At 37.6% G+C, this 72089-nt stretch overlaps 2 protein-coding genes across 6 annotated transcripts; one reads left to right on the top strand and one right to left on the bottom strand.

Annotated features, from left to right (window-relative positions):
- Positions 1-27806: 27806 nt before the first annotated feature.
- Positions 27807-54867, bottom strand: AASDHPPT (aminoadipate-semialdehyde dehydrogenase-phosphopantetheinyl transferase). Its single transcript, XM_079315010.1, has 6 exons — positions 54687-54867; positions 53765-53990; positions 40778-40899; positions 39911-40072; positions 33232-33309; positions 27807-28444 (listed from the first exon to the last, which is right to left on the bottom strand). Exons 1-6 carry the CDS (start codon positions 54828-54830, stop codon positions 28286-28288), a joined length of 891 nt encoding a protein of 296 aa, XP_079171136.1. The 5' UTR covers positions 54831-54867; the 3' UTR covers positions 27807-28285.
- Positions 54868-55012: 145 nt separating this feature from the next.
- Positions 55013-71848, top strand: KBTBD3 (kelch repeat and BTB domain containing 3). Of its 5 annotated transcripts, none has more exons than XM_079300035.1 (5): positions 55526-56014; positions 60187-60371; positions 61879-62011; positions 63286-63527; positions 66278-71848. In XM_079300035.1, exons 4-5 carry the CDS (start codon positions 63304-63306, stop codon positions 67896-67898), a joined length of 1845 nt encoding a protein of 614 aa, XP_079156161.1. In that variant the 5' UTR covers positions 55526-56014; positions 60187-60371; positions 61879-62011; positions 63286-63303; the 3' UTR covers positions 67899-71848. The 5 variants fall into 5 exon arrangements, with proteins under 5 accessions (XP_079156160.1, XP_079156162.1, XP_079156161.1 ...); XM_079300033.1 differs by having other exon boundaries at positions 61879-62219; XM_079300034.1 differs by lacking the exons at positions 55526-56014; positions 60187-60371 and adding an exon at positions 55013-55237 and having other exon boundaries at positions 61879-63022.
- The last annotated feature ends 241 nt before the right edge of the window (positions 71849-72089 follow it).

Here is a 72089-nt window from a genome sequence, read left to right as displayed (position 1 = left end):
GCAGCTGTATCTGTCTAATCTTCTTTGATCTTCAAATTGGTTCCCTAGCTCCTTTTCTAGTACAATACACAAATACATTATAGGACTCTAATCTGGCAGTTAGGAGCATAACAATGTAAAATGGCTTGAATTTGAAGTAAATCAAATTCAGACTGGAATACAGTGAACAGTTTTAATAGTGAATGTTGTACCTTTTGATCAGATTATTATTTGTAAACTACATAAAATTATTAAATTATAGAGACAAAATGATTCAATTTAATTTTAAAATGTAAATTCCCTGACAGCCTTTCACATCCAGAACATACCAAATTACTAAAAAATATTTTGAACGTGGTAACTCAGTGGCCACCTGAGAAAATAGTAGATCCATCACTGCTATGCAGCAATGAACTTATTGCTTATGCACTACACAATACATCTGTGCAAACAGATGCAAACATCTGTTACTGAGTTTCCCCTAAAATGAAGTTGCCATCTCCAGGAGTCCAACTGCATTAAGGGCATTGTCCAAATGCCTCTTAAACACCAACAGGCTTGGGACACTGACCACCTTTCCAGGAAGCCTGCTTCATGTTTGACCACTGGTAGAGAAATATTCCATCTAGGTTAAGAAATATTTCTTAATGTCCTGTCTGAACCTCCCCTGCTGCAGTGCTGGACCATTCCCACTCACCCTGCCACTGGATACCAGGGAGAAGAGCTCAGCACTTCCCTCTCTACTTGCCCTCCTCAGGAAGCTGTGGAGAGAGATGAGGTTTCCACTCAGCCTTCCTTTCTCCAAACTAAAAAGTTCCCACCAGCTCAGGTGTATTAACTTCAAAAAATACTCAGGCTTCTGAAGTTTGGAACTTTATAAACTAGAAGTGTTTACCAACAGGAAGTCCTTGGGGCTTGACATCTGATTAAGTCTTGATCTCATTAGGATCCATCCAAGGCAGAAGGCATGTTAGTAACCCTCATGTTGTGGTCACTCAGGTAGAATTGTCCATCATGATGGCAACTTCAAAAGTTTTGCTAGAATGAACAGTTACACACAAAGAATTGCAAAACTCTGTCTTCTAAGGAGTCTGGCCATTGAATAAACACATTCCTCTTGTCAAGTCTATCATCAACCCCCTGTATCCTTAGTCATGCCAAGGAATGCCACCACTCCTAAGAGTAGTTTGTTTTCTGTCTTCTTTATTCACAGCTCTTTATTTATTTCTGCAAGACACAGTGGCCTCCCCTGTGAATACTGGTGGTAAGCTGATTGCAAACTGGCCAGTCTGTAGCCTGTTCAGCTGGAGCCACTGAAGAGTCTTCATTCCGAATTGTAGGACTGCTGAGTCTTTCTCTTGTTCCTGATAAGGAACATGTTACTCACCAAACTGATTTCAAGTTATCTGTGTTCAGTCTTGCACCACAGGGATTATTTCAAAGACTACAAATGGAGGACAAATAATAGCCTGGAACTTCTTCAGTAGTTAATGAGCTGCATCTCTGTGATGAACACATGTGCTTAACACCAGTGACTGTTAAGACAGAAACATTTTCTGTGTGTTAAACAGAATGAAACAGAAATACATGCCAATCAGTTCTCTGTGACAACTAACATGAGATGAACAGAATTCTGAAGCTGACTTGCAGATTGGGGAAGTATATGAGCATGTGGGACCAGGCTGAGCCAGCTAGTTAATACAAAAAAGCCTTACAAGGGTTATTTTTGACATTCCTAAAAGTCTAACACTTGAGCTAGCTGCACACCAAAGAAGACCAAAGATGCAATTCACACTTTGCAATGGTATTTAAATGTTCGCACTCACCACAAGTAAAAAATTATTGACAGTCATTTTGTTGGACTCATCAGAACAAAACCTATTTTCTGCAATATTCAACCATCCTTTTCCTGTCAGAATTGAAAGTAGACCATGTTGGCAGACTAAGGCATCTGTTCACTGTTTTAGTGAAGTAAAAAGGCAGTAAAATGTAATAGTAAAAATCTGTGAGTAAAAAGGCAGTGGCTAATCAAAGTGCAGAAGGTTAATGTGAAAGGACAGAGTGCCCTAAAATGTAGTTGTCTTTCCATCTTTTGCAGCTATTGTTTGGCTTTGAGCCAAAACTGCTGGTTTTGAATAAACTGCTCTGCAGTACTTTTTTGTTTTTATAAAATGCTACTTTTGTTTCTCCAAAATACCAGCAAGAAAAAACAGGTCTGTGGATTCTGTACAGCTCAGATAGTTTTTAGATTTGCTAAAAAGCACATTACAACTTGTTTATAGTTGTTTTTTCTTCACTATACCTAGATGGACTGGTTATCCAAACGTTTTCCACTCTGTCATATCTGCTGGGGGATGACTTGCTCCAGTAGAATGTTCCAATGTTCAAAACCTACCAACAGAGGGGTGCCAGAAAGTAATTTGACTCATAGCATTTTCTTGATAAGGCAGTGACCAGTCTGGCAAGGATCTTTGAGAGTTTCCAGGTCCCTGAAAGTTTGCAAGTGCTGTTAGCCCAGGTCTTCAACTGTGCTACCCAGAGTGAGCAGTGTCAGGGCTCTGGCTGCACTGAGGGGCTCTACAAGTCCTTTCCCTCTCCTGTGGGTTTGGCTGCCTGTATTCCAAGCCTGTCCTGACTCAGCCTGGCTGAGCAGCCCTGGCTCAGACATCAGCACAAGAGCTGGAAGACTTTGGGGCCTCACTCCTTCACTGGGGACCTGTGTTACTGAGCCCAGTCCTTGCCTGAGCTTTGCTGCAGGGTGCCTGCACCCAGCACTGTACCACACTGTCCCCACCCCGCCTGGTGACCTGAGTTCCTGCTTGGCCATGGTCCTGCCTAGCCACTGCAGAGCAGTCTGGCAATCACTGGGCTGTGGTTTGGACACAGCTCCTGCTCTGTCCCTGTGGTCTGAGTGCCATGGGGCACGGCACCTTGGTGGAATGGGGACAGCCATGCTGTCACCCTCGGCTCCCAAATCACTTTCTTCCACAAAGCAGCTGCTGCTCTCTGACAAGCAGATGGTCCAAATAATTTCAAAGTCTGTAGAGGATTTTTAATTTCAAGTACATAGGCATTCAGAAATTAGTATTTCTATTGTTCCTGCATTTTCTGCTCTAAAACTGAAAAATGAGCATTACTCCATGTGCTGCCAGTAGCATATTTGCCTTTCAAGACCGTTCTATCAGGTTGATGCAAAGATTTGCATTGAACCCATTTTTATCTGAATTAGGTCTAATAAGCAGACACACATTTTCTTCATGACTGTTCTATATGCCAAAACTGCTCAAGTTTAAAATCAGTACTGCATTATTGTTCACCTGTGACAATATGGCTAGTAGCTTGTTTCCCAGCTCTTTTACCCGTTGGCTGCACATGAAATTCTTTTCAGTCCAACACCTCTCCTGCTGGAATTGAAGTTGTTATTTTGGGATCTGCCAATTTATAACATGCCATATCACACTGTCCAAAGGTTGCTTGGCATCCAAATGACACCATGACACCCAAGGCTGCTTGTGTGTGGGAGTATGTTCCTCCAGAGGAATGGCAATTTTGAGCAGTTTTGACAAACCAGAACCAAGCATTAAAATGCAGGTGTTTAAGAGCAAAATTCAACATCAGGAGATCATATTTTTAGCATTTTCAAATCTTACTGTTACTTATGTTAGACATTTTGTGACACTCTTCTGAACAGGTGCTGGTATAAAGGTCTACTGACACTTTGTGGATGTGTTTAATCCATATTTGAGATGTCCTAGATAGAACAGGTTCATAGACCTGTTTTCAAAATTATGAACAAGTCCAGTCTTTTTTCTATTATTACTAGTTTTACATGCCTATAGTCAGAGGCTAACTCCAATTTACACATCAATTACATTTTTTTTTTAATCAGTGTTGGGGAATAGATATTTCCCCCAGGTGCAGTACTTCTGAGTGATGTGATTTCAGAACTTCAGAGTAAAATTGAATAATGAACATCTATGTAAACAGCCCGTCTTTATATAAATGTTGAAAAACACCTTGAACTGCTGGAGCAAAAAATAATGTACATTGCTTTTCCAAGACAGCATCACAACAAAATTTGACAACAGAAATAAATATTGTTCAAATGAAGGAATATAATGAGCAAGGTCACCTTGTGGTGACTTCAAGCCTAAACTGCTTGTGATGTATAAGCATGCCTGTTAGATGCTCACAGGAATCCAAACAAAGGCCATCAATTTTGAGTGTTTTTAATCCATAATCTCAAGGTAGGTATCAGATGCCCAGCAGGGAAAACATGCAGATGAGGAATGGTGAAGCCTGATGTGAGCAATAATGAAATCATACATGCCATGAAAAGATGAGATATGAACAATGACAGCAATTAAGAAGGCACCTGAGAAGATGGGGGGGTTTCCACCCTTTGGTGTCCTCACCTGAAGATTTCTATTACCTTCAGGTGAAAATATTGATGTCATTTGGGCGAATATGCTATAGCTAAACAAATAGCTAAACATAAATATACAGTTATATGATGAAAACAAGTACATTTATTTCTGCAATTTTGATATAAACTAGAGAAAATCAGACACTTGATTAGATTTTAATTGGAAAATGGATGGCTATCTGTCAAACTAACTCCTTTGAAAAAGCCCTTTCTAAATGTGTCTGACTGGTGTTGTCATACTCAACCTTTTCCTCTAAGGAAAACAGATTACTTGCTTCTTTATGGTAAATTACTGTATCCATGTGCTCATAACATCCCTTAATGGTGGTATAACCTAGTTAGATGCACAGTATTATCAAAATTTTCATTTCTGCATAAATTTATTGGGTGATTGTACTGTTGTAGTTTTAGAGTTTCTGCCCACCTTATGTCTACATACTACAGATGCTGCTCCTTTAATTTTCTTATGTGTTTCTCTGGAGTTCATAATGTTCTGTGAATTTGTGGTTAATATTCTAAGAGTGCAGTTTGTATTAGCTGAGCAGAATGGTCGTGCATCACTCCCATTTTTTTGATCTTTCAATGAAAAATGCACATCCAATCCCTGTTTCCCAGAGGACTCAGCAGTGACTGTACAGATGTGTGATGGTGTTGTACTAAGAGAAGATTTCTTTTCCAACCACTGGAGTTAAATCTGAAATGTACAGAAGAAATCTGAAGCATATCATGCTGGAATTGGACTCCAGATGATTACAATGGTTCCTCCTTAAAATTAAGGGAAAATTTGTGAAAATTTCTGTTAAAGATTATTTTTAAATGAACACTGTGTTTCATGTCTGATTTAGTTACACATACAACTCTGAGACAACAAATTGGAAGCCAGAAAACGCTATTAAAAATAAATTCAGAAGGGGTGAAGCAAAGCATCACTGAAGAAATGTTTTATTTTCCACCTTCAAAACCAACAGGTTTTTTTTCAAAGTAAAACCAAAGCTTGTTTCAAAGCCGAATTGTGTCACACATTTCAGTCTCTTCGAGGCAGCCCTTGCCAACAGGGAAGGGTTTAACCAGAAAATCCTTGAGGGTCTCTGGCCTGGGGAAAGTGGATCGACCTGCCTGGGCAGGACAACAGAATTTTTGGGTTGGGATATATCAGGACCCCCACACCTCACTGTGGCATGTTTGCAGAAGCTCTGCTCAGCTTTTCTGTCAGCTGTGCCTTTAATGCAATGCTGCCCTTTATTTTTGTGGTCTGCTTCTCCTAACTCGACGTTCCCACAGTCCCTTAATGCATAATTGTGCTCAGGGAACTGAGGCAACCTGCTCTTTCCAGGGCTATTTTCCACGATAAACAAAATAACAACATTAAAAGCTGCTAATAAATGGCACATCCCTCAGGAGGGGAGGCATTCCCCCTGCATTATCCCATGTTCTTCTCATTCAAAGGCTCTCAAGGTCGCAGGAACTTTGACTGTCAATATTGCTGGGCTGCTGCTCTTCCTCCCTGTTTGCCATCCCCTGCACTGCACCAACTCCGTGTCAGGCTTTTTAAAAGTCTTCTCCTATCACCTGAAGGTTTAGAAACACTAGCTGCTACTTGTAGATGAAGGGACAGGCTATATATAAATACTTACATACACTATGCACACAAAAATATAGGTTGAAGGAATGATCTCAGGAGGATAAAGCACTTGAATTCAAGAATTAAGAAGAGTAGGACTATCTTTGCAGTTTTAATTTATTCTCCTGCCCTCCTTATATAAAACTGAAGAGCTGAAGTGAGTTATTGTATCTCAAGAGACTTGTAATTTATTCTTTTTCTTTTTTAAGCTCTGTCTGAAACACATTTCTGATAACCTAATGCAAACAAATATTCTGTGCTGCAGTGTTCCTTCCAAGAATGAATGTGATAATACACTTCTTCAGAGACTGATAAGCAAGCAAAAACATCACAAAAAATCAAACCTGCATGCTTTATATACTGAACTGAAAAATAAATCTTCAATTAAAACATGGTCTTAAGAGAAACCTGTCATCCAGGCTTCTATGCAACACACTGACAACAGCAAATTCAGGTTGGCAGTTCCATTCCAAACTTCTTTTAAAATTTTTAATCTAATACATTTAAAAATACCTGTGAATGTATTTGCATTATGAAAGGCACATACAGAGGTTTAAAAGTCTGTGTTCATAAGGAGGGACAGAACACTTGGGACTGGGATTTCCTTTCTCATCTGTCCATCCTGCATGTAAGAACAGCATCAGGTTGCCAAGGGCAGAGAAAGGTGTGCTACATTCACCGGCTGCCTGCTGGGTCCTAAGACAAAGGGAACAGGGAGAGAAATGGAAGGAGAATTCCTGTGCCTCAGGACTGGCACATGAATCCTGCTGTTATTGAAATCAGAAAGTGCAACATTTTGTCACTGGGCTGCCCTATGGGCTGTGCCACAGCAGGTGGACCTGAGGGTGAGCACCTCTCCTAGGGTGGAATGAAGATTCAGACCAAACATGGGGTTTTACAACACCTACTGTAGACAGTAATGGTATGGTCTCCACCCCAGTTCAAAAGAAAAAAAAATTGAGTTACAGAGAAAATATTGGTGGGAGAAGGGACTGGATGATCGTTCTTCCTTTATGAGATAAAATAAAATGCTTTGCATGAGGCTGTGAAACTGAGACACCAAACCTGGAGAAGTTGTGCTCCTGAGGTTGGTACAGTTTGCATGGCTCTATATCCTAGATGGAACTGTAAGTTAGAAAACTAACCCAGCATCTTTAAATGCATCTTTGCAGAGTTCAACTCCATTGCAATAATATTTTTTATACTCCCTCCATTCAAACATTGCATGTTCTAGTCACAGGGTCAGATCACTTTACAAAGCACGATTTTCAGTCAGTGCCCAGTTCACTCAAATAATTTCAGATACAGAGTTTGAACAGGTGCCTCTGCTCTAATTCTCTGAGCAAATGCTGCAGGCTGCACATGTCTGTGCTTGTGTCAGAGATATTCACAACTCTGTCCATGGGGAGAACCTGTGCCAGCAGTGAAGTGATGACTGCTTTCAAGGCTAAGAAAGATCTATTTCCTGTCTTTCTTGAAAATCCACAGCAAAATCTGCCCAAGTTGTTCTGTTCTGAAAGCTGAAAAATAAGCTTTGTGGAAAAACTAAGCAAAATTTTAAGATATGCACAAAACATTAACTATAGCTCACTATGATTTCATAAAGTAAATTTTAAAATATTTAAACTAGATTGGCTAAAGTGGATTTCTTCAAATTCAGGGTTTTATCCATTCTGCTAATTTTGCATGAAAATAAGCTATTTCTGTAATTATATTTCGTAGTGACATTTCAAATGCTGTTTGATTAATGTTCACAGCATCCTGGAGGGTAAATGGAAGTTAGAATGAAACAATAGGTTTAAAAATCTTTAATATAAATAGTCACTATTTGTTCAGATTTTGACCTTCAGAAAACAGTAATTAAGGATGAGGTGATGAGACAACATCAAATCCAACAAAGTGGACTGAAAAGCCAATTCTGCAGATACAGATCTCCTCAGGACTCCAGCAGACAAATATTGCTTTTCCCAAAAGATACATGAGTGGAAGGTTGATCACACATCTGGATGACTGTCCCTAGTGTGACCTTAGTACAAATTAGAGAATTTCCAAAATGGGGGAAACTCCATGCATGGTCCCTACACCTGCAACTGCTTTTAAAACATTTACCTGCAAACTGTTGCTAAAGGGAATTGTTTGCTTGTATATGGTTTCTGAAAGGTTTAGTTTCTGCTTTAACCAAATGGATTTCCTTAGGAATGTTAATTGGGAGAAAAACACATAAGAGAATTTACAGACAGTTGAAGTAAAGGTAATTCACAAAATTTCTACAATAACAAGCAGGGGTCATGCCAGCTATGCTATTTTCTGTTATTTTAAGATATGCAATTATTTCCTCAGTGTCTTAAGAGAAAAAAAAGTTTAAATTTTTCCTAATGCCAATAATGCCAGTATACAAACTCTACCTGAACATCTTAGGCATAGTATATTTGATAAAGGGCCATACTTTTCAGTAGCATATAGGCAAAAAACAACAAATGCTAATCCTTCAGGCTTAAAGTCTTTGGCATTTGCTGCAGTTGCCACCAATTTGAGCTCACGCATTCTACTGTTAAAAAGGGGAATAAACATAAGGAGGATACAAAGGTTTTAGCTTACTCCCTGTGTGACTGCAACTCTCCCCACCTGAGTGGCAGGCAGGAGTAAACCTCTCCTGAAGTGCTGAGATTCCTCACACATGTCCCCTGTGGAGCTTGTTCCCTGGAATCCCACTGTTAGTGGAGACAAGTGGCACTTTGAGCCAGCAGTCCATCCCATTATGTCCAAACACCTTGATTAAGCTGGTTAGAGTTGTGCCCTAGAAGAGCCTGTGCTCCTGCAGATAGAGGAGATGCACAAAGCTCAGTCTGCTGCAGATACCAGTGCCTTTGGCACTTGTCCCTTCAGTCAAGAGTGTAAATCAGCCAAAAAAGAGGCAAAGCATGCACACCCCTCAAAAGAGGTCAAAAGAACAATGGGGAGATTTGCAGGTCACTCAGCCTCACTAGAAAACTTCCTCCCTGAGTGAGGTTTCTTATAGAGCATTTCTGAGGACAAGAAGCAGCTGGCTGGGAACAGTTGGTGCAGATTTGCTGAGGATAAACTCTGCCTGACCAGCTTGATGGCCTTTGGTTATAACATGATCAGATTTTTCAAGAGGAGAACAGGATAGAGTGGTTCAAGGTGAGCTCCACACGGGTCTCCACTGGGACCTGTCTGCCCAACAACTTTGTCAGAAGCTGGAGGAGATGACTGAGTGCACTTGGGTTGTGCTTGCACACACAAGCACAGATTTATCAAGGTGAAATCCTGCCTGACCAAGAGACAGGCTTGGGGGCTCTGGGAAGAGTGATGGAGTTCTTTTTCACACTCTGAAAATAAGAGTATTTAACTATTACATAATCCTATAGGTGATTACCCGATAGCAAATTAAAATTATATTGCACCTATTTCCCTCAGACAAATGTAAATTTCATTCTCACTACCAAATACTATCTTATTCTGTGCCATGGTGATACCTGGAATCAAATACTGTTAAGAGGATGATGTTGGCAAAGGAGCAGTCAAGAAAAATGAAGAGGAGAGATAAGTCACTCTCAAAACAGTGAAAGCTACAAAGAAACCCTGTCCCCATTCTCACCTGTCTGTAACTGCACTGGGGTACTCTGGAGAGGGGAAAAGGTGAAGTGAGATTTGTCACAAGTTTCATTGACAGTGAAAGTGAAAGGGAGCTTCATGAACTGAAAAAGAATTCATAGTCTGGGTCTCTGAGCATAGTGTTGCCATTAAAATAATCTGCTTGTGGTGCTCATTTAAACAAAGAGAAGCATGCCAGTGGCTGCAACACTATCCTGTTTAAGTAGGCAGCTCCATGGGGAAAATCACATATTCCTTTGTCCCTGCTTTCCCACCCAATGATCCACAACTTATTCAACCTCTTACACTTATTTCCCTTTGCAGCACTTTTCCCAGGCAGTGACTGGGGCCCCTCTCAGCAGCCAAGGGATGAGCTGGTCAGTACTGTGGAGCAGGAGCCTGCACACTAGTCCTGGGTGAAGAGCCATCAGGACACAAAGGGTTCATCTCTCTTTAGTTTTCCCCTTGGAAACTTCATGCATTTGCTCTGCTGATGTTCCTACCAGAACCTGATGAATGAACTAGAAAAAAAAAATCTTCATTTCCATCCCTTTGCCCTTTTCCACTTTGTGTTTGGCTCAATGCTTGGATCATGAGAATTTCTGCAGAGGTGGTCTTTTTCTTCTGTGTATGACATTTATTTTAATATTTATACCTATTAGTATAAACTTCCTTTTTCATGAAAAGTTGCACAAACTTTGTAATCTGGCTGCTTCCCTTGGGTCACTTGCTCACTTTCAGATGGCCCCTGAACTCAAAGCAGCAGACAGATTGCATCCTCTGGCTTGTCTTTTAGCATCATCTCACTGTTGACAGTCATTCTTCTCCAGATGGGAAAATTCACGTCCGAGTGCACAACTTTTTTATATTGGGGGATTAATTTTGGATAGGTAATTTCACTTCTGTTCCACAGTTTTGAAATGGTGCAGAGATAGCAAGCAGTCTGTCCCATTTCAGATCTGGCATGAAGTGCTGCAGAATTTCCATGCTGATTCAAGTGGCACAGCCATTCATTTGTCATACAGCCAGTTGGAAAAGTTGTTTATAATTCAGCAAATTCAGTTGGTTTCTATCTCATACTATTTTCTGAAAGATTTAACACCTGATTTTAATTTATTTTTATAATTCTCTCTTTGCAATATCTCATAACTTTTGAAGTGACCTTTGCAAAGAGGAGAGCAATTATTTCTGAGAAACATGTAAATCTCTGGACTGTCTTCATCCCTCTTTTTTGACTTCTATTGCTGCTGACACTCAAAATTTGTATTATTTTTTGGACCACTTCTTAGAAGTTGTCACTAATGTTCAAGAAATGGAAAACTCATGCTGCAAACAGTAACTGTTACATTTTTGATGGTTCAGGCTGTAGTTAATAGCTTCCAAATAACTATCAAGAAACAATTTTTTCTGAAGCTCTATCTTAACAGCACATATTAACTTCTGCAATTTCACCTAAAAATGCTGAATTGAAGTGGTTTTCTAAAAAATTCCTCCACTTCTTTCAGAAAGAAAAAAATCACCCCTTATCTACTTTGTACATTCTTAAATGGTTTTATTCTAACAGGTTTAGCTGTATAAGGTTTGAAATGCAATGAGTTTCAGAGCACTATCTGTATATTGCATCTTGAAAATTGAAGTAATCACAGATGATTGTTTAAACATGAATGGAAAACAGTTATGCAAGATTTTTAAGAAATGCTTTTTCCTCAGCAACACTTGGTCATGGAGCTTAATAGTGACTGACAATGGCTTTGGCTCTTTAGTCAAGCAGTTTTCCAGGAAAGGTTAGTAATTATTAGTCTCATACTTCTCTTCTGGATACTGTCAGTCTAAGACAAGTCAAGTTAATGTTCTGCTTTCGGCCATTTTTAAATAGATTTCTGAAATGCTCTTAGGTTACAAATAATAAAGTCAAAAAATACTATATATTCTCTGAGGAAGACTCTTCAGTTTCAGGCACCTCAGACTAGCAGTGCAGGAGGCATCCTTGCCTCCTGTGAGGTATCTGCACTGGGGACAGACTGGAAAATAAACACGGCTCCCCACACCAGCACTGGCACTGACTCCACATTAGGCTGGATTTAAGCTGCCATTCTCACTGAAGTCAGTACACACTCTCCAATGCAATTGTCATTGACACAAATGAAATTGCATTCTTGAAGTAATTCTCTGAGCTGTCACCAATGCAGTGTTGTGCAAAGCACAAAGCATAATAATGCTTCTTAAAATAACAATGATGATACAATAAGCTCACATCTGTTGCTGTTCCTTAAGGGGGTTTTTGGTCATGTATAATTTGACATAATAGATTTTAATGTGCTGCAAATCACTTAAATACTTATATTCAAAATTAATTTTGAAATTACTGTTTTCTCAGTTTGTTGTTGATGTTAAGGCTTTTACATGTTCCACATCTTGTGCAAGCTCTTAATCATTAATTGCTCAGAAGACACCACCTTGTTTAGGTAAGTCACTATTAAATTTTTTAACCGGGAGGGTGGATGAAGACTCCTGAACCCAAGAACACCAGCATCCACCTTTCACTCAGAGTTAAACTGAAAAGGAACTAAGTGCCTACAAGAAATGAGAGAAGCCTTTGCTTAAGGAATGGGAAACACTCAGAAGGAACTCCCACAAATTGCTGGTCCCCTGAGGAAGCATAACTTGGAGCATCTCTTTGGAAAATTAATCCAGTTGTGTGATAAAATTCATCGAGCCCCAAATACCAATAAATCTGGCAAAATCATTTGCCTTCTTCCACTATCTATGAAGAAAGCAGGCAACAAATTGCAGCCACTCTTCTCATGTTAGACAGCACAGATTACAGCAATTAAAACCCAACACAGCACTTAGGCCCCCCAGTGCTGGGCACCAATATGCTCCATTTAGTGATGCATGTCCTTCCCCAAATACACCCATGTGACCTGCACTGCTGAATGTAAAGGCATATCACTGGCATTTCAAACACATGGTTAAAACATTCCTCCTCTCTGGAGTATGTGTCCCAGCACCAAGAAAAACCAAAAAAGAAAAGTAAGTATGTAAGTGATGAGGTAAGGGGCAGGGATACCTCACCCATTTCATGGTGAAATAAATGCTGAGTGTTAAAAATGGGCCTCTCTGTCATATGGAAGCCTGCACAAGATAAATGCAGAAGCAGTTAGAGGCTGTGGTTGAGGCTGTTCCACATACCCTGCCCTCTGCCACTCAAGGTCTCTCCCTGGGTACCAGTGCTGATGCCACGGGGGGCAGCCAGGGAGGGGACATGAGCTAGCTGAAAACAGCCCTCAGAAGCCCACAGGCTTCTCTAGAGGACATCTACAAAATATATGCTTTGCTTTTGACTTGTGTTGCCAAGCAGCACCTTTTAGAGATAGCATCTCATTGCATCTCTGCTCCTCAGCATTGTGACAAATACAACCTTTTGCTTGATGGATTGCAGCAGTGAAAAGGGGACAGTAGATTAAGCCTGTGAATCATGAATAGGATGAAGGAGGTCTTTTACAGCAAAGAGAGGCAAACTGGATGAACATCTATTGATTTAGCTTTATTTATTATTTTGCTATATACCAAGATACATGACCTGTTCTAAATACCTAATACTGAAAACATTTACTGAAAACTTCAGCAGCTTTTTTAAGCAGAGTTTTAATTAAAAAAACCTCCACACCTGTTTCTTGCACGGATCAAAGTTTTATTTCAGCAAGTTGTAGGTATTCTTTCCAGAAAGTTTATCAAAGCTCTTTTCCTGACAAACTAAGTGAAACAAAATGACAAACATATATATGAACAGCAATGTTCTCATTTGCATTTAGATAAACATTATAACCACAGCTTAAGTAGTAGAGATTCTGAGAATACTTAAATGGCTTCTAATTGTAAATGCTATGCTACACTTAGCTTAAATAGTTACGTGTATGCATCATTAGGTTTGCATTAGACACCCTGTACTTCTATACTCACATCAAGGCCAGCCTTGAAAATATCAGGCAGGGTGTGGATTTTGAATGGGATTGTTATTTCCATAATACTGGGCCAAACTATAATCTGGTGGAAACAGGCTGGAGGATTTTGAAGTAATTGTGCAAAAGATGCGACTTGAAAATAAATTTGAAACAAAAATTAAAATACAGCATACACCTAACTAGAGGTCCCAAGAGTGAGTAGATACAGCTCCTGCTCTTCCTAGGCACAGCTCCATGTCCTTTGGAAATTCAAATTCTGTATTCCCACTGGGACCCTCTGAGACTGACACACCTCAGTAGTGGAGAGGTTTGCCCATACATCTGTCTTTGCTGATCCAGGGTAAATCCTTCCTCATTTATATCCATCAAAATCTGCAAGTTGCCTAAAAATGGCACCAGAAATGTGTCCTGCAAGAATTTAAATAATAACTATGCTATAAAATTAATTTAAATGTAAATTTATATTGGCCGTTCAGCCAAGGCTGATTTATATGAGCAGTTCTTATCCATTCATCATATTCTGTAAGTTATTTTAAATTCAAGAATAAAATATATGGTGTTGAAGCAAGGAAAGTTAGAGAAGAGGTTTGGTCTGGTCAAACTTAAAGGACACAATTTCTCTAACCAAGAATCATGGATAAAAACTAAATATAAAAGTAAACAGAGGCCTTGTATATGGAATAGAGAAGAGAGGAGAGGAGAGGAGAGGAGAGGAGAGGAGAGGAGAGGAGAGGAGAGGAGAGGAGAGGAGAGGAGAGGAGAGGAGAGGAGAGGAGAGGAGAGGAGAGGAGAGGAGAGGAGAGGAGAGGAGAGGAGAGGAGAGGAGAGGAGAGGAGAGGAGAGGAGGAGGAGAGGAGAGGAGAGGAGAGGAGGAGAGGAGAGGAGAGGAGAGGAGAGGAGAGGAGAGGAGAGGAGAGGAGAGGAGAGGAGAGGAGAGGAGAGGAGAGGAGAGGAGAGGAGAGGAGAGGAGAGGAGAGGAGAGGAGAGGAGAGGAGAGGAGAGGAGAGGAGAGGAGAGGAGAGGAGAGGAGAGGACAAAAGAGAAACTGGGAAAGACTTTTCTTCAGAAAGCATTCCCAAACACTATTTCAACTTCTATACATTTTTACAATTACATCTGACTTGAGAGAGAGGATAGGCCTGTGAGTCCAAACCAAAAACTAGAGCAGAAGCCAAAGCACAAGCACATTTTAAAAATGTTTTTTTAAAAAATTATATCTTCTTTTTGCAACTACTGACACAAGTAACAGAGAGCTTCAGAAAGAAGCTGATGTATGAACTTTGCTTTCTGATACTTTCTGGAGATTTCCTGTGCCTGGAATCAAGGAGGAGAAAGTCTCATTTGCTCCCATACAGCACAGCAACTCACACACAGGGGTCTGGCCATCTCCTGGCCCATCTGTCAGTCAGTGCCTACAGGACAATTACCCACAGGCACCAGTTGCAAACATTCTTCTTGTTTCACATCACTCTGCTGGCTCTAATACTCTTCTTTGCTGCATCCAGGTAGGACTAACCACAGGCTAAGCTGGATGCTGATCCTGCACTTACCAGAGTCCAGTAAGGCAGAGTTCAGGGCAGAGCTTATTACATCTTCCTTCCCTAGTCAGGCATAATATTAGGAAATAAACTTTACATAATACTAAATTAACATAATACAGAATTTCAAACTCCTCATCCTGTAACCTGTAATAGTTTATGAGATTCAATGGGTGCCCAGAGATGGGATGTTCTCTCTTGCCTCTACTTCTCTTATTTTTCAAATGGTTGTGGGCATAAAAGGTTTGGGGTCTCTACCTCTTGGCTTTGTCACCTACAATGATGGAATTCCATCTCATACATTGTCCTGTTGTCCATCCTCCAGGAATGAGAAGATATTGCTCCTTCTTTTACGGTTTATATACATCTGGGTCCAAAATATCTTCTATTGAGAATGCTATTTAAAGGTTTCTGGTTTAGATTCCCTTCACTGACTCATACACACTTTTTGGACATGGCAGCTCCTGAGATCTTTTTGAAGCTGCCCCAGGATGTTTAAAACCTATCAAAATGGCCGTACTTTAAAACCTCAAAAGTTTTTCTTCTAGATTGCTTCATGCTATTTCCACCATGACAATCTTGTTTCTTATGACTTACACATTCAATGGAAGAGAAGCAGCAAACTAGTTATATGTCAAGTTTAAATGCTACTTTGATTACAGCTTTGTTCACTGTCCAGTACAAGTCAACAACCAGAGGGTAAATGTCCAGACACAGGATTCTCCATCACAGATGACATAATGAGTGATTTGGACCTCATAATTCTGTTGGACAAAGATTGAAGAGAAGCAATGGCTCAGTTTATACTTATTGGATAATATATTCAAATATACTATATTTATAATATTTATATTTATATTTCTCTCATGGGGAAATAATAAAAAATTTATTATGTACTGCAAAAAATAATAAAATCATAAGCATTTTACTTTTAATGCATAATTAAGCTAGTCACTGCTTCTGTTCCTGTGGTGTGCAACATAAATCATTGATAAGCAATTAAAATACAAAACAAGCTTTTGGAATCATTAAGCTAACACAAAATTATTCACTTGTCACACTAAACGAACATTTATCCAATTCCTACAGCTTAACAGTGTGACCTCCAGCTATCTGCTACATTTTGGTACCTCTGAGAAAAAAAATTATCCTTATAAACTTCTAAATACCTTAAGATTTAAAATGAAACTTTATATGCTGTTTATGCAAATGATCTCATCAAAAATTCCAGTTGCACTCAGACTGCTCACACAAACCACAGGAAACCAGTGCACTGTTTTGACTTGCTGCACTTGTTGGGGTACCTCTTTCTTGAAGTCTTTTGGTGGGGTTATCTCCTTTTTGCAATATTTTGGCTAGCATCAACCTCCTCAGTGAGGAGGCTTAACTATCTTGTGTGTGATTTCCTCCTTCCATCAAACTGGTAATTTGAATGTTTTTGTTTTAATTGGCTCGATGCCAGACTGGACCAACCTGGAAGGTCCAAGGAAGCAGCAGAGGCCCAGTGCATCCCAGAGGGCTCACAGTGGCTGTGCAGTTGGCTTTTTGGCTCTACCTGCCCTGCTAGAGGTAAAGGAAGTAGGCTGCCATCTAAATCCATTCAGGCATAGTCTACAGTTTAGCTCTATTCTGCTGGTAGTGTGTGTGGATGAACTCAGGAACCTTTCAGTGGATTATGTTGATTTCTGACTGAACACAGCTACCAAAGCCTCTGAAACCTTTTGATATCTTTCCAAAAACCACAGACCCAACTGGAATAACAATTTTTCAGGACATTTTCATCTCTTTAAAAGCTTGAATCCAAGGGCTCTGAGGCACTAAACAAATCAAAGCACTGGATAATAGAAATGTATCAGCCCATTTTACACAAGGAAGCAAATGCATTGATAACTTGATGCAGGTCCCACATAAAAGGGAGAACAATGCAAGACCCATGAGGCACAAACCACCTTCCTTGCCTCATTATAAATTCAGGTCCTGCCCTAAAAAGATAAAATTATTTATTAAATCAAGGTAACCCTAGTCTGCCTGCTGCTCAAAAAGAGGGAACAGCCCTTGCATCATCTATGCCAGAACCTGGAATACTCTACTACCTGAAAACAGTGTCACAGGGCAGCTTGAGCCAATCTAACTCGACCTCCCCACCTCTGTAGCCAGCACACAGCACTGTGAGATCTTCAGGCTGTGAAGAGGGAGCAAGCAGGGAAGTAAAAGGTGGATTTGTTTTATGAGAAAAAAATAGAAGAGGCTTTAGATTGAAGAAGAGGAAAACATATCCAGAGAAAAAAAGGAACTGAGAAAGAAAAAAGGGAAATTGTAAAAATGGGAGGTAAACTATCCAGACTTAGACTTCAGGTATTCAATTACACTAGTACAAAATGGGAGTCCATTGCTCAGAATGCCTTTGCAGTCAAGGGAAGGAAAATCTCCACTGCACGAGGGGCTCAGTCCCTCATAGAGGGAAATTAAACTGAAATGGATAAAAGAATGTGAACAGGAGAAAGAGAGTGCTGGAAATGTGCTGTGATTACAAAGTGTTTGTGAACTGGCTTAGGATGTAAGCAGCATCCCAAAAGAGATCTTGGCTAGCAGAAGATAAAATTATCCTGTCCAAGAAGTTGTAGGTTTAGCAGGAAAGTCTGACAAGCAGAGGCCATATACCCTAAGCACAACTGCATTATCTTTTTATGCATACATACACTCACATTAAATTAAGTTATGATATTGCCAAGCCTTTGGCATACTGCCTGCTGTATAAACATTACTGGCACAGATATTCTGTAATTCCATTACAGACTTACTAATTCAAATGGAGGAGCAGGCAGGAATGAAAACAGTTGGAAATTTCATCTGAAACCCACCTCTTGTTCAGACAGACAAATTCAATGTGCCAGGGTGGCAGCGTGTCCTCACTCACAGGAGCCACCCAAGGTCTCTGCCCATCTTTAGAGTATTAGCAGACAAACATTCAAGACATTCTTGCACCAGCACAGCAGCTCAGGATGATCCCTGTGCACAACAACATCATCTGAGCTTGAAGGAGCATCTGTTGGATTATTAGGTTTGCCATTGGTGGGATTCAATTATTCTGCAGTATTTATGTAAGAGTAATGCAAAGGGGCTCCAGCTGGGACCAAACCTCCGTTTTACTGGGAGACAGTTTCTTTTTCAAAAGGCACTTGTAGTTTCAGCTGATGGTACACAGACAGGGGGGAACAGAGGCATCAAAAAGAGATTTTATTATGTTAACACAGAAATACAGCCAGCAGGCAGACACTAATTTTAAAATGACACTTTTATATTAGCAGACATCCAGTTAGACATAACCATATGCCCTTCCATAGTTAAAAAAAGAAGAAAGGCAATTTTAGACCACAAAAATAAACAAAAAGTCATATATAATAATAACAAGAAAATATATGCTAGACATGCAGAAATATTGCACTTCAGAAGCTAAAAGAATAGCTTCTTTTTTTTACCGTTAGAATTGGAAGACACCTTAAAAATTATTTTATCACCAGAATTGAAAGCTCCTTAATTCTTATCTCCCCACTGTGCCATTGTCCTGTACTATTTGTAATTGAAAGAGCATGCTTTGACGTACATAAGAGAAAAACTGACAGACTGGGGCTCTTATCTTAGATTCTATAAATCCTAGAACAGTAGTTTTCACCACAAATAGCACACTAGAGATTCCAGTTTTAGCTGCTCTTGTACTTACCTGAAGAATTAAAGCTTCTTCTACCAAAGACTAGTTTGATGCCAGCTCAGGTGCTACACTGGTTTGCAGTGCTTGGCCTGATTTACTTTCCTCAAAGAATTTTCCTGACTTATGTCAGTTCTCAGAGACCCTCCTGTGTCCAGGAGGGATGCTGCATGCATGCTGTAATGGACAGATGTCTGACACAGTGTCCTGTGGTAGAAATGGGATACTTTAGAGCTGGGGAATCATCATGCACGAAAGATAACAGGTGTCCATTCTCAGAAAGTTGAGATGGAAGAATTCACAAGAGTTGAGATTCAGACTTCCATTGGCACATATGCTCTTGATTATTCTTTTACCAATAATGTTATTTTACAGACACCAAGAGCAGGTTTGTCTAAGTCCTACAGGCCCTGTACTGCACAAAGAAGGTGTAAGCAGCATTTCTGATACTCAGTTGCATTTGTTTTCTGAAGCAGTTGCAACTGGTCTCTTCTTTTCAAAAATATTTCAAGCATGAGCTGTAAAGATACCATGGATTTTCCTTTGTTGAATTGAATGTTGAACTAGGAAAGCCCTTAAGACCAATGGGCTAAAGCAAAGTAAATTCAATGCAGTTTCTTCAGTTTCTGTTGACTTCCTTCATACAAAGTACCAATCATCAAATGACAAAGAAAATAGATATTTACCAACTACATTCACTTGTTTCCACAGTATTTGAACTCATATATTTTTAATAAAAGCTTCCAAGAGATAAAAAAAAAAATATCTTAATCTGTTCCTTCTCTTTATTTGTTCAAGGTACTGTTTTTTATTTCTCAGCTGCTGGATCTTAAATTTTCTCTTGCATCAGCCTAAATTATTTGTACCATTTGTATTACCCACTCTTGAAGCACTTTTCTGACACTTCCTGGTTACAGAGTTAATAAAGATGCAGTTGGTTGGCTAACTATGTGTGTGTGTGTGTGTATATGTATATATATATATATATGCATGCATATGTATATGTGTATACTCTACATATCTGTATCAACATAGCAAACAGATACTTGCATCAACACATTGAAATTTTAATGCAATTGAATTTTCATTTGCCTTTTAAAATCCTGCTTATTCAAACTAAAAACTCAGTCCAATCAATGCTGCACTCAAACTGTTGTCACCTCCAACAAAACCAAAACCATAATCATTCTATTAGAAGACTTCTGAAGTCCCCAAACTGATTTCTATAAATAAATAGTGTTTCAGAATTCCTAGCACATTCAGGGAGTCTTCACTCTTTCAGCAGTCCTTTAGGAGAAATTATTGCCTTAATCTGACATTACTTTCTTCCTTCCTTTTTTAAACTGAATGCTCGCCTCAGAGAATAAAAGTATTTTCATATTTCTTTAAGGCATTTACACAAACAGTGTTGCATAGCTCTATGGCCAGCACATCTGATTTTATTCAATCCAACTGAAACCAATCAGTAATTTGCTATTTTCTGGGCTTATCCCAAAAGGTGACCAAGAGACAAAAATTATTTCTACAAACAGGAGTTGTCTGACTGCTAGAGTTGAAATGCAAATAAATATTCTCTGCACTCTAGGGAAATCATTCTAAATTAGCAAAACAATTAATCAAAAGATCCTAACAAGCAATTAGGCAGAAACAATGATATCAGAAAGATCAGTCTCTTTGTAATACACTGTTTTCACTCACATGAGAATAGTAATTGTGGTATGTGGAAATACAAAACTGGAGTACAACCTCTACCAACAGAGTTTTACTTTACAAAATGAATCGTAACATATTTGCCTAATGTTGTACAGGCAGCTAATTAATTGTAGATCACGTACCATCACAAGATTAACAAAATGCTTTTATGCAGGTAGTAAACACTGCTTGCTGAGAATATTATTCTATTCAGTAAACAGTGTTTGAACTTAATAACTACAGGAAAATTCCATTCTTCTTACAAAGAGACCAGCGACCTCACTGAATAAGCAGTTCACTGTAGTTTTCACAAAAGCTCTCAATTAGGATGAAGAGCACATTGTATAATCAAGAGATACAAGGACTGAGAATCCACTCACCTGATGGCAGCTGTGATAAATTACTGAAAACTTTGCTGCTGAAGCTGAGAAAACAGGGTATTGATTTTAAAGAGAAAATACTTTCAAGGCAGTATTTTTTAATTTTTGCCTGAGTGCTGTTTTAAATGAAAACACCAAGTAATTTTAATAGGCAATCATTTAAATATATCAAAACACCCCTAATGATGAAAGATAACAAATGAGAATTTCAACTATGTATAGATAATTGTATACTTAACTGCAGAGGAAAACACAGACCTGTGCTTAACTGAAAGACAAGATACTGTAAAGCAGTGTGTGCATGTATAAAGAAGTCCCCATTTATAAATATATAATGCATTTATTAAATTATTATTGTTAAAATATTACATATACAGCTTACTACATACAACATGCAACGATATGCACAAAATCTGTAATCATATTTATAAAGATTATTTATATTTTTGCCAGTCTTATTGCATTTGCCTTCTGCCCTAGTTATTAAGATTGCTATCTATGATGCCTTAAAGCCAAAACCAGCAGTATGTTGATACAAAGGAAAAATCTGCAAACATTGGTGAAAACAGCTGTAGCAAGCTCATGGGGCAGAATGTTTATCTCCAACACTGCAAAACAAAAACTCAAAACAGTCACACCACTGAGAGTTTGATATTCAGTGACATCAGGCAGCACTACCACTCAGCTGAGTGAGGTAAACCAGAAACCAGGAGGCAGCTTTAGAGCCACTGCAGCAGGAGCAGGTCCTCCCCTCCTCTGAGCAAAGCAGTGTCACACCCAACAGCTGAGAAACCACTGCCTGCTCAAGCAGCAGCAGGCTGGTGATGCAGGGCACACCAAACTCCTGGTTTCTGTTCCTGGATAAAGATTCCCATGGATTAAATGGATGTGACCGGCTACTTGGGTGAACTTCAGCCTATTTCAAGATTAAAGGAAAGTAGCTTTTTAGAACACTGAATCAAGTCCAGAAACATTAAGCTACAGAGACAAGAGAAACTCACAATTGGGAAAGCTTAACTGGGACTTTGAAGTTGTAATACAGATGCTACTATTTAACCTTGAGGGGAAAAAAAACCAACCCAGAAACCCAAATAATAGGATTGAAGTAAGTTCAGATGCTTTGAGATCTTAGAAAAAAGCAAAAATAAGAAGTGTGAGTTAAAAGCTAGCATTAGTATACCTTTCCTTTTATATTTACTTCTCATTATTTGCATTCCAGCATTAAAGTCTTTACATGCAATTTCTTCACTCATATTTTCCATTAATTTACTAGAGTTTGATAATGATACCAACACATCTTCTTCTCAGCTCAAAGACAACCTTGCCAGCAGGAATTGTTGGCATGCTGGGACTAGCCCCACTGAAAATTGTTGCAGCAAAAGGATCTCAGATGGATGTGTTGCAGGTCCTATAGCACTAAGGGCACAGCATGAGGCACAACAACACACAGAAACAGGACAGAAATGATGTACCCGCCTACTCAGGTGTTGTAACAAAAAAAAGGGCAAGTTTGCAATGAAAACCTCAGTACTCTTGCGGGGTATCAGACTAGATTTAATGCCTAAGTTTATGAGGTAATTACCAAATCCAAAGTGAGACATTCATACAACTTTAAAAGTATGAACCTGAAGAAAACTCTTAAGCAATCCCTTCAGAGCTTTGCCATTCATAAGCATAGCATTACCATTTAGCCAAGCTCCTTAACTCCTTCCAAGTTCTGTCAATTGACTATTGGTATGGCACTGCTTCTTGGTTATGCTGGGTGTTCCTGCCCAATAGTCAAAAGGCACCACTAAATCCCTAGGATGTATCTAACAAATACCCTGGCAATCTTTGAAGTACCCTAGGTGTTGGAAAGCAAAATATGAATTTCAACTGAAATACCTGTTTTCTTACTGTTTAAATCACTTATAAATACAAAACAGATATTCAAATGTTTTAAAGAAAAGCCTTGTGCAAGTAAAATAGCATTTTTCTCTGTGAAAAAGCTCCTACTACAACCTAAAGAACCTTTGTGTTCTATATCCTAATTAAAAAACAGATCTTCTGAAATTTCCTTGTAAGCAACACTGGGCAGCACTGTAGTCTTGTATTTGAAAATGTGCATCTTCCCAAGAGTTAAACTTCACACTGTGCCAATTTTGACAAAATGAGACACTCCAGCACAGAATTCACCAACATTATTATGCTGTATGTCAGAACCTGGGTTGTATGCTACACAATTAAAATTGGAAGAAGCAAGCAGTGGAAAACTGGTCCAGATGTGGCCTCATGATTCATCCAAAGGATGTCATCAAGAGTGTACAGTTTCATGTTCCCACAAATTGTTTCCAAAACAGCAAAGGAGTGCTAGGCAAGTGTTTCAGTAATCTCACCTATGTCTGGATCTAAGTAATAGCAAGATAAAATAATAACCACAAATAGACAACACAAACAGAAAACAGTCCACATTTTATTGCAGTAAAGAAATTATACCCAATCTTAGAAGAAACAAGATTCATATACAGTGTCTGGCCATAAAAAACACATGTGCAGCTCAAGAAAATAACATATTACAAAAAAAGAATTTTTGAAAAAAACAGACTACTTTTCAAATGTTGTCTCTCCTGAAACTTCAGCATCTATTTTCATGCTTAAGTTTTCTACAAAGAGTGAAGTAATCAAAACTAACTGTATTCTGGAGGATAATGAAGCATACCTGCAGAATTAGGCAGCAGTTAAGACTGACAGTCTCAATTGCTGTTTGGATATGATTGTATCAATTCTCCCAAGAACCACTTACCTTCTCTGAACAATGTAGCACTATAAAGCTCCAAAAAAGGGTACTCTATGCTGACCTGCATAACCATCTTTCCAACTTTTTCACAAACCATCTCATTGCAAAGTCTTGGGTAAAGATGGTTGTATAAAGTTGAGCTGTTGCCTGGTTTCCCAGAGCACACATATAACAACCATATATACACTACTTCTGTTGATGCCTCTCTGATTTCTTGTCTAAGATGAGTGTACTTGATTAACATTAGTGGACTTGGTCCCATAAAACAATAACAATCTACATCTTGTGTAAGTTTACAGATTCTGTAAAAGGCTGAGTGAACTCACATGATCCACTTTCCAAAGGCAGAGATTTTCACATCAAATGATACCCATCTCTTGCCACACAGTTGTTAACTGCCTTGAACCCAGTTTTACCCCCAAAGTTCCTAATCCAATCGACCATTTTTGATGTAATATACAAAAACTTTAGAACAAGTCCAAACTAAAACACGTGTATTCACTTTTAACAGTCTTTCCACTGAAGATCAAAACTTATAATTTATTTTTTGGTCAGAGACTGTTCATAAATACTTCTCAGAAATATTTTGTTGATATGCCACTTAGGACAGCAGACCTAACCTAACAGCTAAATCTGAGAATTTGAGAAACAGGAGCATGGGTCAATGCTGTTCCTTAGGGAAAAACTCTATCCAGCTGCAGCCTCTTCTGGGAAAGGCTAATGTGGAGCAGAGCTTGTGTTTCTGCAGCTTCTTACCCTCTCAGGCATGTGGTACAGTTATGTCAAGGACAGTATCTAGAAAGATAAACAAAGGTCAGCTCACCTACCCTGGCTGGGCTGACAGCTTGACCTAGTGAGGGAAGCTGGAGCTGCTCTAAAATGGCAGAGGGACTCTGTGGCCATTAGGACTCTATTCTGTGGAAATGCAGGAAAGTCAGTGTTGTGGCCTTGTGTGGAGAAAGGGTTTAATTATCTTTTTATCAGCAAAAAGTGTGATGATGAATTCAAAAAGAAATTAATCTTAGAACTGCTAATTAATCTTAGAATTCAGAAATTATATTAATTTATTTGTACACACTAGAAACGCTTATTTCAGTAAGTGCCTGCACAGCACAGATATCCAGAAAAACTTTCTTCTGACTTTAAGAAGGATCATTCACATTCATAAGGAGTCAGAATGTCCTGCTGGCCTTTTAGCAGCATGCTTTTAGCCAACAATTCCACAATGATCCAGCTGCTCTTCCCCACTGAGGTAAAAGCAAGCATAACAATTGTATCCATTTGCACTGATATGAAACACCCTGACTCAAGTGGCTCTTCAAAAGGCATTACCATCACCTAACCTTATTGTTATTAAGATTAAAAAGGAGATTAATCTTATTTTTCAAACAGTTCAATGTAAATTAAAAGGCATGACAATGTGAGAAACTTAAGTGTTCTAGACAACTCTTTATGAACCACTCTAAACAAAGATTTTGTTTCATGGAAAACTAACCAAAACGAACTCTTTTATGTTTTTCTAATTAAATACAGTCTTGAAAACTGTATAATATTCCTTGCAAGTAAACCAAGCAAAATTTTCTAATTTCTAATCTAAGAAAATTGGCTTGTCCTCTACTTACATGCAAGCACAATACTATAAATACTTCATTAATACTTTTAAAGCTCTTTCCAATGAAAGAAAATTTCTGGTCTGAGACACTGCTTACATGCAAAAATAACTAATTTCTAATATGAAATTAACTCTCTTACCTCCAGAAATCTAAATCCAAAATTCTCTATTCTGCTCATCCCACATGTGCAGTTCAATTTATTGCCCTAGCAAAAAAGTTGGCAACTTCAAACTGTCGAGCAAAGCTGCAATTGATGGGTCCAGTGACTAGCATACACTGGACCTCTGTGGATTGCAAATTATTTATTGCAAATTGAATTTCATTTCTCTAAAATACAACCAATCTGGAATATATGGCTTATAATTTTTACATAAAATATTCTGCATTTTTTTTTAACTTCAAATTTGAAATTACCGAACATCTAATTTAGCCCCTGTGGAGTCTGGAGGGAAGTCATTTTTTCACTGATTGGTAGTTCTGGAGGGACAAAAATCAAAACACTAAAAACTATGATTATCATGCAGGATGAGAGAGTCATAGAAATGGAAACAAAAATATTAATCAGCACTGGAAGCAGGAGAGTTTAATAGCATGTGTGAATTCAGAATTATCCACAGCAGAACTCCAAATGCTTGTAAAATAGTTGTAAAAATTATCCTCTCCCGCAAACTTTTCTTCATCTTTGTAATGAGGCATAGATTTGATGACTTAAATTCTGAGTTTTCTGTTCTGCTTGGACATGCTTTTCCACTATGCTTAGGGTGATGAAGATAAAATAGTCTGATTTCAGCTATTGACTCAAGGACAGTTTTTTCAAACTCCAGGTCCTAAGCATAAATAACATGAAAAGGGGAGGGCTGACCAGCAATCGAGCAAGAAGGATGAAATCTTACAGTTTGAGACTATTAACTGGATGGTTGACTCCTGTATGTAAATAGATTACAGTCCATAAAGACGTGAGATCATGTGACCAAGGCCTCTTTTGCTTCCATCTTGGAGCCATCCAGGCAGGGCAGGGGCCATGCTGTGGCACTGGTACTGCCAGGGTGTGGCCTTTGAAGGCCTCTCAATAAATACCCATTTTATTCCTCTTCACTATGTGTAGTCTCTGTTCCAGCTCCTCTAAGCATCAGATTCAGTGGCTGTACTACATGTATGTTCTCCTTTTTATGGGGTACACCAGAATACAGGGTGCAGCCTAGTTGCACACAATCCCAAATTCAGTGAAGATCTATATTTAACTGTAGGACAGAAGTAATTGTTTTTGTGCAAAGATCATTCTGTTCAGTATGTTGTTTCTTAAATTTTGACGGACCACATTGTATCTATAATTTCTAGAAAGAAGAGTGAGAGGTAATGGCACAAAAAAGGATTTGTTTTTGGGTTGGGTTGATGTGGCAGGAATGTGTATTCTATCATCATTTGTTGCAGCCAGGTGGGGCAGTAACCCTTATCTCCATGGCACATACTATCTGCTAATGGGCCATCTTTAAAACCAGGTGGGACAATCATCTTTATCGTTTCCACAACCCATCCTCCCTCCAGGAAGATATCATCTGCTGCTGGGCCTTTGAGTCCCACTGTGTGACTGATAAAATTATATCATCCCACTGGGAGATGCTCCAGCCAGGGGAAGGAGCCAAGCCTAGAGAAAAACTGAGATTTTGGACAGCAAGTTATCCTTCTTTCCACTGGATTCCAGAGGAACACCAGACCTTTCAACATCATCCCTGAACCTTCAGAGGAAAACTGCACCTTCTACAGGAGCACTGCTTCAGCTGAACCACATCTGCCACTGCAGGAGGACTGTAGCCACCATTTAATGGGACTGCTACCAACACCCTGACTGACAGGGTGTCAGGTTATATTCTGACTCTGTCAGTGTTTTTGGGATTGTTCTTTGTAATACTGTATTTCTATTTTAATTTTACTAGTAAAGAACTGCTATTCTTCATTCCCATATCTTTGCCTGAGAGCCCCTTAATTTCAAAATTATAATAATTTGGAGGGAGGGGGTTTACATTCTCCATTTCAAAGAGAAGCTTCTGCCTTTATTGGCAGATACCTGTCCTTCAAACCAGGACAGTTTTGAAAAATAAGACAAAATATTCTAGATGTGCACTCAAAATATACAGATCTCCAGAAACCTTCATTTGCTCTTAGGATGGTAAAACGTTCTGTTATCAGGTGTTACAAGACAATTTGGAAAAAAGTAAATAGCTTTTTTTAGTTTGGGTTTCCCCCCATGACTGATGCAAATGCAAGCCTAGGAAAACTGAACTGCTGCTCAGCTTGCAAGTATTGCTGAGGGACAAAATATAAAAAAAGAACTGTTAAAAGAAAAATACTAAGTTGCATACAGGAAGCTACAATTAACAAAGAAAAGAAGTGAAAAGACTATGAAATAATTGAAAGTTAATTCCCTGTCTCAAACTATTTTTGCACACATGTAGCTCCAAGACTACTAAGGCTCAGACCTTTTCAGCCTTGGTGTACATTCCCAACTGTTGTACAAACACTTGCACCACACAGTAACAGCACAAGAATTTGTACCAATTTTCTTGACTTTGTCCATCTGAGAATAAATGAATAATTTTTGTAAGAGGAAGAGCAGTATCACTATTTAAGTTTTTACATAAATAAGTATGGAAACACATTTTTATATATTAAACACTTGTCCACTAAGGAACAACATTATTATACAACTGCTTTCTGTTCCTAGCCTGGATAAGTGTAAGAACCACAGGCAAGAAGATGCAAAAGGGCATGTTGATTTAGGCTTTTCATTCAGAATTCCTTCAGTAAGGAATCATGTCTTCCTTACAATTCCAATGAAGTGTCATGAAAATCAGGTTGTCAGCTTAAATAGGGAAAGATCTGTTTCATTTACATATGTGCACTTACTCCCATACTTTAAGTTAAACAGAATAACAGTGTAAGAACTTTGGTAAGTTTCTTTTTCTTATACACAATCTTATCTTGAATGTGAACTCTGTCTCACTGGACCCTCCTGCTTTGAACAGAAATTGTCCCAATATGCAGAATCCTCAGGTGCAATTGGAATACCAGATGCAACTAAATCTTCAAAAGTCAATAATGTAAACTGTGGTTGGTTAGGCTCCATGGAACGGACCTAAAGAAAACATATTAGCATAACATGAGTCAATAATAAAAATTTTCTTCCTGTAAAATTCTCTGCCATGTTTAAATTACACATTGCTTACTGAAGAAGAAAGAAACATTCTACATTTGAGACTAATGTCACTTCCCCTCATTTAGGTTACGCAGGAACTATTAGAAGCATGTAACAGACCACAGAAAAATTGAGTGTTTTGTTGAAACACAGTTCACAAAATGATGGTTCAAGGGCTATAGAATGCTGCAAGTATGGCAGAATGACTGTTTAATTCCAGAAAAAAAGAAAAAGACCACTCTCAAACAAATTGCACTTCATTTGATTATATGATATGATTATATAATCAGATATGATTATTTGAGACAATTGTGTGAGGATTTATTCCACTAGGTGGAAATAACAAATCCACTAGGCACTAGATGTGTCTATTTGCACTTTTTTTAATACCAATAGTCACTGATGTTTTGTATGCTTCTCTCAGACACAAATGCTACTTAAAAACTAAAGTGGTCACAATCAACCTGCGATTCCCCATGTTAAATCCAATAAAATGTGGACTGATTTATTAGAGATGACAATGTTACGGTGTCTATGTTACTTTCATCACTCCAAGAAAAACAAGTCACATTTCAAAGAAGAAAAATATTTGTGTTTGGGTTTTTTTTGGTTTTTTTTTTAGCACACTTCTGTGCCACCTGCTGCATACCTCTCTGTTATGGGCTGATGTTTGGACTGGCTCTCCAAATGTAATTGTTTCCAGACAGCAGGGCAGACAGTACAGCTTGAATGAATCAAACACAAACATGGCTGATTCTTCTAAATGGGCATTTGCTTGAGTTTATGTTTAATATTTCATAAAATTTGATAGGGCTCCTCTGCAGTGGTGCTACTTGGTACATCAGACAAACGGACTCATTTTTCATGAGCCTGCCAGTGTCTCTCTGTATGGCACTGCATCCCTCTGGTGCATCAGCCACTCCTCCAGTTTGGTGTCACCAGCAGATCTGCTGAGGGTGCACTGCACCATCATCCAGTTCATTAATGAGGCTGTTACACAGCACTGGCCCCAGCACTGACGCCTGGGCACAGCACTGCTGACTGGCCTCCAACCAGACTTGGCAGCACTATCACCACACCCTGGGCCCAAACGTTAAGCCAGTTTCCAATACACCTCACTCTCTGCTGACCCAGTACTCAGCATTTTTCTAGGAGGATCTTATAAGAGACAGTGCCAGAGATATAAGGTACTGAAACACAGGTAGACAATTATCCACTGCTCTAACCTCACCTACCAGGCCATTTCATTGCAGGAATTTACCAAGTTGGTTGAGTGTGACTTTCTCTTCGCAAAGCTATGCTGGCTAGTCCTATTGATTTCCTTGTCCTTGCTGCGCCTGGAAATGGTGTTCAGAATTAGCTGTTCTGCCACTTTTCCAGCAACCCTGGTGAAACTCTCAGACCTGTAACTGCCTGTCTCCTTCCATGTTTTCTTCCAGTCCCAATGATCAACCAAAGGTTATTGAGAGGGGCCTTGCAATGCCAGCTGTATACCATAAATATTCACTGACTTATACTCATTCAGTTTGCTCCAGCATTCCCTGACCTAATATGCCTCCAAGGGCACATCTTCCTTGCTTCTTCCTCTTTCCTCCCTGCAACCTGAGATCCTCATGGCCAGCCTTGCCACTAAATACTGACACAAAGGTGGCATTCAGCACCTCAGCCTCTTTCAATATTTGTCTCGATGAGCAAAACCCTTCCCTTTGACTTCTTGGCACTTGCAGAAGTGCTTCTTATTGCTTTGAACATCCCTGGTAAGATTAAATTCTATTTGGGCTTTAGCTTTTCTAACTTCATCCCTGGATGCTCAGAAAGTATTTCTGTATTCTTCTCATTTACCCATTCTTGTTCCCAGCTTCTGTATGCTGCCCTTTCCATGTCCAAGTTTGGCTGGAAGCTCCCTGTTCATCCAAGCAGACCTTCTGGCCTTTTTGCCTGACTTCACATGCAGTGAGATAGAACTCTCTCGAGAGAGGAGGAGATGATCCTTGAATGTTAAGCAGCTTTATTGAGCTCAGCCTTCCTCTGAAGCCTTATCCCACAGGACACTTCTCTGTACTCTGAGGAGGAGAAAGTTTTCTCTCCTCATGTTGAGTTGTGAGTCCTTCTCACTGCCCCAGGATCCTGAACTCCACCATCTCATGCTCTTGGAACTCTGCAGCCACAGATCTCTGACTCATCATGTTTATTCTTCATCCTGAGGGCATGGTGTACAGGCATTTCAGAGGCACTACAGCACATCAAGTTCCAGAAGATTTGGGGAATTTGTTTGGAACTGTGCTTTGTAGACCTTTCCTTGCTTACATCCAAGTGCTGAAAGTCACTCAGTCCAAGGTCAGTTTTGGTGATTTTGTTATCCCTTTCTATCACACTGATGAAGGCAGGTCAGCAAATAGGCCAAAAGCAAAAGTTCTCCATTTCAGTATTTGAGCAGTAAGCTACTATTAGGAATAAATGCAGAGACAACAAAATGGTTTGTGCCTGTTGTAACAACACAAAAGAACTCTCAGCTGTCAATGCAGACTGAGAAAAAGATTGAGATGCCTCTTATTTTACACCCTTACAAAAGTGACATGGTGTTGAGACATTTCTGTTAATCTGACATTTTGGAGATGAGGTAAAGCTGCAGGAATGGTGCCTAGAGCCATGCAAGTGACATTACAGATGTGTACCAAATATGAACCAAGCCTCCGAGCTAAGCAGTTGTTAACAGATGCAGTTTGAATTCCAGCACATGCCTGTCTGAAGGAAGTGTGTGCTGACTGAATGCATCACAACTCTTGTGAAGCATAGCAAGTGATAGAAGACACTTTATATCTTATGCAGGATTTATAAAGAATTTTAAGCTCAGCTATCTTTTATTGAGACTAGCCTCAGATAAACCTACAGATCCAGGTTAAGAGCACAAATAAGTGTTGTGTTTCCTCAAGCATATAGCAGTCACTAGCATTTCGATAAAACTCTTGACACTAGAGATTTTTAATTACAGTTCATTGACATAACAATTGGTCTTTCCTGGGAATTGTAGGTACCTGCTACCATTTTGTGAAGTAAGCTGAAAATAGATGTTCTTCAAGCAGGCCATACCAAATTACTCCTGTGATTGCAGAGAGGGAACAGACACAAACACTGAAATACTGAAACAACTGGGTAACATTTACACACATGTTAAGCTAGAATGAGCAATTTTTTCTTTCAATACATCTAGCAATAAATAAAATCCTTTTTATGGTTCTTTTACAAAGAGAGAAGGCAACTTTCATTTCCTACATGTTCCTGTTAAAAGAAGGCATAAAAAGGCACAATGCAACAGTACATAAATTTTCACCTAATTTTCTTACTGGGGAGTCCCAGAATGTTCTCTTGTTCTGCTTAAAATGACCTTTCTTCATTGAAGTGAGATAATGAAATTTAGGTCATCATAAATTTAGTCAATGGACAAGTAAGCCTTTGAGACTCCTCTTGATTCAAAGACTTTTCATCATAACCTTTGATACCATGGCTATTTTTTTAGTGATACGTTTAAGGTAAGTGACTATGATGACGAAGGTCAACACTTAAAAATCCTGGATTTGCTGCAGAATACTTAGGTAATTCTTTCAAAATAATGGCCACCTTCTTTTCACCTCAGACTTGAAGTTATCAGTATTTCTGTCAGAAGGATGATGTGCAACCCCACCAGGAACTTAAATAAGTCCTGCCAAAAATAATGCACATAATTTTGTAAAAGACATTTGTCCACTGATTTAACACAGCAAATCCTCCGAGGGAGTTTAATACTTCTTTTTCTCAACCTAACTATTACTAGTTAAAAGGTCTGCCTCCTTTTAACATGGATAACATTTGTTATCCATGAACATAGACTTTGTTACCATGATATATGGTGCATTACCACTTTCATGCTATTATCCATTTCTATACCAATACTCTTTTTTTCCTAGTTCCTGGTAGAATCTTTGTATCTAAGTAGCAGAAAACAATTAACCGGTTTTCTTGTGAGCAACTAGAACAGCAGAGAAAAATCTGGCAATTTGTCACACTCTAATTTGCTGCCTGGCTGTTTTGGCTATAACTTGCCAGTTTGCCTGTCCCTTAAATTTGACTTTTATTGCTATTTTCATGACTGAGGTCTTTTTTAAATTACACAGAAAATCATGAATAGCTTTTAAGTAGTTTTTCTCTTTCTCTCAATAGAGACACCACATGGAATGAAGACTAGCACTGCTGTTCTTCCCATCTGTTGGTTGTTTTTGCTTGTCTCAAGGGTTGTCTTGTCATAATGGTGTTTGAGTGAATCTGCTCTGGGATACACGCACTGACAGTCCCCCACTAAAATCAACTTGGTGAAGTGTCATACAAGTTTAGCAGTCCAGATTGGTTCACTGTTCCTATTTCCCTCTGTGAAAACCATCTTTCCCACATGAGCTAGCAGGCTGTGACAAAAATCACTTAATCTTCTCTTGAATGAACACATTGAATACATACATTACAGACTTGATATTATCTGTTGCTGTCTTCTGAAACTATTTCTCCTTCAGACTTTTCCTGAAATAGGCACAAGAACTAGAGGAAACATTTCAGCAATACTGCTTGGTTCTGGTTAATACCATGCCTAAGATAAGGCTTCTTATTGGCCCTATATATCAGATGACACACTTTCAGCTACAGCATATATATCTACTCAAGTGATCACCAAGACACAAAACTACTTCACAATTCCTTACATCAGAACCCTTATGTATAGATCCCTCCTGTTTTCCAAGTGCCACTGCAACGTGATGATGGTCATCCAAGCGGGTTTCCTAGTAAAGATGAAAAATGGCAATGTAAATGCATTTTCTTTACTCCATTTCCAGAGTATAGACTATATACATGTTTAGAGTATGGTTCACAACAATAGCACAAGATCATTTAAAATGCTTTAAAATAATGACATTCAAAAAGAAATAGCACTTTTTAGCAGTTTTATTGCAGAGCTGGATGATGCAGACACATTAAAATGTTCACAGGGCTGAGGACAGATTACTATAGGTTACGATCACCTTATCCATTTGTAGATATTTGTATTCAAGTTTGTGACCTGAGCATTCCTTTACCAGTCCATTCTAAGTGCCAAACCATATAACCCATCTTTAGCTATCCTTTTCCAGTGAGATGAACTGTGAACCTCTAGAAGGTATTCTGAAAAACAATGATGTCAGTGTCTCTCTTGCCTTCAGACAGCATGTAACTTTAAATTCCTGATATAGTCTGAGTACTGCTATGTGTAAATAAAAATCAACGTTTCTAGATGTGTAACTATACATTTAGTAATAATTTTTACCTATGTAAAAAAGTTTGGTTTGAAAGTGCTTTCTTCTAGAAAGACTAAAAATTTATCCTAAACAATTTCAGGAAAAAGAATCGCCCAGAATTTTACTGTTTCCTCAATAATGCTTATTCTACAGCCAAGCCATAATTTCATTGACTTTTTAGAAATATATATATATCTAAAGGGAGGAAATAAAATCTTCCCTGCTTGTTTATTCAAAAGTTTTCATGCATTTTCTGCACACTTTCTAAAGCAGAAATCAAGGTTAATAAGAATTTTATCTAGTAAAGTGATAAATTTCAACATTGCCATTAATCTGAAAATTAGAAAGTCATTGGGATATCCTCCTGAGAATAACTCAGGATCTCTTAAACTCTCTCCTCCTATTCATAAGACTGAATCTCCAGTTTTGGCTTCCTTGGGAAATATTTGAACTGCACTATATTATAATATAAAGAAAGCAACATGATTTCCTCCTCTTTCCTCTGACAAGTTGTTGGTTGCCTCATTTTTCTCCCTTTTTAATCTAAGCAAAATGTCTTTTAGAACAATGGTGACAGTGTGCATCAGGCTTTTCTACAGTTCATCTACTATACAGAATTTTCAAAGGCTTCAGTTGCCAGGATACCATTTCTGTGATTCCAAAACAGCCCTGTGTGTGTATATATACACACACACACACACATATATATAAAGGTGCCAAGCTGCTCAGCTCAGATCTACTCAGCCCAGTTAAGGCAGCAGCTGCTCCAGTGATGTGTAGCACCACTACAACTGTAAAGCTGGGGGATGTTTCTGGCAAACGTGGGGGCCTTGGCTGAGAGGTGCTGGTAAAGAAATGGAACTGTGCTTTTACTATGAACTCCTCAGCACCAAAACTGTGCCCATTTGACAGCTTTAGCAGTGAAATTTAGAATCCTAACCTACTTAAAATAAACCACATCAAGCTCATGTTGTGATACCTTTCTGCAAAGTGCTAGTATGAAAATGAACATTTCAATTCTGTCTAGATTAAGAAAAATATTTAATATAAGAAATACTAATAAACCTGCAGCATAAGCAGTAGTTTACATTACTGCAATAGATATAAATGTGTTTCCTATGGGGGATTTTACTGGGTTTTCCACTCCTTTACTAGGTTATAAAACTGAAAATAAGTCAAGCATAAAGAATGCTACCTCAGAGGCAACCACTTGTACTCAGTGTGCACATTTCTGCAACTTCCTCAAAAACAAGAAAGACTATGAATATTAGATGCTTGATCAGGTGTTGCTAAACTATTTCTATAGTTCTGGGGTGGCAGTGGTTTTTGCTTTTCCAGATGGAAAATTTACTATATCCCCTTTTTAATCGCTTCATTTTCCACCCTTCTTTCATTTCTTTTGCATGTCCAAGAGGTCAAAGACACAGAAGAGAGGGCACAGTACACAACAGTCAGCTCTGGCTTACACCTGTAATCAGAAGTCTGCAAACAGTTTTAAGCACAGATTTTTCTTTTTGTTTGTTCAACTAAAAACATACTATAAATAGTATTATACATATTGTAATATATAATTATTTTTTTTCAGTTTAAAACTGCATTTAACAGGCAGTGACTGTTTAGACAGACCTTTCCTGCAGAGATCCTGTCCAATGAACAGTGAATGAAATAGGTTCCATATAATTTATTTCATGTATCCTCTGTGGTCAAAAGAGAGCTTTCAGCATCTTACAATAAAATAAACTACACCTTTCATCTATATTTGCTGTTTCAGAGCAATGTAAATCTAAATTAAATACAGAAAAGAGTATCTTCTCTGGCCTTTACTAGTGGCCAGCAAAAACCTTAAGCAATGGAATTAATGCAACACTGAAACTAGAAAAAACAGTGGATCAGCTTGCTTCCCGGAGATGCTGCTATACCAGCTTATAAAATTAGTATCTTAAATGGAAATAAATGATTAAACAAAAAGAGGACAATCTTATAGAATTCCTTCAGGGTAGAGAGCTTGTTTTGTTAAGATTCCTCTCTATGAAGCAGAAAACATAATGGACCAAAATCTGTTTTTGTCTGCACAGAACAAAAGTGTTACTGGAGCACACAGAGATTTACAATGATCTCACTTCAAAGACTCAGCAGAATGATGTGTCTGGAATTCAAATCATTATGAATTCACTCAACAACAGACATCTTATGATGAATCTGTACCTTCCCAGCCAGCAGAACTGATTGATGAGTGAATCCAGTTGGATTAGCTAGTCTTAGAAATAAAAGTTTCTAGTCTTACTCATTCCTGACATTGCAACAGGATTAACTTCTCTTACTGAGGGTGAAAGATGCCAACTACAGTTGCACACCAGAAATTAATAAATATGTTTTAAATTGATCCAGGTAATCTCTCAATGAAATTCAGACTCTGGAAATAATCTATTTGTGTATAAACAAATCAAGCAAATATTTGTTGTGGAAAAAATGCAAAACGTTATTTGTGCAACAGCAGTTCTCCCAGGGGATTCTTAATCCCAGAGTGAAGTTTAGGACAAATCATGTGCTTCCTGTATAAAATAATTGTATCTAAAGTTGAGGTAGATAGGAAAACAGAAATTTCTTATGTCTCATTTAAGATTCTTCTTTAATATTGATTCCAGTACGTGCTATCCAGTTATTCTTCCTAATCAATTGCATACAACTGGAACCAATAAGGAAAGGGTCACAAGTACATTTAACATTTTGCAAATTACTAACTATGAATTTATATTTCATAATCCCATAGAATGGCTTTCATTGGAAGGGACCTCAAAGCTCATATCATTCCAACTCCCCTGTCTTGGACAGGGACACCCTGCACTACAACAGGTTGCTCAGGGCCCCATCCAATCAAGCTTTACACAGTTTCAGGGATGGGACGTCCACAAGTTCTCTGAGAAACCTGATCCTTTGACAATATAGTTCCAGTGCCAATACATTTTTCCATGTATAAAATCTGCTACAAATCTATCTTATAAACTTACATTAATCTCCTGAAATGATAGAACTTGTCATAACTGTTTTTAATCAACTTCTTTCATTTTTACTAGAATGAACTACTACTTCATTCTTATCATAGCAGTAGGCAGCTCATACCACACAGCCTCCTCACTGGCAGGGCACTATGAGAAGCTGGAGTCTCTGACTTGGTTTCAGTGTGTTACCAGCACTATTCTCATCCTAAATTCAAAACACAGAACTATGCCAGCTATTAAGAAGAAAATTAACTGTACCAGAGATGAAACTAGGACAATTGTCCAAGTTTATTTTCTTCAAAGGAAGTAAATGGAGCATATAGAATTACCCATAATAATAATAATCATCATCACCATCATCATAATGACTCCATTCTAAATCAACACCCTGACAAAATACTGCTATTACTCTTCACTGAGCTAGCTGTCTTTTATTTATTACTAAAAAGTCACCTTTTTAAAATGAGGAAAGCATGTACTGTCTGCATGAATAAAGCACATTCAACACATACAGCAGGCATATCTTAATATTAAATTGATGCTTTTAAACTGAACTGTTTTCCCTCCAACTCCTTCCAAAACAGCTGAAGGGAATCTGCATAGCAAACCCTAGAGTAATAGATGAAAACAAGACCCTGAAGCTAAATCCTTCCATCAAGATCAAACAAGAGACTGTTTCTATCAATTGCCTTGCAGTCAAGCCAAAAAGTGTGGGGAGTGAATGAGGGCAAAGATACTTCAAGCAAAACTAAACCCTTGGTAAAAGGGCCACAGTCAACTACATAACAAAGTAGCTAATTTGGTATTTACAATGAAATAAGAGAAACCTTTCTGCACTGTTCACAGAAAATTCTTTCTCCAATTTGAATGGGCTTTGCTCTGACTGTGAACAGTTACAGGGTGTCTAAATAGTGTCAACTTTGATTTGTTCTGATTCATTAGCATTTCTCTCGATCTTTTAGTCATGACAGTATAAAGTGGTGGATCTTTTCCTGGTCTTTATGAATTTAAAGTTATCTTTTTCATATTACATGGTACTTTCTGAAGGTGATTTCAGAAAATTTTGTGTAATTTTAATAGATAAAATCCCCTTCATTTCTCCCTTCCATTTTTAGTAAATTAGGTTCTATTTAAAACTGAAATGAATTAATCAAAAATATGTGATAATTGAATTTTAAACAGTCTTGCTCTCTTTGATCATTGCCTTTCACTAAGATATAGGCAGCTCTGAAATAGAAAAGTGAGGTCATTATATTTTTTTATTTGATAGAAAAAGCTCCCTCAAGTAAACTTGGAATAACAGGGTCCCTAAGGCAAAGACTGCATCAGTAACACGTAGTCTTAGGTCACTTAAGGTGACTTAATGTCTGCTTTTGGGTGACTCAGATTTCTCAAAATTATTTTTAAATAACTTTTTTAATTGAAAACACTATGATGAGATAAAGAAAAGACTTTTCTAAGTAAGAAAATGGACACAAAATTAAAAGAAACTTGGTAAGAGACAAAAAAGTAAAGCAATGCATAATATTAGGCTCTCTGGATATTGGTGACTGAAAAACATTTTACTATTTAATTTTAATGAATATTTAAATGAAATTATATCCCAGTTGAGCTTGTATTTAAAGGAAACTTGATATTAAGCCCTTCCTTTGAAATAGAAGAATCCACCTCATTATAATGCTGCAGTCTTGGGAAGCAGGAAGGCAAGTGTGGAAGTGGAGACATTCCTCAGACAAAAACTGCACAAATGTTCTAGCAGTAATTACTAAATAATAAGGAAAATCCAAACAATTAGAAAGCATTTAAGTATTTGAGGGAGCTATCTACATCATCATCTTCAGGCTATTTCTGTCAATCAACCACAGGCACATCAAAGACCAAAATGAGGAGTTCCAGAATCCAATGAAGACAGGCAGATGTTCCCTTGGCCATGGTCCACTGCAGTAATACAGATAGCATTCTGGCACAAGATGTGTCACAGGCCTTCCCAATAACTTCCTTTGCCAGTGTAATTACAACTAGTGAATTTCATGACATACTGGCATTGCTATTCTATATAGGAATTAGAGCACTGATTTAGTATGCATAGACTTGTAACACAAAACCAAAAGTGGATAGGAAGGCTGAATGAAGGAATGAACTATGAAGAAAGAAACTTATACTCTGAACTCAAACATTACTGGAACATTCATTCTTTCACACTACATACACAGTGTACATGTTTGCATACTAAAGAAAATAAAATAAGCATACAGCAGAAATTTGTCATTTAGACACCTCTATTGGAACAGCTGTCTCCAACAATAAAGGTATTTTCAAAATGCAAATATGTATTCAAAACTAAATAACCTTACTGAAAAGTACACTTGAAAGCTTGTTCCATTTTTCACTTTGTTTAAAGTGGTTGAGTAAACATGCCTCTGTAGAGAAATGGGATTGTGATTTTTTTTTTTAAAGCTTGTTTTTTCTGGCAATTAAATAACTTGAGATCATTATGAATCAGAATAATTTAGAATGAAAAACACCTTTAATTGTGTTAAAGTCCAACTGTTAACCTGGCAGTGCCAGGTCCACCAGTAAACTATGACCCTATCAATTCTTCTCCTATGTATCGTTTAAACTACATGAGATGATACTGGTAATTTCTTACCAAATCTGAAAGAATAGATATTTTAGTGACAATCCCCAGTAACCTTGAAGAAGGAAAACAAAACTCCAAACCTCAAGACTCAGTTAGTCTATTGAGACCAACAGTTCTAGACCAACTGAAGAAGAATTTTATAATCATAGACCTTTTTAAGAAATCAGGTCTGAATATATTTCTGTGAACTTCCTGCATACCTTAGGATGACCTTCCCAGAGTGCAGGAAATATACTCCAGGCACAGAAAAAAAAAAAAACAAAACCAAATCCATCTATAGGAAGTCCTAGCAATCAAAAAAAACCCCTTTAAAATGCTGCAGATTTGTATCCTAAATTTTGATTAATATAAGCTCAATGGGGTTTTACAGAATAAAGATGTGAAGTTGCAATTTAAAAAAAAATCAAACATGCAATGCAACCAATAAGGAGTTGAGACTGTTTATCACTAGTGAAAACATGTTCTTTACCTCAAATGTCCATTCCTCTTCTTTTTCTCCATCCAGAAGCATTTTTGTCTCTTTATACACCTTCCCTATTTCCAGTTGCAATGGAGACACATTAAATTCAATTCTTTGCAAGTTAAAGCCAATTCCAACTCCAATGGCTTTTAAGAAGCTTTCTTTTAAGGCCTAAGAGACACAAAAAAAAATTATTTATATTGGTTATAAACTGTTTTTTAAACTCCTATTTACTGTTCTATAAACATTACTTCTGAGCACACACTGCTGACAAATTTAAGACATACTACTGTAAATGTGAGGGTAGACTGATGACATTATCCAGAGAAAAAAGTTATCAGCACAGTTTATACCCAGCCTAACCTGCTGCATTAAAATAAACATGCAACTGAAATTACTCCAAAGCACATACAGATATGAACACTTTACCTTGTTCTGGCTATGTGTTTAAAACCACCAATAAATCCCATTGGAAATGTCTGCTGTACCACGGTTCTCAAAGTTATTCTGATATTCAAATAATCACTGAAATATAAAGTCCAAGAATATCTTCACATGAAATGGTATCAGCACCAGGGGAGTTTAGATTGGGTAAGAGAAGAAACTTCTTCATCAAATGGCTTTTCAAGCACTGGAAAAAGCTGCCCAGGGAAGTGGTTGAATCATCCTGAAATTCTTTAAAATATGGGTAGAGGTGGTGCTTATGGATACAGTTTAGTGGTGGATTTGATGATCTTAGATGTCTTTTCCAACCTTAACCATTTTATGATTCGGTGCAACTACAAAAAAATGTATTTTTACTATAATGAAAATAATAAATTGTATCAGAAAAGAATGTGAACATTTGTAGACTTTAAACAGGAAAATAAATATTACCCAGTGACGATAAAACATATCCAGCTGCCTCCATTCATTACTCATAGACTTGATTACATCCCACTCCGTTTCAGTAAACTGTCGCTTCATGATGTGAAAGAAATTTGGAATTGAGCTACTACCTATAAATCAGACAGAGATATTTACAGAAATTTTAACAGAGTAGTAATAATAAGCAAATGAATTACCTCACATTATTGCTCTAGAAAAAACTCTTAAGAAAAAAAAATTTATGAACCAACTATGCTCTACCATTTGAATTTATACAGTCTCAAAGCAGTGAGCTGATGACTGTTCAGGATGCAGTATTTCCAGCATTCTCTAAAAGGCAAATATTTAACCAATGCCGGTTTTATAGAAGCAAAAAAAAAAATATACTTAACTACAAACATAGCACATACACATATTAAGCTAATTTGATTGGATTTACTCTGGAAGAAAAATGGAAATAGAGACGTGCCCAAAATAAACTAAGAAATATACAAATGGAAAAAAAAATCCTCCAAAAAACCCTCAAATTACCCAACTTTCAAATACTTACATTAAATATAAGCTTCCTCTAAAAATAATCACAGCTGTATAGCACTGCACAGCAGTTCTTTGGGGGCTACACCACTTTTCCCCATTAGTCTAAATTTACCTTGTAGAAGACACTACAGTGTGTGGTTATATTGATCAATGGCATTTCAATAGTACATTGAAATCTATGCACCTTGTTACAAGTTTGGCTACCTACAGCCTGTGTTAATCAGTGTCCCATGCAAGCATCCCAGTCCAAATGGGCTTACAGGTGGATAAAGAGACAATGGCAGAAGATAACTTATTTTCTCTAGCAGGGAAAATAAAAATCTGGAGAGAGACAATTCCACATATTGAGACAGTTTCTTTGAGAGGTTTCTCAATGTTCTTACTAAAAATATAACATTAGTTATATTTAATCCAAAACATTTTCTGCTTTTCAATCCCATGCAACTTTGAAGAACCCATTCACTAAATAATTGCTTAAGATGTAGATTCTAACTGTAGTTGTGCCAGTGATTCTTTGAGTTGACTGGGAAAGGAACTTTGTTTTCCTATGCTCATGTTCCCCATCCTAAACTAGACATAATGCCTTCTCTATAAACTGGTTGACTTCTACAGATATTTAAGCAGTAAATAAAAGCAGGTATTGGTAACAGCAGTAACTGATCTGAACAAACTAATGTTACACTAAAACACACATTCAGGTTTTCTCACAATTTCCAAACCATTCTGCAAAGTGTTATCTGACATATACATCCCACAAGACATGGCAGTGACATTTCAGAGATGCTCTCAACTGCATTTTAAAGCTAACATCTTAAGACAATTTTGTTGACATTTACAGCACTAAGCTAATGGAATGATCCAGAGCAATCTAAGGACAGGACTAACTTCCCTCTGGAAAAAATAACAGTAGAAGATAAAAACAACCACAACATTAAGTTGCTTTGATGAATTACCAAGGCAAATTCCATACCCATCTACTTGCACAATCCAGCTTCCCTGAAATAAGAAAAAACATTGTTGAACTTGGAGAGAGGTATTTTCTTTCATCTCTGTGTTTGTATGGCCCATTTTACAATCAAATAACTACATTAATACCTGCTCAAAACAATCTACTTTTTTTCCTCCTCTTTCTCTCTTTTCTCAAATATTTAAGACAACAGTGGTGAGGCTCCAGCTTGTTCCTGTAATTCAAACTACAAAACATTCCAGAATATCCTGGTGTATCCTTCTTCCTCTATTACTTTCAGAGAGTTCTTCTTTCAAAAGCCAGGACTACCAGAGAAAACCACCCAAGACTATTCACACTATGCTACCTTGAGCATGCAGAGTCATACAAAGTCTCCTGCTTTGTCAGCCCTGCCATCCCAACTTTATCACATGTAGTGAATACACCCGATGCTTAAATCCTTTAGTACACCAAGGGCATATCAAATGCTACTGCTTTCTTCCTCATTGTTCACCCCTTTTCTTGTTCTAGAGGTTTCTTCCACTGTTCAGCTACCCTTTCCAACACTCACGTTCAAACTCACACAGTACTTTCCCCTCCACTCCCACTGTCTGTCACATTCCTCCTATGAAAAGCTCAGGCACCACTCTGTCCTTGAGTGCACTCACTCCCTGCTTCCAAAGTAGAGCTGCTTTGCCCTGAGGAACAGATCAGAGGACTTAGGACTACTATTGTTCACCAGTTACTTGCAATACCACAGCCTGCCTAGTCCATTTCCCCATATTTGCTTCGGTATCAGAGAAAGATTCACAGAACCATGGGGAAAATGTGGGCTGAAAAGGACCTTTGGAGAGCACCTGGTCTAACCTTCTGTTGAAAACCAGAGCCTTAGGCTGGGTTATCCAGGGCCCTGTCAAGCAGAGTACTTCATCCCTGGTCTGGGGAACCTAGTCCAGTATTCTGCTGTTGTCATGGTGAATACTTGTTCTATAGGGACAGAACTCCTCCTGAAGCAGCCCAAGCCTGCTGCCTTTCACCCTGTTCCTGTGCATCCTCATGAAGACAACTCCATACATCCTCTCTGCAGCTGCATTTCAGGGAGGCTGTGATTAGATTCCCCTTTTCAGAACTTTCATATCTTCAGGTTCAACAAATCCATCTGCATCAGCATTTGTAAGTCAAGCTCCCCAACCCTCTAATCACATTGCTAAATCCCCTTCTATTTTCCCATGTCTCTCACGACATAGAAGAAATGAAGGGGACAAAACTACAAGCAGCATAAAGTTTCTGTTTAAATTCTGTGTTTTTTGCTTTTAGTTTGATTTAAAAAAAAAAAAAAAAAGCCTCAAGTGTATTTGCCACAATTTACAAAAAACTTTTTTTGAAAGAACAGGAACAAGTCCATACACCAATTAATATCTGGTTTTGAATTTGCATTTCTAAAGTAGCTCCCCCTCATCAACTTGTTTCAAAAATAAACTTACTTCTTAAGTAAGTACTTCTTATTAGCCCATGTCAGGAAAAGGAGCTCTTCAAAAATAACAAACTAACTCTCTTTAAGCTGAGCATTAATTATATTGCCCCCTCTGATTTTAAAATATATTCCTTGTTAATAAACTTTGAAGTACATTAGTTCCTTAAGAATATAAACTGAGTAATCTTTCAAAAATTACATTCTAGTAGTTAAAAATAAAATCTAAACCCACAGTTAAGTTTCTTCATTAAATTAAAAGCACACCACACCCTGGAAATTTCAGAAAGAGTGAGGAGAGGAAAATAGTGAGTGACACTGGAAAAAAGATGCCAATATTAACCCTGGAAAGCAAACATGCTATATGCAGGTAAGTGTGTGTGTGTTCATATGTGTCTGCATTTTGAATTTTTTGCATGAGTTATTTACATTAATACATAATGACATGTTTTACACTGCAATGAAAATGGGGTTTTTGTTAATTTTTTTTGACTAGGCAAAAAATCTGCTTTCTCTCTGACAAACAGTAATGCCACAGACCAGATATAGAAGACTGATTTTTAAAAGAGGCAGGAGAGAAGAATAAGAAAACAGACTGTATTCTGTAGTCCTGTTTGCAAATGCACTGTAGAAATAGTACATAAATACAAGTAATTTCCCCCCATTTTGGATGCTGAAGCATCCAAACAGGCTGCATTTGTAGGAAGATAAAGGCAATCAGAATTAAGACCTATGATGCTATTAATAGTGAAAATGACAAACCATAAGGTTAATACAGAAATCTTCATATTTTTCACATTTTTACAAACATCAGGTTAATCAAAAGTCAGCTTTTGTAATACAGCACACACTTCACAAAGGCAGGGTACAAACTTGTACCAAAAGATATTAAAACCATGCCATGCACTCTCAAAATCAGTGAGAAGAGTAGATGACTGATCATCTTCAGGTTTTATGAGTTTACACTCTTCTACTTGGTTTGGTCAGACATAAACAAACAAACTTATAAAGCTATAACTGCCACCTCATTGATCAACTAATCTGAAAAAAACACAACAAACCAAACCAAACCCTCAAAACAAAAATACAAAACGAACACCAGAATGCAAACAGACTCCTCGCCAGCTGCATAAAAGAAACAGGTCAGTGATCAAGAACTAATACCTAATCAATACAATCAGTTCACTTTCAGAAGGAAAACAGGTAAAGTGGCAATGTGACACATCAAACACTGCAAAATGAACAACTGAAGCATCAACAGCTCAATCTACGTAATAATGTGAAACACAAGATAGCTGTGAATCTTATAAACTGTATTTAATGAATGTTTCAAGTCCTGGACTGGATTGGGTGACAATCCTTTTGTGGTAGAACCATATTTGATCACATTTTACTGTCTCTAAAGGAAACCAAAGTAACCTGATGCAGAGAAAACATTTCTTCTGCAACAGATGCCCAAGCCCTAATTGTTTATTAATACCAACTAACCCTTTTACAGATGTTTAGAAACAACACAAGGCAAATAATTAGTGAGACAAATGACTAACTTACAAGAACCAGACAGAACATTAACAATGCATGTTTTTTCAATCTACTAGCTCACACAGCTTTTGTGTGAATTGGAAATTGGATTTACATTCTCTGACCTCCACACTTCCTGTCAGTATCCCGCAATTCTCCCAGTTATATGTATGTGAAACATCCATTCTCATGTTAACATTGATGTGTTCTATCTTGGTGCACCCCAGAGAAAGCACTAACTCTAAAATACCTGAAAATTTGACATTGCAGCCTACAAATTACTCAACATTTTCCAGATTGTAAAAATGGAAAAGTCATAAAGAGACTGAAATAATTAGATAATGTTTGATATTTTCTCTGCAGATAGCACCATTAAGTCTCTGCAATATCACAGAAACTGCTAAGTTTCAATTGCATTACTGTAGTTGGGTCTAACAGCAGTGATGAACATTTAAGCCAGCTGCCTTGATAGTCAATGTAAAGCAAAAGGAAGCAAAGAATCATAATGGCTTAGATAGCTCTACCTCTAAAACTTGACTGGAGAAACAGCAAATTGACACAGCTATGAGTTGATTTTAAAAAATGAAATAAAATGAAAAGCTGTTAACAGGATACCTCATACCTGATCTATTTAAAGACAATCTGTCTGCAGCAGGTTGATGCTTTTTGTCATTCATTCTGAAAATTTAAAAAATATTCGAGATTCTCTTAAATTTTGTTCAGACTCCAGAATATTTCTACATGTTCTTTCCACACCAAACATGCAGCTAGAACATACAGTTGCTATTGAAGAGCTTGCAGTTAAACACATCTGGGAGCAAGCTCATAGTTTTAGCTTACTTCTGAGGAAAGAAAACAAAAGCATTTAAAATACAAAAGGTCTTAATCACTAAGATGACTCAGGGACCTCAAATTCTTTGAGAAAAACGTACTTACAACGAAATAGTGATAGCAAATAAGAAAATGAGCAGTAATCAAATAAGAAGTTTCTTAACTTTTGTTTGTCAACTCATACCTATCACTTGCTTAAGCTCTTTCCAAGAAGTCATATGGCCACAGGTAACAGAGCTCTAGGTACCCATAATATTTCAGCAAAAACAACAATAACCCCACAAAAATGGCATTTTAATCAGTTTATGACAGAACAAATCTCAGTTACAGCTCCTGGACAGCAGGAACTTTACCTCCTTTCAACACTAGGAAGTAATGCTGCATCAGACTAAAACACACCCCCCTCCCCCAAAATCTAAATAAACAAAAATACATTTTATAAAGCAAGTCATGAGAACACAACTACAGATGTATAAGAAAAGTCCAAATGGTGTCTGACCATCCATAGCCTTACACTACACAGTACTACCAAGCCACCAGATCTCTGAAAAGTTTTATTACATTTTATCAAGTAATATACTAGAAGATCTTTCTACACATTCAGAGATATTGACTGAAATATTTGGTAATTAATCCTTTGCTTTAAAATAAACATTTAAAAAAAACCCCTATAACTCAGTATCATTTACTTCTCCAAGAAAACAAACAAGCAAAACCCCACACTTACTAGTCAAAGAAAACAGAGAAGGAGAAAAAAAAGGAGATTTATCACAATAGCAGATCTCCCTTTCATAGTTCATCAAGCAGGAAAAGTTAGGCATTTATTGATAGTGTAATTATAGGGAATGTAGGCCCATCTTTAAGAAGCTAACAACCACTGGGGTTGCATTGGAATCCTGTTGGTACTTGGCATACAAAATACCGTACTGGATAAAAGGGTTTGATGGGTAGCCAGTTCTCAGTACCTAAGTCATCATCATCTTCCACATGAATTTCACTACAGGATTCACACTTTCTAACACCTCCTTGATCTAACTAATGCAATTTTGTCCTGGGAAGCTCTGGGACCTTAAAAAGCACAAGCTGATTCAAACTGAGCTGGTTTCCCTGAGTCTGATGAGAGATGTCTCTAAACTTGGTGTGGAAATGGAATACTCAGACACATACTCTGGGACTCTGTCCTTCAACCTCATGATATCCTATGCAGTAAGGAATCCAATAAACAATAGAGTTGCTTTTTAATGGCAGAAGTCAGGACACTGTGCAGAAGCCTGTCTCAGAACATGAATTGCAAAGCCAAATGCAGTAAAGATATCCCTTATTTTCACACTTAAAACTTTCCCACCTCTGTCTGTACACCATGCTTCCCTCTTTTCCCTCTTCATAATGAAGTCCACAAAACCCCACATGATGACAGAAAGAGTATTGGTGTTTTAAATTTGGGAATCAATCTCCCCTACATAAGGACATTCTTTAAAAACAAATGAACAAAAATCCAAAAAACCCAAAACCTTATAAAGCCATTTGTTTGGCTTGCAGCAGCTGAAATACTGTTTGTCCCATCTGACAGCCAAAATCCAGCATGTTTTGCTTTGTTTGATATTCCCACAGAGAAGAGACAGCAGTCAGCTAGTCATTGGCATGTTGTCCCCCCATATCCTTCCCCTTAACATCACACAAATCAAATTTTGCCACTGCAGGAGGTGTCTTTTATCCAGCCAAAATATACAAGGAAAGATGCAAGTGGAAGATAAATGCTGCAATATGCCAAAAGCAGATGAAAAAGCAGAGGCCTCCAGATGAAACATTGATGAATTTCAATGGTCTATTCATCTATATCAGCTGTATCTACTCTTGTAGATATCATCTCCAAGTGCTTGCTTTGCTCTTATTAAATTTGGTTCTACTAGGAAAGAAAAAGGAAGATATACATGCTTGATACAGAACCCAACAAGTCTGATGAATACACAGGGAAATTATGCAGAGCAAGTAATAACTTTTCAATATACCACCAAATTGGATTTTCTATCAAAATACAACACAGTACATAATAGCTATGAATGCTTAGAATTCCCAGCACCAACCCAATAAATAGCAAGAAAACAGCAACCTATGGAAGTAGGTATGTTCCCCAATCCTAAACATTACTGAAAATCTGACACAACAAAAGCAACCTGTCATCTTTACTGAGGAAATATAAAAATATTTGCCATGTTGAAGAAAGGAAACACATAAGGGAAATACAGCAGAGGCTATTGTTTTGCATATACTGAGGAGAGTTGTGAAATATTCAAAGTAAATTCCCACCATTTCATAAGCCAATATAAAAAAAATCTGCAAGTCTGTTTCTCAAAGATTGTCTCACAACCTTGAAACCAGTAAGGGCTCCAAACTGTAATACCTGCACAGTCAATATCTAAATAAGCTTCTGACAATGCAAAATAAAGTTACCTTCTATGTTCCATCTCTTGCAACAAATATATCTGTAGAGCTGAAGCTATTGGAAATGGGCAGTATTAGCAAGAAACTCCTCAAAAGGCAATTTTTAACACCTGCATAGTAATTACATAACCTTAGTCCTTGGATCAGATTTTTCTGGTACATTTTCTTAATTTGGAAAGCCAAAGGTAATGGTCATTTCTGTAGGTTGAAAAGCATTTTTATTTTTGTTAAGAAAAAAATAAAATCAGTTCTATTTAGCTGCTCATTGTGACTGTATAACTTAATTTCCCAAAACACCAATTAAGTAATAAATTGTGATTATTGCAAATTCAATGTGCAGAATGAAAAAAAAAAAAAGGCAGCCACAACACCAAAACAATCCGACAAACAGTCTTACAGTTACTCTTTATTCCAACTCTTATTTTTAACAAAAGCTCCTAGTTTAGGATTTTTCTTTTCTTTATTGCTACTTTATCCCTCATTTTAAACATAAATTCTCCACATCCTAATTTTATAGTTCTGCATTTTGCTATCAGTTTATATTTTAAACCAAATGGTCTAACGTTTTTCTATTAAAGAAATAGTCATAAAGGATTAAATAGTCATTAAATAGTCATTAAAGGATAAAATAAAGAAATTTTCCTTTAAAGAGGAGATTTAATCACAATACCAACTTTCTTTCACAGTTTATAAAGCATTGGTGCTTTATCAATTACAGAATTGTGTAGTTCCAGGTTAAAACTGTGTTAGAAACATGAATAAAGCACAGCAATTAAATTGCTATATATTATATATTCTTTAAGAGTACATTTAAGATGGCTGTTTCTTCCCAGTTGCAAATGGAACAAGAACAAAGAAATGCCTGCCTGTTTACTCAGTGTAAGTGCACAGCAGCACTGTGATTCTTTAGCTCAACAAGGATATCAGCTGTTTTAACATCCTTCACACCTAAACATGATGTGCTTACATACATATTTGTAAATGATGATTTCTTTGATCTATAAGAAACAACATTTAAACCAAACCATTGGTTATTTTCTTCATTCCAATAAATGCAATCTACACCTAAAGCTGCAGCATTAGCTAACAATTTGTTGATTGTCTCTAACAGTAAAAGATCAGATTGCTGCTATGAGATTTACTGAAACACAACAATAAACCCAGAAACAGTTAAAACTTTGTTTAAATAAAGGTAAGTCACCTTAAGGACAAAAGCACTCTAAAGAACAATCTGATTTGGAATTTGTTTCTAGATCACAAAACTCTTATTGAAAAGCTGAAATGCAGCAATTAAATAAGCATTCCAAGTTCAAAAAAATTGAATGTGGCTGCTAACTAAAAGACATGGCAAATGTCTTAACTATGATGCAGATGTGCCTAACTCAATTAGGCTTATGGACACACCAAAATTAACAGCACTAAATCTAAAACTGTCTGGAGAGAGAGCTTTCCTCCACTAGCTAGACTGAAGTACAGTATTCAGCTTCATCTGGGACTTAATACACGTGTGACCTGTCTCTGATTTGACCTGTCTCTATCATCTCTTGCATTACCTCACCTCAGTAATGTAATAATGAGAATAAAAAGAGAAAAATGAGGGTTTTTTTAATATTTCCTTGCCTCAGAGAAAACCAGCGTTTTCACATAATAGCCTACTTTCTTAAAAAAACATTTATTGGAGTTTTTTTAGACCAAATTAATTTTTCTGTGAAATTCACATGCAGAAAAGAAGACAAGAAAACAAGAAAGTCTAGCATAAAACCAAAATACTAATGAGAAAAGCTAATTCTACTGCAAGTCAAATATTTAATTCTGGAATAAAATTGAGATTGGAGACATCTGGATCAAAGTAAATATAGTGGGATAGGTAAGAAAGACTGCAGGCTGATTTTCTAAGATATGAAACGAACTATTAATTTATTTATCTTTGCAAATTCATCTAAGCTAAAAAATTGCATTAGTAAAAAGAAATTCACTTGCACAGCAGGAAAGCTCCTCAGCCTAAGATCTAAACTTTTTTCAAATGCTCAAGGTAATCTTTATTAAGCTGTAATTATTTCCTAAGTCTCTGAAAATGTTCTACTTTACAGAGTTTAAGTGACTGGTCAATCAACATCCCACACACCACTCAAACCAAGTTGACACTTGTTGCAGAATTTCTTTTCCATAAGACAAAAAATCAAACACAAGTTCAGCTTTTTCCACACGAGTTAACAGTACTGGAAGAATCCTTCTCCTTTTTTTTTTTTTTCTGAAAGGCTTAAAATAAATTCATATGCATTACCTTTCTGGTCAAATAATGTCCACAGATACTTCTACTAACAAATTTACAGAAAAGCGTGCATTTTTCCAAATGACTCAAGAGTTTGTCTTAAATTGATACAAGGAGAAGAAAAATAATCATTGATCTCATTAATTCTTCAAAAACAAACAGAAAGACTAATTTAAATCTACAATAACCTGCCAGATAACCAAAAGGCAACAACACTAAAGAGGATATACAATATCTCTCTATCTAGATATATATATATCTATATATAGATATATATACAGAGGCAACAATATCTAAAGAGAATATTTTCCTTTTCTACCATCCCTACTGTATTTATTTCAATATCTGAACAGAAGAAAAAAGGTGATAAACTGCTGCACACCTGTGGAATTTTCGTAGAACTGCTGCTGTTTGCAGTGGTAAGAATAGCTGCTAGTGTGGCCTGCCTTCACCTTTGAAGAAGGCTATGTCTTGTCATAGTTTCATTTCTCAGATTTTAATAATGAAGCACAAGTAATATGGAGAGAGGCAGATTCTTACATACAATAAGTAAAACAAAAATACATAGCATGGATTAAGAAGTGATAAAATGTTTAGGTGCCAGGACTCCTTGTTACATAGTAGCACACAAACAGCAGAATTCTCAAAACTTTCAGTTGAATGACACTTGTGTATCTGCACTGCAGATTTTGCATGCTTGCTGGTTGAACAATAAAGGAATATAAGTGCTACAATACCAGAGACCTCAATGCTGGATAACATTACAAGATGAGGTACTTTGTATTTAAACAAGTGTTTGAAGAAAACAAACAAACCTACTGAAATATACTTTGTTCATGGGGAACTCTTTGTTCTTGTAGCTTTTTCAAGGAAATGGATTCATAGTGGATCCACCTTCAGAAATATAATGCATTTAGCAACTGCAGAACAAGAGCACCACTCAGTGGTACTATCAGAAAAATGATATTGGTAAAATCAGTGTTACCTATTCATAGCTCAGCAACAAAAAAAAAGTTGCAGGTGATTCTACTAAGAAAAATTTTAGGTGAAAAGATGGCCAACTTTAAATTATAGTCTCTGTAATATGAAGTTCTATCCTTAATCTTACTTAGTTACTGGCTCTCTTTCCCACATACAATTATTACCTTTCCATTAGTATCTTATTTCTTTTTCAAAAATACAAATTACAATTACAAAAAGGAAGACATATGAGTCATCTTTTACTGTTTAGTTTTTTGAATCACCAGCATCCCTAAAATAACCACCACTTTTCTCTCTCCAGGTAAAAACACTGAAGCCTATTTGTATCAGATCTCAAAGTATTACTTAGACTTCAGAAATAAAGTTTAACATGCTTCATAAAACTTGTCAGATGGACACTGACAACATGCCTTTAAAATGTCAGCTGCATTTACAGCTGCATAAAATACCAGCAGAGGATATAAGAAATCCTTACTTCCATATAGAAATGTTTTGATTTTTCTGTATAAATTTGATTTTTTCACTTCCCAAGAAAACTTCACATACAAATGCTTGAATGTTTTGATTTTTGCTATATATGCACTGAAACTAGAAACTTTTTGGAACAAGGAATTGAAACTAGTGAGTCCTGTGGTAAGGCCAGTGGCAGCCCCACCAGAGTGTTTCCAAGGGTGCAGGGGCCAGGTGTTACTGCTTTTTTCATGGCAGCCTGCAGAGTGCTGTGGTTTAAGTCTATGCCTAATCCAGTGTTGATACCACACCAGTTCCAGCAGTGTTTGCACAGCATCAAAGCCTTCTCTGCCACTCTGCTCCCCCAGCAAACAGGCTGAGGGTGGCAAGATGCTGTGAGGAGACACAGCTGGGACATCACCTTGCTGGCTTTGCCTGAGAGGGCTATGATAAAAGCACCAGGTTCAAACTTAACCTGGCTATTTGGGCCCTGTGCCACTGCAGTCCTGTCAGGTGTGCCCATGTACCAAAGCAGCCTTACCCACTGGACACAATTCCTGTCAGGAGACACACAGCAGCTCTGGTGGAGAATCCTCCAAAGGCTATCCTGTGACCTCACACCCTGGCCACCATGTTCAGAGAGGGTCTACAGCAGGTGTGAGTCACAGGAAAGAACTTCAGACTGCAGAAAAGTTTCTGTGCATCCTAGATAAACATGACAATCCAAAACTGTACACTTGAAGGTATCATGAAAAAGGTGAAAAGTGATCAGAAAGGTATCCAGTCAGGGTTTACTCGAATCTCTACCTTACAACACAAAGTATTTTGCAGCATAAAATGCCAGGCAACTCCAAAAACTGTTAAGAAAGATTGTCTAAGAACACAACTACTACTATCATATCTAGCTAAGTGTTCAAGGAAGATTCTAAAAAAAACAGAATTCCAGTGAATCGTGAATCCCAATATGCTTCTCCTTTAACCCAGTCATGCACCAATGAACATTTGCAAACTAAATGATCTCCATAAAAAAGTTTAGCCTTTTCCCAAGAGCACCTCACATGTTCCCTCCTCATGATCCTCTCTCACTGAGGATTACTGCACATTCACATAGAATCTGCACTGCCAGTTGGTTGACACATACAATGTCCATGCTTATGGGACAACTGAGTAACACAGTCTATGAAGCTCTCCTGGGGATGGATTACATTGTCTCTATTCAGAAAGATGTTCCTGCTTCTGCCTCACAGACATCAAATCCATAATTAAATTATCTGCAGATGCTGGCACTGCCCATATGATAGAAAGATTCATTACCTTATTTTCCCAGAGTTCTGCTTCTCTAAATGAGAAATATATCTGTCCTACAATGCACCCAAAAATAAACAACGAGGAGTGCATTTAACAACTAGAAATCCCAAATCCACAATACATGAAAACATGCTCTTCTAATTACATTTCTAGGACACAGATCGGTTTTTTGTGAAATGAGAAAACATTCAGTACTCAAACACTGCAGCATCTGCTTTAGTCACCATAATGCATTACCTGGTAAATCAGTCTTCATAATATCAATGCCAACTTGAAGCTCAGGCTCAGCTGCAAGGACTGCATAGTCCCCCTGATGAGAGACATTGAAGTTGTAATTTGAATGGATACTAAGTAAGTTATTGGCCAGGAAAGGTTTTCCTTTCGGTGTCCTTTGCAAGTGCACTTCATTCCAAGGTATGCACAGCTCTTCTGCAATTAATTTCCGCATCAGCAGGCGACCAGCCTATGAAATAAAATGGAAGTATTTCACACACAGTATTGTGCTATGTGGCTGCTGGAAAATTACCTGCCTAAAAACTGTTCTCCCTTCTATAAAAGCTGAGTCAAGTAAGTTTAAGCATAAATTCATTTGAGTATCAAATACATTGTCACTATTAGCAGTCAACAGAAGATGAAAAGCAGTCCCAGTCTAGACAAATCACAGTAGTTATTTACTTTATTTATGACACTTTGTGGTACAAATAAATGCTTTTTACACCACTCAGAACAGTAAAATTATCTCAACAGCCTTCCTTTCAGTAAAGCATTCACTACTTAGGTGCTAAATGAAATACTCAACAGCTAAGTGATGAGTAACTCCTTCCAGACTAAAGAGCATGTGACATTGGGGAGACTGAAAACCTGAATCACGTAAAACAGCTTTATTCTCCTGCTCATTACACCGATGTCCTATGCAGAGTCTCGCAGGGTACGAGGATTGTCTCCTGACTTCTTACAAGTTGTGAGGACTTTCAGAGCAACTACTGACAGCAGCCTGCCGTCCCTTTTTGCTCCTCAGCTTCATACTTTTACACAACCCTTATCCTTTAGCTTTACATCCCCGAACCGCCTTTCCAGGGCATGTTTTCCTACGACAAATCAGGAACTCGGGCAACGCTGACAGCGCAGAGAGACAACCGCGTTCCCGCTCCCCATGTACCAAGGCGGCTTTGGCATCGCGGGCAAAGACAAACTGGCCGATGCGCTCCTTCTCCTCGGGCTGCACCAGCTGCGCGGCCAGCAGCCACTCGGGGCGGCGGGGTCGCCAAGCGCCGCATGGGAAGGCCCAGCGCACGCTGCCCATGGCCCGGCCCGGCCCCGCTCCGCTCCGCACCCGCCGCGGGCCCGCCCCGCACCGCCGTGACCCGCCCCCTCGGGCCCGGCGGGAGCCTATCGCCGTGCGGGAAGCACGGACAGCCCCGCATCCGAGAGCAGTAACCAATCCGATGCCAGAGCGCCCCGTGAGTGACAGCGGAATGCGCCAGGTAGCGACCTATCAGAAAAGGCGGTGCCTGCGGCGGAGCTGCACCCGCGGTGTCGTCAGAGGAACCCTCTCAGGGCCATGGGCGGGCTCTCACCTGGAGTGGCGGCCGGCGGAGCCATTCCGAGCGCAAGGAGCAGGAGAATGACGCCGGAAGGAGCCAATCTGCTGGCGTGGCTGCTGCGGAGGGAGGGCCAGACCGGTCGGTGAGCTGCGGGTGTTGGCTGCAGGTGGGTGCGCGCTGCTCGGAGGGAGCGCTCAGGGGGGACTGGCGCTTGGCTGCCTGCGGAGAGGCGGCAGTGGCGAGGAGCGCCGCATGCCGCGGCCGAGCCGCGCTGCGAGGGAAGGGGATTCCTTTGCCCCATCCCGCCCGTCCTGTCAGAATTATCCTCCCTTAGAATGAACGGGGCCGCCGCGGGGCGCATGCGCGGGCGCGGTGAGCATGCGCAGTCGGGGCGCTGGCGGCGCTGCCATCCCCCGGCGGGCGGGGCGGGGGTCATGGCGGCCGCTGCTGCCGGGCTGTGAGGCTGGCGGCGGCCGAAAGCCCGGCCATGGTACCAAGAACGTAGTTGCTCGCTAAATTCAGCCTCCCACGGCCCTGTGCGGCACAGGGAGGTGGTTGTGCCCTCGAGCGGGGAGGGAGGAGGTTCTTGGTGGCAGCGCGCCCCGCTGAGGACAGGGGATGCGCGGCCCGTCTGTGCCTTTGGCGCATCCCGCTGAGGTGTGGCCGGCAGCGCATCCCTCCTGCTGGAGAGCCGCCCGGGCCCCCGGCACGGCTGCCGCTGCGGGCTGGGCTCCGGCCGCCTTTTATTGACTATAAAGGGGAGCTGGTTGTCCCGAGAGCAGAGGCAGCGCGCTGCATCGCCCGAGCAGCGTTCTGGCTCCCAGGGATGTGTCCGAACAAAAGCCTCTTGTATCCCCTGCTCATTCTGTTAAGAGTTTCTATGGTTGTCAAAATCGGATTCCCATATGCACTCAAATATAGGTCATCTATAAATCCTCAAAAGGTAATAAATTTGCTTGCCCTTTGGTTCTGGAGCTGAGCCATGGCTGAAAAATTATTTAAAATTTACAACCCGTCTTTCTGTTGCTTGCCTTTAGAAATACTTACTTACACTACATCCGTCTTCTACTGACCATGTACATATGATGCAAAAATGCTGAAAATTGTATTATTGCAGGTATTTGTTACAATCCGTCTTTTTTGCTGTTGTTTAGCATTGCCAGCTCATTGTTAATATGGAAAACTGATGTTTCTACACGGGCAGAAGGCCTGTCTGTCTAGAATAAGTCTCAGTTATAGCTGAGTATAGATTGGTCTTCACAAAATAATTTAAACACAGCAGTTTAAAAAAAAAGCTTAATCAAAGAATCAGTTGGGCATTTGACTTACTTAAAAATATTATTCCTATTTTTGTTCATGATTTTGCAAAGCAAGGAATAGCATTATCTTATGCATTGTCCAAACCCATAGACAAAGTTAACTGGCAGCAGAGGAGGATTTAACAGAGTCAAGAAAAAATCCCAGGAAAATGCTCTTCACCAATATCAAACTGTAGCTGAGGCTTACATTTCAAACTTTGTCTTCTGTATACTTTGAAGAACTTGTGGCCTTTTGTATATTTAGTTACTTATAGGTGATAATACTAATGGATTGTGGATCTTACCTAGTTCCAAAAAATCCTTCTGGTTTGGCTTGTTTGGCCTTTGATAGATTTGGGTTGTCCATGCTCTCTACTTAACAGATTTAAACATGTAGAACTTTTTTTCACTAGTGGATTGTTTTTTTTTTTTTTTAATGAGCTTCCTGCAGAAATGTAAACTGAAGCTCAAGATACATTGAATAGTGTGTAATATAATTATGGATGTATTCAATATAAACCCACATCTTTATTTTAAACATCTTATTATAATAAGATATGCTAAGTTATTCTCTAATGATGCTCAATATTGCATGCATGTTTTGAAAAAAACCACATTTTATTCACATGCAAAAGTGACAGACTACAGAAGTCGTTAAAAGTTGACATTTTCTTTTACTGAATTTGCAGTTATTGGAAGTACAGTATGTCATTTTAGTTCCATTTTTTTCTGAAAATTAAAATTACAGTTCATCTTTTTTTTTTTTGACTAAGAAAATAATTTGCAAAATAACTTGGTGAATTGAAAAAAAATAATTTTAGCATAAATCCTGCCAGTTTTACTTCTTTTAAGTGATTACTGCTTTATCTTAATGGGTTCATGTGTTTGTCAGGGAGCATGCATTTAATGATCCCTGCTTGCAGAGTGGGAATCTTCCACTTTTGGAATGATTCCAGGAATTAGTGCAATTTCCTTACTTCCAATTGGGTTTTTTAATCATGTTGATTTTTTTTATCACTGCTAAAGAACACATAGCTTTGAAGTCTGTGTCACCTTTCAATCTGAGAATACTATCTCAACATTTATTATTGATAAATGTCATTTTTTGTGGATTAAATGTCTCAAAATGTCCTTTGCATTTTTCGCTTGTCCTAAAATGATTGACTGAATATTATTTTTCTTTGAAGTTCAGTTATTTGTCAAAAACCTATGAGACTCAGTTGCATTGAAATTTACAGGCAGGAACTTGCAATTCTCTTAGTATTTTCAGTCTTGGGCAATCAGTGGCAATCAACACATTAATGGAACATAAAAGCACAGAATTTGTACTCAGTATTTATAATCTAATTACATTTTAAACCACTATTGTCTTTTCAGTCAGCAATTAGAAGTGTCACCAAATCCTACAGATACTTGTTCCTCATACTCACCTTAGTGAATATTGAATTAGATGTGTAGTGTAGGGTGGCGTTTTTAAAACTTACTAACAAGTCATTAATTTCTCTCCTTTTGAATGGACAAGGAATGAAAATAGCAAATCATCTTGATGGATATACAGTTGACTCAATAATATAATACTTTTAATACTAGATCTTAGAATGGTGATCTTGACCTTTTCAAAAAGTATATTAATGCACAGTTAAATTTTGTATGAAAAAAACCCTGAAAGTTCTTAGGGAAATGGATACAATTTCTTCATCTTCATTGTGCTTAATTCTTTCATCCTAGGTACACAAAATGTTCTGTTAAATACCAGCTCTTAGATTTCCCTTTTTTAAAATCCTGCTCCCTAGCAAGACATACTATCCAAGCTGAGATAAGGCCATGTAATAAACGTAATATTCCATTGAAGAACAATTAATTTCTCATAATGAAGTACAAATATTTAATTTTTTTTTAATTGATGAGTGCTTTAGCACAGCTGTGTTGTACTTTCTGGTAAAAGCAGAATAGATGGTTTTGCAATTGTTTGTAAATAATAAAGTACCAAGTCAGGGTTGAATTTGAACTGGTTTTACCAGCTGTGTTGGAAGAGGAGAGAGCATCTACCTGCACAATGTTATTTGAAATTTCTGAATGGCCACTGCCTTGTGCTCGGAACAGTCTTGAGCCTCAGTCCCCATTCCAAGGGTTTGGTCCTGTTTATTGTCAGGCAGGCACAGCACAAGCTGAGCTATTTGTGATTCTTATGTGTGTTTAGTACTTCCACAAAACAGATTTCCCTAGGCTATTTCAAAGTCACACATATTTTTATGTATATTTTTACCTCACTGTTGTAAAGGGATAAAGCAGTTTGGTGTCAGGCTTTGCCACTTTGTTTCTGGACCCTCATCTGGGTGTTCATGCCTTCACTGTTATTACACATCCTCTCCCTAGTTTGATATAGTTTCCTTGGTTATTCACTAAGAAATAATTGCACATCTTCCACCATTCTCAACTTCATTAGGATATTTAAACTTCTCTAATCATTTTATTTATCAGTCGTAGCAGCTAAGGGTATTTGGACTGTTAGTTTAGCAAAATCTTTTCAACAGAAGTGTTTATTAATCTATGTACATTATGTGAGTATGTTCTGATCAGGATCCTGTTCTGGCAGGAACTACAACAGATTCTGCACAAACAAAAGTTCGTCTCTGCTTAAAGGTCACTTCACAGTTATGTTTGCTTTGCTCTTTCAGATCTGGTGGAATGGAAATGAAAATCATTTCTAGGAGGTGTACTGCAGTGGTTATGATTTTAGTGTATGCCTGTATGTTCTGGAAATGTCTGTCCTGGATGTTTTTGGTCTCCTTTATGAGTTTAATAATATACTGTGTTTATAGTCTCCAAGTATAATATCTAGTATTCAGCATATATCCAGGTTATTAAATTCATAGTCTAAAGGTCATTTGGACTTTCCAAAGGAAAAGTATAAGAAAATAAATTAAATATTTCAGTGTTTTCTAGGAATCGAATTATAACAACACTTAAGAAGGATTAGTAACTCAACCACAATCATAAATATGTTACATTCTCCATTTATCTTTGGAAAGGGAGCATTAGTATTGGTGAAGTGAAATGTTCCATTAGAAATCCAGTGAGGTTTTGGCAGCTGTTTACGTGGAATTAAGGTCAGTTAAGCACTTTCTCGTAGCTTCTAAACAATGCTGAGATACTAAGGGGAATGTGTGTATATCTAATATTTGGATTCTTATCAGAGTTCTCAGTGTGATTACCTGGCATTATATCTGTCACTTGGGAAAAGGACAGTGTTAAAACTGGCAAAGGGTTTTAATTGTAGGTGATCCCTTACAGCCTTTCCAACCCAAACCAGTATGTTTCTACAACAGAGGGGCTCATAAACAGCACAGCTGATGAGGTCTGGGTGCTTGCTACCCAGATTTTGTGACAGATCGTCAGAGTGCTCTTACCCTCAGAGCTCCCAGGTGGTCCCTTATTTCATCCACTGTAATGGCCAAAAGTAGCTTGCTATCCCTGCTGGCTGCTCTGTGGCCCTGCACAGATTGGCCACTGCTTGCCACTTGACTGTCAGGCATGCAGAACGGCCTGGCCCCTCAACTGGACACCTGGACAGGTAGTTTGAGAGGTACATATATGTCCCCCACTCCTGTTACATGAGGTTGACCTGATACATGAGGTTGTATCAGTTTTCACTGTGTCAGCCAACTGGCTTTGTGTTTGAGGTGTCTTACAGTTAAAATAAGCCAGGGCAATTGTTTAACTTTTAACTTTAGGGGAGTTTAGTTTTGGAATAGTTTTCGTCTGCCTTTATCAACTGCCACTTTGTTATTTCTTGTTTTTTTTTTTTTTTTTTCAGAAAAGCAGTCTAATAGCTAATGGGGCATTTATCAGTGTAAGATTGTAAAGGTCCAGTGTGTGAGCAGGAAAGCTTTGTCAAGTGGTGAGAGATTGGATCGTGTACAGCAGTACTTGTGTCATGTTCCAGGAGAGGCTGCAAGGCTGGTTGCTGAACAGCACACAGACATGTCTTAAAAAGCAAGAGTAAGAGATCCCAACTCTAATGGCCATTTACTGCAGCTTGTTCTTGGTAATCCTCATGACGACAGGCTTTGTAATTGGAATCCTGTGGGAGTCTATGGGGCAAATAAAAGGAGAGGTGTTCCCCAGCATTCCTGAGCTGCAGACCTCTTCAGCATATATCTGCACCCCCTATGTTTCTTACCCTTTTTCCAGAGATGATCAAATATTTATAAAAAAACATACTGATTAATTAATATGGCTTTGTGGAAGAATGCATGAAACAATTATAAATGCCTTGTTTAACATACCGAGTTTTAGCTGAGCTGTTAAGAGAGTTTGGAGGGCTCTAAAATCATCAACAGATTCAGTGAAGTGGTACATTAATACCAAAATTATAAAATGAGTCAGGAATTGGCTACAAGACACCTGAAAATTGAATTTTTTTAATATGCTTTTTTTTTTTTAATGGAGAGAAGGGTGAATTGGGCTGTCATTGCACAGTATTCATTACTACATTCCTTACTCATGGGCAAAAACAGTAAAGATACACTGCTAAATTTTGCTTTTAAGGAAATAATTACATACTGCAATTAGAGATTACGATTAGGATGCACTAGATGACTTGCAAATTGGACTAGTGTGACAGTGATGAGATCTGAACCACAATGTACAAGAAATCTTGTATCAGTGAAAGAAATTTTGGATCAAACTGGAGTAAAGAAAAAACTGCAAGAAATAATAAGGAAAACCAGAAACTCAGCCTTATAATGACCTTGGAAATTTTGACAATTATTCAGTCTAATAAAAGTTGAGAGAGGGTATCAACGCTCTTGATAATTGTAAGAGTGAATAAATATATAAAGGAAAAAAAAGTCAAATAACAATTTTAACAGAAGAACAAATATATCTAAGCATTAATAAATTGATTATGTAATTAAGAGGTTTACAGTCTCTACACCAATGGAATAGAATTTTTGTGCTAATAGTGTGGTAGAAGAAAACTTTCTGAAACATCGATTGCTTGTATGAAAGTGATCATATGATGTCTTGTCTAAAACAGCATACTGGACTGGATTACAGTAGAAGTTTCCATGTTCATAATATAAATGTGAACATTACTGAAATTGGTAATTTTATCTACAGAAAGCACATTGTAGGTTGGAGCTTGCTATAGAAATTACATGTAAGTGGAGAATAATGTCCAGTATCTATTGTCAGTTCCAGAATTTTGCAGAAAGGTTTACATTTCTTTTAGAAGACATGTTATTTTACATGATGCCAAATAAACTTTGAAATTCACATACTTTTTAAAAAAAGGTTTCTTTCAAATGTAGCAAACTAATGTTATTGAAGCAATTCTGCTTTTGAAGATTCAGCATTTTGAGGAGCAGGCTTTTAAATTAATAAGAAAAGGGTATTCTAGAGAATTCTGACATATGAAAAAGTTTTATGATTTATAGAAGTTGGGGTTTATGAGGCCATACATTATCAGAATAAATGGTGGTCTTGTTCTTCTGTATTTTCCTAGTTCCTCAGGCTTAGAATGGAAAGAGTGAATACGTTGAGATTGTCTGGCCATGGGAAGGAGAAGATGCCTGCTCCAAGGGTGCCAGTGCTGGCAGCAAGATCACTGGATCTCTTCTCTTCCAGGAGACATGGAGGTCTATTTGTGGTTGGAGCTACCTGACTAGATAAACTATAGATCAGTCTGCTGTGAAAGTACCTCACATGAAGAAGACTGCTTGATGGTTTAGTTTGCTCTGAATATATCGTGTTATTAGATGAGCCTTTGCACAAAATGAAAAACTAAAATCAGCATTTTCTTGTTTCTGGGTTTTGTTTAGATTTTTTTGTCTCCTGTCAATTCAGGTGGGCCATTACCTGTTGCAGATTTTGGAATTGTGGAAGCAAAATCCTGGAATAAAAAATGAAATGTTTCTTTAAGGTTTAAAATAGGCAGTTCAGATTTGGAGTAAGGGCAGTTTATGCATCTGCAATATATAAATAGCTCTTTAAATAGGTGTAAATAAAATATACTCATGTTTAAAGTTTCTTTATGTTGACAAAGTAGAATAAAATATTTTTGTTGTAAAAAACAGTTAAAACCAATTTACCATAGAAAAAACACACTTCAGTGTAGGGATTTTCACCAGAAAAAACAAACTCGTCTGCTGAAAGGGAGATGGTCTTAAATGTGTTCTAAAGCCAGTTAATTTACACCACTGTAAGTGAAACTCAGAGTGGGCAAGCATAAAGGTTCCCAACAAGACCAGAGGTACATGACTAAATCAGTTTAAATTGACTAATCACCTAAAGGTGTACTGTCACCAAACTGTTCCTAAGAGACCCTATTTGGTGAGCCCCAGCAATTCCATTACTCAGCCAGGCTGTTGGTGTTGTCTGTATTCCATTACTGCAGTCCACAGTGGGGATCCCCTTAGGATGCAGTATAATAACCTGTGTCTCCCTTTCACTACAAGGTGTAGAGTGATCAGCCTTTTGGAATGTAAAATATGTAACGAAGTTTTCTTTTTCCATCTTAATTTTGTATAAAATTGTAAGAATTTTGGTTTTTTTGAGGGTAAGCCTAGGACTAGTCTTTCTCTTAAATGACAGTTTAAACACACTCCTTGATGTGTTTCCTGTGGACTTTACTGAAAAATTACCTACAGGTGGGTATTGTCTGTAGAATTGTTCTCTGATGTATGGCAGATAATTTACTTTTCAAAATTCACAGTATGAATATATTTTACAAAGTAATAATATTATCAAATTCAATATAAAAGTCACTTTTAACAAATTTTTAACTGTGCATATGATTTACAAACTAAATTCAATGTGGGAACTTCTTTGTTTGTTTTATGGTGTATTGATTTTATTTTGATTTTTTTAAATAATAAGACTGTAGAATCATTTACTTATTTTTCCATTTCAGGAATAGATTGAAGAAAAGATGGCAAATCAACGGGATTACATTAGCAGACCTATTTGCAATGGAATTTCTGTTCCTGAAAATAAAATCAATTCCTTAGTGGCTGAAGGTCATGGACAACAAATTCTAAAAGTACTACAAAAGTTCAGAGAACAAAATACATTTTTTGATTTTAATATTCTTGTGAAAGATGAAATAATTCCCTGTCATCGTTGTGTACTGGCAGCATGCAGTGATTTTTTCAGGTAAACCTAATTTTGGCATGAGTTTGCAGAAAATATATTTTAAATTCTCTGGGAGGGAGGGAAGGAATAGAAATTTTTTAAAAAGTTAAAAGAATTATCACAATTTGCATATATCTGCAGAGTTTTGAGCAAAGCATTCAAACATCGTTTTAAGGGTATTCCAGATACAGCTCTTTGTATTTTCAAAAAGCCAATGAGAACTCTATGAATCAGATTCTGATAGCAGTCAAAACTCTGAAATACAAATTTCAAATCATAAATGTGTGGTTCTGCTGTTAGGTTGAACTGACAAAAGTTATGTATGTTTAAGAGTTACCTGTTGCCCATACCAGTACTTGAAGGACTGCAAGGATATTGTTTGACTTTTTTGCATGATAGTTTATGTACTTTGACATATTTATATTGTGAAATATAACAGATTGATTGCAAATACATCTTGTACTGAGCAATTGTGGATAAATTTTACGTAACTTTGGAATGGAACTGTTTTTTTTTTTTGTGGTCAGTATAGTGGAGATCATCTTGAGAGGACTTAAACAGATATGCATACTTTTCTTAACCTACAGATTTCAGCCTTTCAGCTGGAATGCATCTTCCTTCTTGTGCTTAAAGCTATGTATTCTTAAGGGACAGCCTTCACTCACATACAGTATATTATATTATAAAGAAGCTTTGTTAACATTTTTATTAGAAAGATTCAAACTTGCAGTTCCACACTGTGTTTCTGAATACAGTTTACTAAAAACAAAGCTAAAACTCTAACAATGAAAAAATGGACTCCTGGGAATGAGTTAATAGCCTTGATTCAGTTGCCCATACATAGGTGAGTGTTAGTTTCAAATGTCCTGGAACATCCCATGGTTTAAGTGAGTCTGCCATATATGACACAAAATAGTAGGTGTGTTCTAAGAATTACTGAAAAAAAGAAGAGATGTGGATGAAATGAGCACTTTATCCACTTTAGGAGCAGATTTGGTTTTTTTCTCTGACACACAGGACTACTTCATTTGTCTTTAACTGCTTGACAGCACCAAGATGATCTGGTAGAAAGAAATACTAGGATGAAATAGCTTCCAGTGGTAATTTTTAGAATGGAATTTAAGCACATGGAAACCCATGTGTCCTTCTCATTAGCTATAGACTCTGAGTTAAAATCTGCCAGGAGAGATCTCTCCCAGCTCCTAATGGTTGATACGGTAGATAATAGCAGCTATCAGATTCATAAGTTTTCTTGGAATGCAAGGACCATTTTTTTACTTGCAAGGAATAAAAAGTACCTAAGTCCACTATATACATTTTAAAATGGAACACCTTTTGTCTTCCTTGGCCTTTGGACTTCTCTTAGTTTTGGCTTCATTGTGTAAACCATGACATTTTGATCCTTCCTTGTTAGCTTTCAGAGTCAAAGCCTTTTCCTACATTGCTCTTCTTCTACTGGTATTGTTCAGTTGCTATTTTACTCCCTAATTAGAGATTTCATAGCTCATGGGTTAATGCAGAAAGGATTATAAGGGTCACCACTTAGTATGCAACGAGTTCTTTGAGACACAGGTGTTTTATTGAAATACTATGTTCTTGTTCGGGAAGTCAGGCAAGTTTCTGCTTTACATGATGTTCATGTCCTAAAGAGTATGTGCTGTACACAGTGATTTTTTTTTCCTCTTTGGCTTCAGAAAAGGATGGGATTCTAAAAAATTCCCATACAACAGAGATACTTAGTGTATAACGGAACTGTGATATAAAAGAACACTTTTTCTAAATATGAATTGACCATCATATATTAATATCCAAATTCTCTACTTTGTATTTGATGATTTATTTGACTCTTCCTTCACTATTATCTTGTGTCATATTCAGAAGCCACTGCTATCCTAGATTGAGGTTTAGGCTCTGAGAGGGCAGGGCAAGGGATTTTGCAGCACTGTTCTCTTGCCAGCACTTACCTGCTTGTAAAACTTTAATTATTTTATCTTGTTAGATTGTGCAAAAGAGTTAAATGTTATTACATACTTAGAATAAAGCAGTTAAAGTTGTAATAAAATTTCCACAAATCTCCTGATCAATAGTCATTCCACAGTTTCAGCTGTCATCTTTGTATTCAGTCACAATCTACTTTCTGCACAGTTTCATTGTGTCAGGCAATCATATGTCAAAACCTCCCTTTTTTCTCTGACATTGGCCTGTATGCATACATCTCTCTGTCAACTCTAAATCAAGAATTAAGTTTCCTTGTGTTTTTTCTCCTCATTTACCCCTCACATACTTTTATTTCTGAGGACTACACCCATCACCTGTCTGGCCATTTGCTCAGACTGCCATTTTTTTTTCACATAATTTTATGTATTCATCCACATTGCATGACCTAAGTCATGGAGCCTTTTTTACTGTGTATTTTTTAAATCAGCCTTCCTTTCCTAAAGTTGAAACTGATGCTGTCCTGGCACTTTCACATTTTATCTCACATTGAGAGCTGGAGACTTCATCACTGTTTGTGAAAATCCATACAAAACACAGGTGCTGCTATGCTTTTGTTAAGCCATCACTTTGAATATGCTCTTATCATCAATCACTTTTTTTTCTTCAAACACACCAAATAAATTCACTGTTCACATAAGAACTTCCATATTTTATACCTATTTTAGACCAGCCCACATTACTACATGCCCCTGATTGTCTCCTTCCACATCAGTGTTCTTGTCTGTTTGCTAAATCTTTAATGTGTGTGTATATCTTCTGTATTCTATTCACAGAGCCATGTTTGAAGTTAATATGAAAGAACGAGATGATGGCAATGTTACTATTAGTAACCTATCACCCAAGGCAGTGAAAGCTTTTCTTGATTATGCTTACACAGGAAAAACGGAGATAACCAATGATAATGTGGAAATGCTCTTCCAACTGTCATCATTTCTTCAAGTTTCACTCCTTTCCAAAGCTTGCAGTGACTTCCTAATAAAAAGTATTGATCTTGTGAATTGCTTACAGTTGCTTTCTCTATCAGAAAGTTATGGGTCTGTTCGTTTGTTTGATCATGCTCTAGATTTTGTACAACACCATTTTTCATTGCTGCTCAGATCGAGTGATTTCTTGGAGATGAATTTTGAGATATTACAAAAATGTCTTGAGGCTGATGAACTAAATGTCCCTGAGGAAGAATCAGTGTTGAAAGCTGTTCTCCAATGGACCAAACACAACTTAGAAACACGGCAGAAATATCTGCCTATTTTGATTAAAAAAGTGAGATTGCACCAGTTACCTGAAAAGACTTTGCAGGACTTTTTACATTCTGAAGAACACTTACTTAAGAGTGCTGATTGCTCAGTAATAATCAATGATGCAGTTAAAAGTGTGCAGAACTTCAGTGGATTGTTTCCAGATGCACGTCCTTCAACAACAGAAAAATATATATTTGTTCATAAAACTGATGAAGATGGAGAAAACAGACATACATTCTGCTACAACATCAAAACAGATAAATGGAAAGAACTACCACATACGCACATGATTGATCTACCAGGGTCAAGTTTGTCTAGCTATGGAGAAAAAATATTTATAACTGGAGGATGCAAGGGGAATTGTTATAGGACTGTCAGGCTCCATATTGCTGAACCGTTTCATGATGCCACTGACCAAACCTGGTGCTACTGTCCAGTCAGCAATGAATTCTCCATAGTGTCAGCTATGAAAAAACCGAGGACAATGCACACATCTGTTGTAACCTTAAATCAGCTCTTTGTAATAGGTGGAAAGACCAGAGGAGCACAAGAAACTCGGAGTCTTTTGGATGTAGAATCTTATAACCCTCTTTCCAAAGACTGGAAATCTGTAAGCCAGTTACCAAGAGGTATCTACTATCCAGAAGCAAGTGCATGCCAGAATATAATTTATGTCCTTGGCTCAGAAGTAGAGATTACTGATGCCTTTAATCCATCTCTTGACTGTTTCTTTAAGTACAATGCCATGACTGATCAGTGGTCTGAGCTTGTAGCAGAATTTGGGCAGTTTTTCCACGCAACTCTAATCAAAGCTGTTCCAGTGAACTGTACATTGTACATATGTGATCTCTCCACCTACAAGGTCTACAGTTTTTGCCCAGAAACCTGTGTTTGGAAAGGGGAAGGATCTTTTGAATGTGCTGGCTTTAATGCAGGGGCAGTTGGGACGGAAGACAAAATTTATATACTAGGTGGTGATTATGCTCCAGAAGAAATCACAGATGAAGTTCAAGTCTACCACAGTAGTAGGTCTGAGTGGGAAGAAGTTTCACCAATGCCAAGAGCCTTAACTGAGTTTTACTGTCAGGTCATTCAGTTTAATAAATACAGGGACCCCTGGTCACCGGTACTGACGATTTGCTCTGGAGAATTTTGAAACTCCCAAGTCAAAAGAGTCTATTTAAATGCACAAGCTGTAGAACAGTTTCTAAGTATTAGTTTACAGATGAAGAAATAGGTACTTGTTTGTTCAAATTTTCAGTTTAAATTAAATGCTGTAGGATTGCTTTTGGAAGAGCCCATTAAAATGTCATTCATGCTTGTCGTTATACAGACAGTATTACTTAATTTTATATATAACTCTTCTCTGTAATTACCAGAATATTTTTCAAAATTATATCAATTTTCCAAAAGGAGTATTCATGAGTAATTAGTTGTGTAATATGTGCCATTATTTCTGTAATATTCACAGTTGTCCCAATAGACAAATTACTAAATGAGGAAACTGACTGTGATACTGTTTTCCCTATGTAACTGAAGTTTAAAAGACATTTTCATTAGTGTTATAGATTTTCTATGTTCATAAACCTGCAAGAGGAATTCCTTGTCAGCTTTATCTTATCACAATGACCTTAGCAAGGACAAGAGCCAAAGTGACCTTCACAGTATTAAAACCAGGTATCTAACTTGAAGAGACTGATAATTCCTGTCATCTTACTTCAGGCTCTTCAGTTTTACCAGTTTTTCTCCATCCTTGTGCCTTAGTACTAGCTTTACTTTCTGTTCCCATCCCATTAATTCTGGCAAAGTAAACTTCCATAACATACTGCAGGGTAGGTAAGATTCTACACAATAGATGATTCATGCGGTATCTTTGCTGCTGTCATGTTGCTAACTAAAGAAAAAACACTTCAGGATATTTTCTAACAGAAGTCTTCCACCTCTGAAGTCTTCAGTGCTACCTACTAAGCAGTCACTAGACTGTTTATAGCAGCAAGCTGTAAAAAGAATCGTAGCTGTTCCTTCGGTTAACTATGGGAAAAGTTTGTATCTAGCAAATACAAAATCACGAAATTGCACCCCATCTTAAAAGTCAATAGTAAATAGTATTTCTGAGGTAAGAAATCATCTCTTATGGTTTCAATTAATTAAAACACTTTATCTTGAACTTCATAGTAATTTTAGATGTTAAAGTATTACACAGTAAACACTACACAATATATTGCTTGATAAACTTTTAAGTACTCAGCTATGATAATGTTAAAATTGTAATGGACTTTTAGTGCTAATATTAGTCTAGCCATAAGTTGTGAAGTAAATTTGATCTCATGCTTACAAAGTCAGTCCTCTTTCTTACAGGAGAACATTGAAATTAGCTGTTTCATAAATTAATTTGTAATCTTCACAGCCTGAGAATTTCCTTTCTTACCAGGTATCCAGGTAGGACAATGAGAGCCTTTATGTTCCATGTAAGTATTGTGAAAGCAGTAAGGTTGTCTTCTGCCAGACAGAATAATGGTTCTAAACATTTAATCACATCTTTTCAAACAGTTTAAATCATTAATAAAATTTACTGAGGCATCAGAGACATCTTTCATGTATTGAGACAACTGTGGTAAGTTCATTATCACATCACTACTGCATGTACTTTTTGCAAAACCCAAGCTGAATATTAATGCTTAAAGCTTAATATTGCCTAGAACATGCTTCTGTTTTGAACAGTAAACAATGGAAGGTTCTGATTCTGTGATTGATTCTGTAATTTGTTATCAGATACCTTTATAAAATTTAGGTAACATTCATCATAACCATTTTCTTAAGTATGTAAAATAAAATCATGTACATTTGGAGAACATGTTAATAGAGCAGGACCCTTCCACTCAGTAATTTCTGTATACTAATATGTGTGTCAGTTCTGTAGAAGTAAGTAGCTTGCTACAGTATTTCAGGCAACTTCCAAACTTATTTTGGATTTTTTTCATAATAGGTCTCCAAATCATATTTTAACTAAACGTAGCTTGGTAACCTTTACACTCACCTTACTGAAATGCAAGTATTTTTATATTGGGACACAATTACTTTTTGTTAGTGCAAAGCAAATGTATTGAGTAGAGAGAGGAAGAATACTATTCCTACTTACTGAAACAATAGGAAAAGACCAAACACATAGGAAAATGGTAGTTTTAGTTTTAATGAAGCTACTCAGGGCAGCGTAGAGACTTCATTAACTATTAGTTATTGCAACTTGTCACATCATTGGAATACAAGGCCCAATTCACCTTTGCTTGTGTATTTGTGTTTTATTCATACCTGAGTAATATGAGTATGCAATTTATGCATTGAGAAACATAACATATTATGCCCATAGTACATGGACATAAATAGCTATGCAAATTGGAAGAGACAGAGGTTTGCAAGAGTGTTTGAACTGCCACTGTCATGACCAAGTTGCTGGATCACATAAACAGCAAGCGAGTGAATCATTCAGGTGATGCTCTTTCCCCTAAGTTTTTCCCTACAGCAAATCTTTTTGGCACTCTTCCATCCAGCTACTTGCTGTCAGACTGGCGTCTGACATCAGACAGAGAATGACGTATGTGAAAAATTCCTCAGTGTAGACAGTGAAAACTGACTGAAGCTGAATTGGAAAAGAGACATGCTGCTTTAATATTTTACACTACATTTGTGCAGGAACTAATGGCAGTTCCCAGTTTGACAAATCATTCATGGGTTTCACAGGGAGTTGAGCTTTTACTCAGCGATCAGGAAATAATGTAGTAATGTCAGTTACTTTCTAGCATTGCTTACAGAAGAGTTACTGTGAAATGGTACTGATTTTCTGCAGTTAAGCTGGTAAACCTGTACTAAAGCTCTCACAGAAGGAAAAAGGATCATTTGCCACATTTCCACATACAAAGTATAAAATCTGTTAACAGAACTGAATGCAGAAGAAGCAGAAGCGTTAGGAAGTCATGGTTAAAAACAGGCTTTATGATAGAAGTTAAGGACCTATGTTCAAATCCCTGTGATTAACTGCTAAAGATGTGAGAAATCTCAGTGAACTACACAGAAGAATATGAATTACTTGCATTAATAACTGTTGTAGTCTGGATCAAACATTTTTCAGTCTACACAGCATTTATGGAACTAAAAAGTCACAAAATTAATGCAAAGTGAGTGTTTTAGTATCTTTTACGACTTTTCAAAGCTCTTTGAATTAAAGCTTTATGAAAAAGTACCTTCCTCTAAAAATAGTCAGTAACTAGATTAATGATTATGTATGTTCTCACTGAAACAGTGATGTTTAAACAACACAAAATGCATGTAAAATTATAATCTACTATTTGCACTTAAATAATGTAACCAAAATATTTCTAATAGTATTCTATTTTATGTCACAGAATACATTATAAGCATGACCAGTATAATATACACGAAGATAATATATATTGTATGTGGAATTTTAATATTGGCTAATCTTAATTTTAAAAGAATGCTATCAAAACATTATGGCACTTTGGTAATGTTATCATACTGGTTTAGTTGTTAAAATAAATACCACTTATTCAGGTGTTTTCTTGATTTTGTTTGCACAAATCTGATGATTATTATTTAAGGACTAATTAATTTGCTTTCTATATTCTTAATACATTTATAACAAGTCAGTTTACTGCTTGTTATAAATTCATTATATTCACAAAATGAAGTAGATTTTCTGGGTCCCATGTATTTAAGGGTATTACTCTGTGAAGAAAAGTTTACCTCTTCTGGTTAATATAGGGTAGTAGGTAAGGTATAGGCTATAGAATGTGCTGACTGCAGTTCCTAATGTGGAGATCAATTTTAGATGTTTCTGTTTGTAGGTGACCAACAGGAGGCAGCATAAGATCTATTTTAATTAAAACAGGCTGAAAACAGGGATGTATTTGACAATATTTATAGCTGAACATTATGCTCAATTTACTTTTTTCCTTCTAACACCCAGTAAAGCATAGAGAACAGTAACATTTTGCTGCTGCCTGGGCTCTGCTGATATGTGGAAAGTACAATACTACACGTTTGCTGAGATGTTAATTCTTTTGTGAAATAAAGCACTGAGCAACTGAATCCTTCTCGAGTATTTTTTTTTTTTCCTTTTTCCAGTGAGTTTCAAACTGCAAAGAATGTACAGTGTTTTTAATGCAGGTAATCTCTTGGGGGGTTTGTTTTTGTTTTCAATTGGAGAACATTTTGAATGCTATAACCAAGAATCCACTTAGCATGAATGAAACTGCTGTGAGGGGAGTTTATAATTATGCTTGGACCTTGTATTTGTGTATCCTTTGCATATTGAATTACTGTTCCCATG

Source organism: Erithacus rubecula (assembly GCF_903797595.1).
Source record: "Erithacus rubecula genome assembly, chromosome: 1".
NCBI classification, from domain to species: Eukaryota; Metazoa; Chordata; class Aves; order Passeriformes; family Muscicapidae; genus Erithacus; species Erithacus rubecula.
This window is presented reverse-complemented; position numbering and strand designations above follow the sequence as displayed.

Bases quoted from the DNA above. Each gene is read 5' to 3' on its own strand.
- AASDHPPT (XM_079315010.1), bottom strand. From the start codon at position 54,830: ATGGGCAGCGTGCGCTGGGCCTTCCCATGCGGCGCTTGGCGACCCCGC. The intron at 40,900-53,764 runs GTAATGCATTAT...TCTGATTTATAG, and splicing joins TATGAAGACTGATTTACCAG to GTAGTAGCTCAATTCCAAAT. The intron at 33,310-39,910 runs GTAAAGAACATG...CATCTTTACTAG, and splicing joins AAGAGGAATGGACATTTGAG to GAAACCCGCTTGGATGACCA.
- KBTBD3 (XM_079300036.1), top strand. From the start codon at position 63,304: ATGGCAAATCAACGGGATTACATTAGCAGACCTATTTGCAATGGAATT. The intron at 63,528-66,277 runs GTAAACCTAATT...TTCTATTCACAG, and splicing joins GCATGCAGTGATTTTTTCAG to AGCCATGTTTGAAGTTAATA.